Source organism: Melospiza georgiana, chromosome 3 (assembly GCF_028018845.1).
Source record: "Melospiza georgiana isolate bMelGeo1 chromosome 3, bMelGeo1.pri, whole genome shotgun sequence".
Classification (NCBI taxonomy): domain Eukaryota; kingdom Metazoa; phylum Chordata; class Aves; order Passeriformes; family Passerellidae; genus Melospiza; species Melospiza georgiana.
The window spans coordinates 26,642,994-26,712,403 of record NC_080432.1 but is presented as its reverse complement, the minus strand read 5'-3'; the positions used below and the strand labels follow the sequence as shown (position 1 = coordinate 26,712,403).

The 69,410-nt window shown below is 47.1% G+C and overlaps 2 protein-coding genes across 2 annotated transcripts; one reads left to right on the top strand and one right to left on the bottom strand.

Annotated features, from left to right (window-relative positions):
* Positions 1 to 9,248: 9,248 nt before the first annotated feature.
* On the bottom strand, positions 9,249 to 15,551 carry LGALSL (galectin like). The gene is made up of 5 exons (XM_058020884.1): positions 15,471 to 15,551; positions 15,270 to 15,341; positions 14,977 to 15,065; positions 14,333 to 14,510; positions 9,249 to 11,632 (listed from the first exon to the last, which is right to left on the bottom strand). The coding sequence occupies exons 1-5, from the start codon at positions 15,501 to 15,503 to the stop codon at positions 11,489 to 11,491; spliced, it is 516 nt and encodes a 171-aa protein (XP_057876867.1). The 5' UTR covers positions 15,504 to 15,551; the 3' UTR covers positions 9,249 to 11,488.
* A 26,206-nt stretch (positions 15,552 to 41,757) lies between these two features.
* On the top strand, positions 41,758 to 49,791 carry LOC131081731 (uncharacterized). The gene is made up of 9 exons (XM_058021000.1): positions 41,758 to 41,796; positions 41,885 to 41,971; positions 43,613 to 43,724; positions 44,341 to 44,485; positions 45,173 to 45,286; positions 45,881 to 46,025; positions 46,440 to 46,588; positions 47,072 to 47,211; positions 48,536 to 49,791. The coding sequence occupies exons 3-9, from the start codon at positions 43,619 to 43,621 to the stop codon at positions 48,655 to 48,657; spliced, it is 921 nt and encodes a 306-aa protein (XP_057876983.1). The 5' UTR covers positions 41,758 to 41,796; positions 41,885 to 41,971; positions 43,613 to 43,618; the 3' UTR covers positions 48,658 to 49,791.
* The last annotated feature ends 19,619 nt before the right edge of the window (positions 49,792 to 69,410 follow it).

Below are 69,410 nucleotides of genomic sequence, written 5' to 3'. Positions count from 1 at the left end.
GAGCTACTATTCACCCACTGAAAGGCTTGAAAGGCTTCCAGTTTTCCCATTAATGTAGTCACTCTGCTCACCTAAGCAAAAAATTTTGTAAAAGTGCATCTTTGCAGAAAATTGTGTATTAAGCACCAGTCTTTATTGCACCAAACAGCACTTTTAAATCCTCTCCCCAGGAAGCTGTTGACACATGTTGGAGTCACTCTACCACCTTCTCCCAAGAAATGCGTCTGTAATTGCATTTGTTTGGTTACACGTTGCTGTGGAGGTGTTGGCATGCTGATCCAGACCTGCAAGCCAACCAGCACAGCAGGTGGCTTCATGGCCCTATATGGCATTTCACCTGTGAAGGCAACCAGGATCTCCCTCTGAATCTCTTTGAGGTCTAATCTAAGCAGCCTAGAAGATGGCAAATGGAGCTGCTCCATGCCTGAGATGGGTGGCAGTCTCTGGCAGTGAAAGCTGTGACCTCCTGTTTGAAACCTGGCTCACATCACCCCAGATGTTGTGAAGGATGGCTCTTCCTGCCATGCCCTCTCCAGAACAAGATGTTCTCTGTGGAGCAGTATGCTCTGAAAGGCCAGGTCTGGCTGCTCCCTTCCAGCACTGCAGGTAGAAGAAGATGGCTTTAACATAAAGGAAATGATCTGGAGGCTGGCCAGAGGCAGGTGGGAACAGGCTGAGAAGGTGGAGGTCTGTTTGGTCTGGTGACACAGCTATGTAGATTCGCTGTCTAAAATCCCTTGTAGGGAGAGAAAGACATGGTAGGAGTCATTGGCTGCAGTCAGTTTGGGGTGGAGGGAGTTTTCTCAAGGCCAGGCGTAGCAAAGCTTGAAAGCACACATTTCAGCATAATTAGAGGCTTTTCTGACATGAAGATAAAACTTGATATGCAAAGTCTGTACATTTGGATTTCATGTTGCGCTACACCCCCAGATTTGGCCTTTATCTTACCTTTACATCAGGATGTTAGGCAATTCACCACCACTTGCAATTTACTTTGATTCTGGTGACTGTTAATTCTTACAGTGTGGATTGAAGACTTCTTTTAGAAAAGTTTCCAGTTTGTTATTTGGTCATTAAGTTGAAAAGGTCTGTGTGCCTTTAAAAAGGTGATAATAAACATGATGAAAGTGTAAAGAAAGCTCAGTGATACTAAGAAGTTAGGTTATGGTCTTCTCTTTATTCATTCACCTTTTAGAGGATGAAAGGGCATATAATGAGACAGAAGAGTGGTACATTGAAGGCAGACAGCCATTTTCTTTGTATGTGGTGTGTTGCCATTCCTGAACAATATCCACATGCATAAACGTAACAGGATCCTGCAAAAGGTCAGGGATTAAATAGCCTCCAACACCAATTGCAATAGCAGTGATAAAAATATCAATTTCAGGATTATTGAATGGGCTTCTGAGGTCAGCTATGCTATAGCTGTCTGTCACAGCATTCCATGTCCTGTCCTCCAAAACACGTTCCAGTTAACACACCCAAAGCCTGGGAGCTATTTGCTCTGCCCCTTTTATCAAGTGTAACAGTCACCATGCTCCTGGGATGGTCTGTGAGCATCATTTATACTGGATACAATAACAATCTGCTGGGATTCTGGCACTACCTGAGTGACTGCTGAATGCTTTAAGTGTTCTTCAGTTATTTCTTCCACAAGTGAACTCATATTCTGCTCTACTTACAGATGCTTGAGTTGGCTCTTGGTGGAAACTTTCAGACCTCTTCTGGTCCTGTACAAGTCCTGTCTAAACCAGCACAATGGCAGGACTGTTAACCTGGCTGATATAATTCCCAGAGAGTCTGGAACAGCTTCTCTAACATGAGAAATATAAATGGTTTATGAGACCTGGAAGTTGCTGACAGATGCTGCTACACTTTTGCCCTGCACAGGCAGCTCCTGCTTGCCACACAACCAGCTTTGCTTATAGTCAACTTGGCCCTCCCAGCTGTGCGCCCACATCTGTACAGTTTTCTTCCCAGGAATAAGCCTTTTGCAGTCCTGGTGAGGCTTAGAGAGCCAGGGAGCTCTGCACCATGCTTGGCTGTGCAGCATGGGCACCCCAAACACTGCCCATTGGCAGCTGAGACCCAGGACTGAGCTCTTGAAGGATGCCTAGCGATGGCCATCAGTTCTCTCCACTGGAACAGAGATAATTTCATGTATGATGGGATCAGATAAGACAGGAGACATATAGGCCCTCTGACCTCAAATCCTTTCATCCTAGACAGGAAAGGGAAAAGATTCAGCCTTTTCACAGCTTCCCTCAGAGGACACTCTCAGAGGTTAAACCCCTGTGCTTGCAGTTGTTGAATTTCTGAGCTGTGCATTCTCGCCCTTTCCTCCTACCCCAAGCAGTTAAATGTTTGTTGGTACTGTCCAGGAATTCATCTGTTGGTATTTTAATATGCATGTGTATGATCACCCAGTTGCTACAATTACGCTGTGGGAATCTTGTTTCTAAAAATACACCAATCTCTGCTGCTCTCCAACACAAGCATGAGGTAATGGATCATGTTCCCCAGTTGCCAGTCACACACAGGAAGAAGGAAATCAATAGAGCTGGCAATACAGAAAGACTACAAAAATTGTAATTAGAACTAATTTCCCTTTCACTTAAAAACATCATCTTCCAGCCTGCATTATCACAGCTTCAGCTTTACAGTGCATTAAAACAATAATGGGCTTCCCTTTGCTAGATAAAATCCTGTTATTCTGCTTGAGAGCATCTTTGGAGTAACTCAAACTGGTAAGGTTTATTATGGGAACCTTAAACCAGCTCCTACTCCAGCAGGTAGTCTGTTGCTATTAGTGTACTTCCACCAAAATTGGGAGAGATTTTGCATCACTCAGCTTGTGATTGCTGTATTTTGTCTAGAGAAAAACATGTGCACACCATCTTTTAAATTTAAGGTGCAGAAAACTCCCTGATCTTGTTATATCTCCTCTTCTGCATTATTTAAATGGCAGTTGAAAGCACTGTGAGTCAGTGGAGGCTGTGAAAAAAATTGATGGAATGCCATTCATTTTACTATTATAAAAAGCTGTGTTTTGGAAGGATTTTGCATTACAAATAGTGCCTCTGATTCCAGAGGAGTTACTCAGTGTATAGCCTTACTCAACCTTACCATTGTATATTTTGTCCAAATAATGTCTGCCTGGTGAGGAAAGGAGGGGCTTTGCGAGCCTGAACTTCAATGTTGTAGCCAAAAGTCAGAGTGATGAGACATTGTATGGAAATCAGTGTATTCCAAATTACAGCACTGACTGCTGTGTCTGGCAGCTGCATCTCTGTTTTTCCCTCTCCCTGTCCATAGAATAAGAGCAATAGTGTTAGAAAGGGCAAGGGGCATTCATTAATTAATGCTAATTTTAGATTTTGTCAGTGCTTTGAAGTTTTTCAGTGAGCTACATAAAGTGTAGCTCACTGAACAACTGTGCTACATAAAGTACACCTTGGTCAGTGTCTGCTAGAAGGCACATAAAGGTCTGAAGCCACAGGAGAGTTCTTCTGGCAGTGGGGTTTCCAGCCATGGTTCTCCTGCAGGGAGAGGAGTGGCCATCCTTGAGAAAAGGCCATGGAAATAGAGGGCAATGCATGTGGAAGCTGTGTTCTGCATTCACACAGCAATCCAAAGCTGCTCCCAGTTTTGCCCTTCAGTCTGTTTAATAACCACTGTAGCTCCTTGTATCTTTCTTCCAAAAACTGGGTGTAAAAGGAACCCCTCTATCCTTGCTACGGGCTTTTTACTTTTAAATTAAAATACTTTGTTTTCCCCTAGAGGTTGTAGTCTGGTTGTAATCTGTTACTTTCCCAAGAGTGTTTTTTTCCTACCTAGAGCCACATTCTGTCCTTAGTTCTGGTCTCTCTTAGATCTCTCTTAGACAGCCATTATCTTTCCCACTGAGCAGAAAACTTCTTAGAGAGCAGCCAGGAAAGAATCCTCTCTGCCTCTTGGAGCATGCAGTGCTGGAGCTGCTACTGGAGCTGGTCATGCATTACAGCACTGTCAGCACTGGCTTTTCGCCCATCAAAGGGGTTTTTGGAGCCAGGCAAAGGCAGAGCCACTGAGCACTGTCAGAAACCTCCAGCATCTCCATCCATGCTTGGCAAGAGGCTGCTCCACAAAAATGGAGCTTTACTTCTCTGCTTCATTGAAACAGCTCCTGCCCACGGCTCTGCTGTTAGTGTCAGCTTGCTTAGTCCTGAAATCCTGCTTTTCTCTGTTGCTTAGATCTACTGTTCAGCTTCAGTGGAGTTTTTCTGATTTACCAGGCTTTTGTTCCTGCCTTTCAGAGTCACAAGGAAGCCCTGCTCTGCCAACCAGGAGTCAGCACAGCTCTGGTTTGCTGTCATTTCTTACCCCTGAGAGAGAGAGAGAGAGCAGCCTTCTCTCTGCTGGGAAGAGAGCTGCTGAAAGACACCTCCTTCCTGGGGTCTTTCACAGAATGACCCCTCCTGGCATCACAGCCCTGGTCTAGCAAGGCACCAGTGAGGAAACTGAAGCTTCAAAACTTCAACAGGATAAGAAATGCGTAACTTCTGAAGCATGCTGGAGCCAACATGATGTTTCAGAGCCAGACTCTATTCTTTAAAAAATGGTGAAAGTCATAATTTAAAAATAAAATCAAGTGCAGTGCTAGCAAAGAGTCACATTGGGGTATTCCTGTGAGTAAGTCCCTCAACATGAATTGGCTTCACTTGAAGATCAGCAACACTCCACCAAAATAAGGCCCAGCTGTGAGGTGTCTGTGGTACTGATCTGAACAGGACAGAAGTACACATGGCTCTTGCCACATCAGGTGTCCTCCTCACCCCTTCTCTTCCCCCAAAATATGCCTGTAGTTCACTTTAGTATTACTGGTCAAACCAGAGCCTTCTAAGGGCCTCTGTAGGAGTTAGCCCGTGCAAGTGGTAAAATTTAAGTATATCCCCCTAGGCACCTCTGCAGGTGCTGTGCTTCTGCTGTCTGGTGGGGACTAGATGATGCTTTTGAACCATTCACAGCCATTTCTGGTTTGCATTGAGGTTACCAAATGCCATGCTTTATCTCAGAACGTCCAGATGTCAACATATTCCTTCTTATTGTTGTGTGCAGTAAGCAAAGGGTGAGTTTCTATCTGGCTGTGAGCAGGGATGGCCACAGATAAATACTTATGGCTTAGAGCTAGGATGAACTTCCTGTGCAGCATCTGAATCAGTCGTTTTATTGGCAGAATAACCACAAAACTGGCTGTATGCAAATCCTGTTCATCTGCTGCTTTACTACTGTTTGAATTTTGAGGTTTCCCTCAGAAAACCTCCCCTGTATTTTACAGCCACAAAAGGCTGTAGGTCATTACCCTTTACCCACTTGGGTCATGCAGAATTTTCCAATAACTTTAACTGAGAGAAGCTGAAACCTAAAAGTTTCCTCTTGCACTCAGTCAGGCCAATGTGAACATTACTTGAGGTGACGTCAAAAAGCAAAACACTGGATCTAAAAATACTGTGCCTCTGGAGCTGATCTGGTGGTTTTACTCACCCTGTATCCCTCACCCATGAATCCAGCCCCACCAGGGTGAGATGGAACACATGTGTGAGTTTCACTGCTGTTTCACCCTGTGCAGAAGTGTCAGCGACCTGTGCCTCTGGCTCTGAGTTGTGCCTGTTAACTCCTCAGGATTACACTGCCCAGTGATGTCACCAGGAGTCTTGCAAGAGTCAGCAGGCTGTTTTACCCTCTAATGAAGTTATTTGATTGTTCTGCATGGTGCATTTAAACTGTAAAGCAGTTTTGCACAAGCTGCTACCAAAGCTGCACATCTCATTCTAAAGTTCCACACTACAGTCTAACGAGGAGAAGAGTCTGAAAAACAGTCAGGAGATAAAAAAGCCAGAAGTCAAAGAAGTCAAGAGGGTATGTAATGAGCATTGATAGTTCAGATAAAAGACAGAACAAACTAGTGAAGATTTCATGTTTTATTGTTATTAAAAGTTCATTATTAAATCAGCACAACACATAAAAATAGATCTGTGGTGAATGATACATATTACTGTTATTGCCCAGTCATTTTGTGCACACTCTCACTTTTTAAAATCAGAAGGTAATGAATACAAGACATTTCACCAGCAAACTGTGAAACCAGCGCTCCTGCAGCAGAGGCTGTGCTTCCTGTTGACTCTATCCAATGTATAATGCAGTCAGAAATAGTCCTCTATTCACACTTAAAAATAAACTCAGTTTTAGAGTATGCCCCAGCTGAAAATAACTGGAGAGTGAGAGCTAGAAATAACTCTTTTCTTAGGGACCTATTTCCATGAAAGTCAAAGGGATTTTTGACATGGATTTTAAAGGCAGAAGGACATAGCTGTTTGTTGACAGACAGATTTAGAGGCCTAGCAACAGGAGCTAGGGAGGACCTGTAGCAAATAGGAGTTTATTATTTTGATCTTGCACATGCTGCTGATTCTCCTTGTTGTAGTAATTGTCTATGTTCATTGCAGCACTGATTGCTGGGAGGAGCTGGGAGGGTGTATCAAAGCCAGATAGGGCGTCTGCAGCTCATTTTTTTTCTCCCTGTTTGGGTTGGCCGTGGTTCTAAACCTGCACACCATTCATTGCAAAGTGACTTTCACCCGTGTGCTTCCTGATCCATGTGAGAAAATCAGAACAATACCATGTTACAAAACCCCTCAGCAGGTCACTTACTGTTCCTACACTGGAGTATGCTTTTCTTCCTTACTTCTGTGCTTATCACAGCAGACATTTGAGGCTGCCTTCAGCCCCTGACTCTTGTCCCTTACATTGTCAGGTCAACTCCAGGGCTGCTGGGAGGTTGCTAAGTGGCTCAGCAGAATTGTTGTTCTGCAGTTTTCTGCATGGAAAGGTCTCTGTGCAGCCTCAGTGCAGAAAATAGTGCTGGAGTTCTCTATGGGGAGCATTTCCTGTGGATAGGAGGCCAAATAAGCCCCACATCAGATATCCTACTTGCATGTCTGTGGGGAAAAATACCTTAGTGGTGTGGCTACTCCTACATTCTCCTGTTATTTATTTGGGAGCTTCTTTCACATCAGGCGAGTAGGAACATGAACCAATCCATGCTGTCCAAGCTTGTAAGCAATGCTGGGGTTTTTGCTACAAGTCCTGGTAGGGAGCTGCAGAAGGTGGCATCTAAAAATGTGGGGAAAACCCACAAGGGAAGCTTCCCAAGGGAAGCTGCCCTGCATCTCCATAGCCTGTGCCCTTGTCTGGCCCTGAAGTGCTCACTAATGTCCCCTGAACTCCTGCTCCCTTAGGACTAGAGCACATGATGCTACCACCACCAAGCTGAAGGGTGCTGTGGCCACTCTGGCCTTGTTTCCTCCTCAGCCACAGTTTCAAAGCCGAAGATAAAAATCTCAGTGCTGTTCCCTGTGTGGAAAATCTCCGGACTTCAGTCTCAGTCTCACAGCAGGAGAGTGACAAGGGTGGAAAGCTGTCACAGCAGAGTGGTGATTAAGGCTCTCCCTTTGGTTTTCAGGCTGTTTACTCAAAGCAGCCCTTGAGAAAGATGCTAGGCCTCAAGCACGTCACATTAAACAGGTTTAGCAATATTACGCAGGTTTCTGCTCAAACTAGCCAGGGAGGGGAGGGACAGTATAATATGTTAGTGCAGGTTCTCATAGACAACATATTAATATTTAGTACAAAATGTTCTTGCAAGGTGGGGCAAACATTTCTAATTGTGACACAAAAAAGAAGGTATTTTGTAACAGTTTTAACAAGTTGCCTGTGAAAAAGCGTTTGTGTGAAATATGTTTGGACAGACTACCTCACATGACACTGAAATATTTCAAGGCTCTTTCTGAGCAGGCAATAACCTAGTTTTCTTTTTTGTAAATCAAATCAGCTTTATCACAGCCAATCCCAAACATAATTAAATAATTTGGTTGTGATTTTTTTGGTTAGTTGTATTTTTTTTTCCTCTTTGGAAAAATAAAGCTATGCTGAATGTTTCCGCTTCACATGGGTTTTACCCATTCAAGACTTCTTTCATTGCAGAATTAACTTCCTCATTCAGAGGAAACCACAGAAATATTCAGCTAATAAATTTCAGCAAAAGATTTCAAAGGCTGGTTCATTCACTCCTGAAGTCCTGAAGAATTGCAGCTTCCAAGAGGCTCACAGACTACTTCTCCCAACTGAAAAGCATTTTATAAACCTGGCCTAATTTGGAAACAGTAGTTATTTCATGTCTATTAGGGCTTACATCCAAAACCAAGATGTGAATAATCCCTAAATTGTGCAGAGTGAAAAATTCAGGCATAAATTTTGCAGTGCAGTCTCCCATTTGAAACGTCTGGATTTGACCCAAAGTCCAACTAAGTAGAAACAATTAAGGCCTCAGTTTTCTATGACTTACACTGCATGTGCAAGTGTTCTGCAGTTGCATTTTAACATGATCAGCCAGTGTAAGTCAAGCACGAGTGGAACAGCCCTTGGTTACACAGATATCATCCTTTTTTCTCCTGCCATCGTCTGGTAGTGCCAAAAGCAAAAAAAAAATAAAGAAACTTCCAATCAGGTGATAGATGTGTAAGCTTTCTTTAACTGTGACTTTCTGCCCTTTCTTGAGCTCTCAGCCAAGCCATAACCCATCAGAAGAGGATTCACAGTCATTCTTGCCTCGAAGCCTGGCTCAGAAACCACAACAGGGCAGGATCAGGTGGTGCAGTTATCCAAAGGCAAAATCATAATTAGGGTCAAAAGAGCATTTTCCCCAGACAGCAAACTCCTGGAGCAGGAACAAATGGGAGTGCCCAGCACAGCAGGTGGGAACAGGAGCAAGGCAGGAGCACCAGGCCCTGGCTCTCACCAGAGATGCCCCTGACACTGCACTGAGCTCACCTTGGCATCCCTGGTGTAGGCACTGTGCTGCACCAGGCCCCCGCGGGAGAGCGAACGCGTGGGGGCTGTGAAAATCCAAGGCAGCCAAAATGCTTTTTCCAGGATACAGTAAAGGCATGGAGGGGGAATCTCTGCTGGTGGGCTGTCAGGGAGATTCCCTTTGGGTTTGTGCTACTGCAGGGTCGTGGTGCCACTCACACTTGCCACTGGCCCAGGCACCGGCCCTGCATCAGCAAACCTGGCTTTGGATGGCCAGCTGGAGAAAGCACTAGGCACAAAGGGTGCTACATTTCTCTCCAAACAGAATTCCTCTGCTGCCTGCATCAGCTTTGGAACCACGGGGAATTTCCAAGCTGGAGAAAAATCCAAAATACCTCATGTAGAAGCACCTTTCCCTTGGATTTTTATTATAATAATTTTAAAGAATATATTTTGTATCGAAACACTGTCAGCATTCTTTATACAATGGAAAATGACACAGTCATCATGTATCATGTAAAAGAGTAAAAACAGAGCAAGACAGGAACATTTCAGTTCATTCTGGAGTACAAATAGAATCTGATGTACAGCTAAAAAGCCACACACCAGATAAAAAGTTCATCTGGAAAACAACAGGTTCTTTTATTTTGGAAGTAGGAAGAAAAGTCAGGGAACGCCAAATGTTAAGGCTAAAAATTAAAATTTTAACATGTATTTTACAGGTGGTAGCCTGATTCTTAATTCATCTACAGTAGAAGCAACAACTCCCCCCCACTTTGCAAACAGATTTGCACTTGCAAGAAATAAGAATCAGGCTTCTATGCTTTGAGGACTCTGATTGACCTCAACAGGCTTTGGACTAGAGCCACAGTTGGAATTTCAGCTTGCAAGTCTAAGGCTTCTTAACTGCAGGCCAAATTAGCACAAAATGAGGCTTTGCATTGGCAGTCTACCCTTAACTTTGAATATTCCAGTTCTGGTTGCTTTAAACCACACTTTTATTGCAGGTTTAACATAGTTCTGTTTGTGAGATACTTTTTTTGTTTTTTCTTAAATACTGTGCTACAGAGAATGTTTTTATAGTCTGTTTTTTAGTCCCTATATTATGTGTTTTCAAAATTGCCTAAATGTATGTTTATATCATGATTACAACTACTCAGAAAGACCCACTAAAGTCCACTGTGAGCAGCCAAGGAAAAAAGTGTATTTAGTTCTAAAGAAGTCAAGAAAAGTGGCTGTGTTCATTTATAGTGTAGCACAATGACTGTGTTTATACAGCTATACCTACTATTTAAAAAGCTACTTGAAAAGTTATTATTCATGTGCCGTAGCTGATTTTCAAGCATTAATAACTTGGCTGTCTAGACAAGTTTTAATTGTCATATCAAAGGCCAAATATGTTCTCAAACAAGTGTAAAGAATCTCCCATCTCCCCTGGAAAGAGGCTGGTTCTCTTTCTGAATGAAGAGATTGCCAAATTTAACTTTTTCTCAGGTTATGAAAGCACAGTAAAACCCAAAAATTTGCTGTTTAAGTTTTTAAAATGGATCAACTTTAACTCAAACCTATCCTGTGCAGCAAAGTTAGTAAGCCCTGAAAAACAGATTCTAGTGAATATGCAGAGTTCCCCCCCACCAACTACCATGCCCACATTTTCCCAGGGCCTAGAGGGCTCCATTAAAATGTAACTAAATGTGCGACAGGAAACATGGTTTTTCAAGAACGATATGTAAAGTTTACCCGAAGAACCTAAGACATTTTGTACATTCAAAATGTTTACACTTTGCTGTTCTTAATCTTAAGATTGTTCATTTTTACTAATAATACATACAATGAGTATAAATAAATAAACTACAGATAAGTTTTAAAAATTGTATTAACAATACATTGTGCAAAAACTCATAACAATCTACATTCTATGCAAATACCCTGACTAAAATACACAGGCTGTGTCCACACACCCTCAGTCAGTTTTTGCACAGTCCATGGGCCAAACCAGTGGCTGAGGGCAATCAGCAAAATTCCATGACAAGCTATGGAAGTAATACTGATTTACACCAGCAGAAGGGCAGGCCCCAAGGTTTGTGCAAAAATGCCATAGAAATCAGTGGGAATTGTGCTTGACTAAGGACTAGACAGTTTGATTGTACCCCATTAAAGTGAGTGGGAGTTTTGCCATTGATTTCCATGGAACCAGGCTCAGGCCCTGGGTAAGGACGTCAGCACATGGCCCTATGTTGTGCTACACTACTCCACTTCAGTGCAGAAACAATATTTGCAAAAGAAAAACTTGGTTTTGTCGTCACTACTGTTCAGTAACCGGTTTTAGCGCTGCATTTCAGAGATTGCCTTGTCTGTGAGATTTGAAATGAGACTGCAAGTCTTTCTGAATCCATTCCAATTTGATTATCCAGCACAGGTGGGCTGTTTTGATCCAAGAAAAACAGCTCAATGTCTATAAACCAAGAGTGCTCTTCGTTAGGATAAAACACAGCCCGGTTCATCGGCACAGGAGTGAAGAACTGCATGCGGAAAAGGAAGAGGGCAGCCTTCCTACCATAGCTGTGTCCAGAGCCGGCTGTCACCGCTCCCAACGGACGATGGCACCTGAGCTGGTCTGGAATCTGCAGTCCTAACAAGCTCAGCCCAGTTTTGTAAGCTGAAGATCTCCATTTATCTTTATTGTGTCAATTGCTGACAGTGTTTCAATACGGTGGTAAAAATCAAAGAGCTGATGTCCATCCACAAATATTCTAAAACGGGGATGCTCGCAAAGTATCTCAACCTGCAAAAGACAAGATGTTGAAGCATGTTGTTCACAGTGTAACTGGGAAGTTGTTTCACAGCACACAAATGGGGGGCACTTCAAAGAGCCTTTGTGCAGCTGCACATTGTGCTATTTATGTGCCACGCAAGAGACAAAGGTGAGACCAGTTTGCCCCCTTGACACCAGTTACACTATGATGGATCTGCTCTTGCTGCACAAGGACATTAATCCAATCTCGAATCTCACCTTGTCCTAGCAGTAAGCACGCTGCAACCCAGTCCACTGGCTACTGGAAGGTTTTGTGTCTTGGAATTATGCCAGAAACAGACTCAAACTGCTAATCACAGCAGGAGGAAATTTAGCCTCCAACCCAAACCTTGCATTCCTTGTGTGACAGTTTCAGCTCTAACTGGGCAGAAAAGACTACAGAGTTGTTGGTTTTGGTGATGGTTTGTTGAGGTTTTTTTTTTTTCCTGCATAAGGAGGCAGCTCCCTCTGCAATGCTTTCCACACTACTTTTAATTTACTGGAAGGGAGTAAACAAGGAAAGGGGATATAACTTTGGTCTCCCCTCCCACACATACACAGCTGCAGCAGAACTAAAACCCTTTCACTCCTGTGGCTGCAGACAGTCCCTGTCAGACTAGACTCCATCCTGGGGCTGCACTGAAGGAAATGCAGTGCAGGATTGCTGGGAATTCAGCTAGACAGTTCTCAGGAGGCACAAACAGGATCAGGGAGGGACACAGCTCATCCCTCTTCCTGAGAGACCTGCAGAAATGCTCTGGAAAAGCAACAAATCTGGAGCTGAACAAGCTTGGACACGTTGGGGGATTCCTGATGTTTGGGGTGTCTTGAGAGGGTGCCCTGTTGTTAAGCTTTGCTTGGAACTGCCCCAGCAGGAAGCTGGGACATGAGGGCACAAAATGTACACTTTTACAGGCTCTTGGAGACCTCCAGGTCTGGACACACTAAGAAGAAAATCTTCAGGGAAGCCACATGTAAATCCTGGGTCATTTCCAGAAGCTGGAAATCCAGAGTGAAGTGCTGCTACCAAACACTTGACTCTGCTGCTATTCCAGTGTATAAAAATGGGAACAGGGCCCATGACAGACTGACTGTGCCAAAGCCCAAGTGGCTTAGAGCACGTTGCACCAGGAGAAGTGGCAGCAGGCAGTCCAGGAGAGCTGGAACCCCTGGATCTCTGGTAGTGCACCAGGCACCAAGAAGAGGCTGTGCTGCCATGGAGCTCCTGTGTCACTGCAGAAGTGCCTGCCTGAGGCCTTGTTATGTAAAAGATATGGTTAACACTGCTCACGGTCCGCTTTTCACATCACCTGCGGCCACGCCACAGTGCTAATTGGACTGGATCACAAGTAATTGGCAAGAACACTTAATAGTCTTACTTTATTCACTGAGATGGAGACCATCAAAGGTACAAAGTCAATTGGGAGCCTCAATTCTGTTTAGGCATTTGGGAAAATAGGAGGAAAAAAAAGGCAAAATAACTCTCCTTGTACAGTCTCCCATGCTAGATGTGCAATTTTGCTGTCCTGTAACATCATCTCTCATTAGTGGGACGTGCACAAAACTTGCTCTGGGTAATTTGTCTAGGCAGTGGAACCCTTTCAGATGGAGCAGGACCCAGCCTCCAAGCCTTTTCAAGTACATTTCCCACACCACCAAAGGGTGTTGCCAGTTCTGATGGGAGGGTGAGTTTGTAGAAACAAGTAGAGCGCAACCAATTTGCAGCAAAACCAGTCGTATAAACACCCTCTTAACAGCAAGCATCTGGGGAGATGGTGAGCTTTTGGGGTTGGGGAAGATTATCTTGGGGGCAAGAAGGATTAAGAGAGTTTGGCAGCTGGTCATAGCACTGGCATTTAGCAGAGGGGCCAGTGAGGTTTTGTAAGAGGGACGGGGAGGAGGAGGGGTTTCTGGGTCAGCTGCATGGAAAAGGCATGCAGCCTTTTTTCCTCAATGTAGTGAGAGGGAAGCAGCCCTCTGCAGCCACATACTTTGTTAGTCCTGATTTGCAAAGACATCTTCACATAACCATAAACACTACAGATGGGACTCTGCTTCTAGGTCAACCCAGTCCATCCACAGCACCACAGCACTTCCATGTACACTGCTGTCAAGTGACTACAGATTTAAATTTGTCAGAAGGTTTAATCCCAGGGTTCAGAAAAGAATACCTCTATTGCTTAGCTGTTTAATCTGCTAACACGAAGAGCTACGGTCAACCTCAACGTAACATCCCTGGGGACAAAGGATGAACGTGATCCTTATTAGCTGCACTAAATTGCGAACAGTATGTCCATTAAAAAAACCATCAATATATACAGCAGCCCCACTGAATATTAACATTCTCCAGTAATAACTTGTAATGCACTAATAACATAGAGGTACCTCTTAATTTATGGTTATAAAACTAAGCTCAGGAAGTTGCGCTTCATGACACAGTATTACAACCTCCAACTTGTCATAGCGCCCAGGTGAGGCGTCCACAGCCCCATCCGAACTGCCTGCAGCTGCACGTAGCAGCAGGATCTCCATGCAACTCGATGGATACAAACAAACCAGCAACTGGTGTGTCAACTCAAGCAGTGCGGGCTGCACTGTGATTTCACGAAAGGCACATCAGGTTCTGCTGCAACTCGTATCAAATGACACTTTATCAGACATGGTGTAAGCCACTGCCATCCTGGTACTCACCCTAAAAGGCTGGTCCGGTATAAATGGAAAGTAAGGAATAGACGACTGCTCTTCCCCCCATTCTCCGGCTACACAAGAGTTTCTGACAAACTGTCTCTCTGTAAACACAGCTTTCAGTTCTATGGCTACATCCGCAGGAGGATCTTCTGACTCCCCACAAGTCAGACTGATGCCAAAGCTGCAACACAAACAGAACAGCTCTCATTCAGCCAGAAAAAAAGCAAATAAGCCCCCAATGCCGTCAGTCTTATTTCTCAGCTTATTAAAGCCATATAGTGGCACAGGCTGGAAGACAGCTCAGCTCATTCAGAGCTCTCTGACAGCTCAACAGGGACAACAACATGGTTATGGAACACATATGTGTGTATGTGCATGGCGTTGGGCATATATCTGTACATATACACAGATATATATGCTTGATATGCTCCTTGACTCCCAAGTAAAAACGGAATCCCTTGAAGAAATGCCCCCTCTATGGGTCAAAGGAGAAACCAGCATGCTATATTTAAAATTATAAAAATAATCCTTTCCAGAAAGGAGGGATCCGTGCGGATGTATGTGTGTGTACGTGCGGGTGGCCGCCCCCCTTGGCCCCCTCCCCGGGCCCGGCGCCCCCGGCACGGGCAGCCCTGTCCAGGTGTTACCTCTCGGGGTTGAGGTCCACTATGCCCATAACTAAGATCTTCTTTCCCGGCCTCATTCCTCCTTTGATGTGCCCACAGAAGGGGACGATCTGGAAAGGACAGGGGGAAGGTGGCGAGGGTCAGCTCGGCATCAGCAGCGGCCGCCCTTGTGCAGCCCGAGATGAGCGGGGGCGGCGGACAGTAAAGGGGTTAACAAAATAAAATACACCACCACCCCCACCAGAAAAAAAAAAAAAAAAAACAAAAAACAAAAAACAAACAAACAAAAAAATAACCCAACAAAGGTGATTTACCAGGCGAGGGAAGTACACATCAGCTTGCACCGGAGATCCCAGGGAGTTGTTTAAATGCCCGTCCTCTATTTTCTGCAGGTAAAAGGGAGAGGGCTGAGGCAGGGCCACGCGGAGCCCCCCAGCCCGCCCCGCTCCGCAGGTGCCCTGCTTGGACCCCAGGCCCGTCCCGGTGCCCGTCCCGGTGCCCACAGCCGCACTCACCAGCGCGTCCCGCTCGGCCACGGTCCCCGCCATCTTGTGGAAGCGGTGGCGGCGGCGCTGGGGACAGGGCGGGGGAGAGGGAGGGAGGGAGGGATGGAGGGAGGGAAGGAGGGGGGTCTGTGGCAGCCAGGCGGCGGAGGGGTAGCGGCGCAGCCGGAGCGGAGCCGGTGCAGAAGTAGGAAGGCGAGGAGGAGGAGGCGGAGGAGGAAGAGGAGGAGGGGAGGTGGCCGGCTGGCACTGCCTCGCCCGGCGGGGAGCCCAGCCCTTGGCCCGAGGGGGAGCCGGGCAGGGCGGGGCGGGGGCTGCTGCCGCTTGCTGCGCTCCGCAGCCCCGCGGCGGGGCCGTGCCTCGGCGAGCGGGGCGAGCGCGGCTCCGCTGAGCTGAGGGACGGCGGCGGGCCCGGGCCCCTCACCTGGCGCCTGCAGGTGATGGGTGCCTGGGGAGGGGCCGCTGCAGCCCCGCGCCCATCATGTCAGGGATCACCTTTATGTCCGAGCTTGGACATCTCGGCGAAGGGAATGTGCCAAGCCGGGCGTCCTGGGTGACTCCCTCCCTCCCTCCAGAGGTGGGGACACTGCTCGGCCCCTCCGAAATGAACCTCCACCCGTCTCCCCTCCGTGCCCCGAGGCGAGCACCCTCAGGGCTGGGCAGGGCTCCGAGGGTGAGGGCAGTGTCCCGGCCGAGTGCGGCTCAGCTGCCCCGGGCCCGCCGTCCCTGCAGCCTCCGGCGAGGCGCGGTAATTGCATAAGCCGGCCATGCCCGTGAGCTCCCATTGACAGGCAGTGGCCGTGGTTACGCAACGCGGCGGTGGCTGCGGTGTCCCGCTCTGCGGGAGCGCGGCCATCCCCGGCCACCGGCCCTGCCCGTGCCGCGCCAGGATTGCCTCGCCTGAACCACAGCAGGAGTGACCCGACCCGCCAAACGTGCTGCCATGGCCCTTTTGATGAGTTCAGGGTCTTGGGTGTGGGGAATTGAGGAAGGCTTTCTTGTCGCTTCTTCACCGCTGGGATTTGATGGCATGAGCATCCCTTTAGGAACGTGACACAGCAACTGGATTTGGCCTGTGCTGTGCAGAACCTCACACAGCGGCCTTGGCTTTTCATGCCTCTTGCTTACACACTGGGCTGGGTTGGTGAATGTCCCTGTCCTTCCTCCTCCGAGGCACTGTGAGGATTAATTACATTGGGTAAAGTGGAGTGGGAGAAGCAAAGTCACTGCAATATTTAGGGTTTCAGTATGATGGTGTCCATTGGGAAACACCTGCAATCGGTAGGTGATGCCATTTGAGAAATCAAGAGGTACTGAGTGTAAGAACAGATTGTGCAAGTGTTTGGACGCTTGGCTATTTTTTCAGTAGTGCCCACTAATTTGGGCATGTTTTCCTCTCTGGATGCCCAGTTGAAGATGGCTCATGTTTGGAAGTCACGTACTGAAGTCATGGCTTCTTCAGGGTGTACCAGCACAGCTGGGCACAGAGGCAGGGAGCATCCCTGTGGCTCAGGTCTCGGAATGGGAAAACCACTGGACTGTTTTCTTCCTCTCAAAACACTGAATGCCTCATCACCACATGGGAAAACATCTTGCTGCAGACTGAATTTTGTAAATAGTGCAGTAACACGAACCCATCACACATCAGAAATAGCTGGCTTTACAGTGGTCAGGTGAGTGCATTCACAAGTTTAGCACAAAGTGGAACTGGAATTAGCTTGATGTGTTTCACCTCCTGTTTGCTGCTCACCTCACCATGATGATGATGCCAACTGCATTATGTTTTCTTTTTCTGTTGGCCTAAGAGAGAACAGAAATCATCCTAAGCTTTTTTTTTTTTTTTTAATTTAGTTGTATGTGCAAAGAGCTCTTTTCAGAACCCTTTGTCTTCTCTGCTGTACAGAGAGACACTTTGTTGGATAAAATTTAATTCATTGGACAAAAAATCAGGCCAGCCAGTTGTTTGTGCCAAAGCATGATGTTTTATGAAGGGAGAGGCCATCATTATGTATCTGTTTTGTAGCTGGTTTTAAATGAACTTTTTCATTTCAAAATAATTAAATAATAAGACTTGTCCATTTGGCTAGCTGCTTTGCTTTGTGCTTGTCTTTTTGGCTTGTTTTCCCCAAACTAGAACAAATGCAGCATTTGTTTTGTTGGCCATGGATTGACTGGAACAACCTGCACTATGAAATTTTGATGGGAAAGGGCGTTCATGAGTTTTTAAAGCTCTGGTGGCCTGTGCCTGTCTGTTTCTGTGCCATGTTGTCCTCTTAGCCTGTAACAGTCCAGGAGGACGCTGGAATCCTCTGTATACCATGAGCAATGTGAGGCAGCCAAAGAGGAGCTCTGCCTTGGTGTGCCCCTGTCCTGCCTGAGTGATGGTCACTCCTGTAGTTTCTGTGAGGGAAGTGTTCTCCAGCAGAAGGTTGCCTGCATTGCCCAGCAGTGCATGGAGCAGGATTCCATGTCTGAGCAGCACTGTGCCTCTCACCCAAGGCAGGGCTTCCTTGGGATCAGCTTCCCAGAAGGTTCCCCTCTGCAAAGAGCAGCAGGGTGAGTGCTGCACCTCAGCTCCTCTACTTGTTCTTCTGAAAAAGGAGAGGTCTGAGCCAAATCTGTTCCCTCACCCGTGTAGTGCTTCTTAAATCATGTGTGCAAAATAGCCCCCATTCAGTATTTTTAACAACTTTCTTGGCAGGGAAGCTCTTGAGTTATCATACTTGAGGGCCTGAGCTTGCAGACCTTGTTGGAGTAGCAGGAGCAACATGATAAATATTTGTGCACCACTGCAATGGTGCTGAAGTACAAGCTCCCAAACTTGTCTGGTTGACCAAGTGCAAAAAACCTTGTGGATAGGTGTTGTCTTCCATTTTTGTGTTTGTACAGCCTTTAGCTCAGTGGGAGCCTGGGACTCTTGAAATGCAGAGAATCATATAAAGATTAAAAAGAAGTGGCATGGTATGAACACCATTTGGGAGCAGTTAATGACATGCCCAGCCCAGCCACCAAAGCCATTGCTGAGAACTGGCAAACCCAGAACTTCATCTTAATCCCAGCACCTTGTATCTTGCAGCCACTCCCTTGGATGATTTAAAAAGGTGTATCTAATTCTTAGCTGGCCTTCACCAGCAAGGAATGCAGCACGATTGCAAATTTGGTGTGGTATAATTACCCTGCCTTTCTTGCCCCATTACCACTGACATTACTCTCCTCATGCCTGGGTTTATAGGCTGACTTGTAGAACCTCTTTGGTTTGTTTTGCTTTTTTAATGACAATGTTGAGAGGATGGGAGGTGTTTGCTGGTTTCATGGAAGCTTCCTTTGGTTTCTGGGTGGCAAGGCACCCATTCCTGCTTTTTGTAAGACTCGGGAAAAGCTGAGTAATACAATAAAGGAGAATGTCTGGGAATAAATGTGATTCAGTGGTTGGAGCTAAGTGTTTAATAGTTCAGAGGAAATGCTCCTTTTCAGGATTACACCTGAATGATAGTGCTGATAAACAATTATTTGGGTTGTATAGTGGGGTTTTTTTACCTTTGTAGCTTTGCCACTGCAAATCCTCAGTTAGAGGGGTTTTTTCAGGCATAGTTTTTGCCTGGACAAAGCGTCCAAGGCAGGACTTGCGAGAGGATGGTACTGACAATTCCAGGGGTTTGAAAGGGGCTGGAGAGCAGAGCAGATGTTGTACATGCCCTCTTGCTGCGTGGCTTCAAAGCATTCCGAGGACAGGTTCCTGTGGCACGGGGCGCTGTGTTCTGGTGGGGATGTCCCTGAGCCTGCCCTCCCACGCTCACCCGTGGGAAGGACAAGTGACACTTATCAGTACGGACAGCGTGGAGGGAGTGCTCAGCAGCCCGTGTGCTTTCACAGGCTTGTGCTGTCACATCCCCGTGCATGGAGGAGGAAACTCAGGGCCAGGAGCAGCACTCCCCTCCTGACATTTATTTCATGTGGCTTCCCTGCTTCTTGTTGCCCCCTGAATTATTACAGTCAAGGGTTTTGCCCTTAGGGTTTGAGCTCTGGCTGTGCGTGAACCTCCTGGAGAAGTTGGTTTTCTGGGCTCCCAGTAACAGGTTGTGTAAACTGGTGTTTAAGGGGGTGGTCCTGGTGGCTGAGTTGGTTGGTCACACACAGACCTGCTGCACATCTGGTGCAGAACTTGTGTGTATCTGAACTATCTGCCTTGAAGACTGTTTACTGAAGTTTGCCCCAGGATCTGAGGGCATGTACATAAATGCATGTCAGATATAGTGGAAGCCACCTCCTGCTCACTGCTTGCCTCTCCTTGCAGCAAACAGGGCACCAAACTGCCCCCACAGCTCCCCTCTGTCCCCTGGACCCCTGGAGGAAGGAGCTGGCTGGGGAAGAAGAGCAGGGAGGTCACCATGAAGACATGACATTCGTTACCTGCCTCCCTCCCACTGGCTCCTACATTGCCAGTTTCAGGTGAGTCCTGGTTCCCACATCCAAGAGGCAGGCAGGAGAGGTTCCCAACTGTGCCCGTGCCACACAGAGGGCAGAGAGGGGGGCAGAGCTTGGACAGCACCTCTGTTCTGCCACCATGCCCTTCCCCATGAGTGCAAAGGCCCATCTCTGATCTCCTTCTGGGGTCAGCAGGGCCTGAGGTGTTTCTGCTCTGTTTCTGCAGCAGGAAGAGCTGTGGGTGGACGCACTGCTGGGGTGAGCTGGGGGATGCTCCAGACACAGCTGGCTAGGGGAACAGCCCACAGCTCCCCAGCTGGGGAGAGGTGTCCCTGTGGCTGCAGCAGGAGCTGCCTGACAAGAGAGAAGAGATGGCTTGGAGCTCAGCTCACTCCATGTCCATTCCTGCTGCACAGGACACCACAAGGAGCCAAGAGAGCCTGGGTGACCCACCTGGAGCTGAGCTGCCTCCACATCACTGAGAGTCTCTGCTCTGGGCTCAGGCACTGAGGGCTGGTGCTCCAGCCAAGCAGTAGAGGCATCACTGCACACCTTCTCCTGCTCCTCTCCTTCCCAGTGGGGCCCAGCCAGTGCTGGGAGTCTGGAGGAACTGGTGGAGGCCAGCAGAGATGACAGTGGGAGACTTTCAGCTGCCTCTGGCTGTGCTGAGGTGCAGGGATGTGCAGCACTTTAACGCTGCAGGTCTGAGGCTTTGAACATTTTCTATTCTGTGACAGAGTTCTGGAAGTGGATAAAGTGTGCCACAATGAGCTTGTGTGGGCAGGAGGGAGGGAAGGGGAGTCCCTGGTGCCACTCAGGGAGATGGAGAGGTGTGGGGAGCTACCAGCAGCACTGGTATGTGGAGAAAACCTGTCAATGCAGGGCAGGGAGCCTGGGAGCACAGAGAGTCCTGGCCCTGCCGTGCTCAGTCTGCTGGGGCCAGGTGACAGCTCACCAGTGCCATTTCTGCTGAGGGGCTGCTCTCCCAAAGGAAGCAAATCCTGCCTCCTTCTGCCTTCTGGCTTTCTCAGAGTTCTGTGACTCTGTTGCTGATTTGTGTTCATCAGCTGAAGCACTGCGACTCCTGGCCCCCCCCAGCTGATGCCCACAATAAAATGGTCTTTTCTCTCTTCTCACTGTGTTGTCACAGGATTTTCTGGAGTGGGGAGCTGATGTTTGGGGATGAATCCTGAAGGAGGAATGAGTTAGGGATCATTCCCTGTCCCATCATCCTTCCTACCAGGCAGCTGGTCTGAGTTGAGGTGTTTTAGGAGACAAACCAAAGCAGAGTATCCCACCCAAGTGTGGAGGGTGAGGGATCTGTGCAAGTCTTCCGGTCCAACATCTGCCCCAGCAGGATTCCCTAAAGCAGGATGGTCATGACCATGTCCTGGTGAGTTTAGGGGATCTCCTTAGGGCAGGGCATGTGATCAGAGTGGGGGTGGGACACAGGGCATGGTGCCAGGAAAGGCTGTTATGGATTAGAGAATCTGGGTGTTGGAAACCTAATAAATTAAGTGATTAATGAGTGAAATGACATGTTAGATTCCTATGCACAGAGGAGACTGAGCCTTTATTTGCCAAGGTTTTCTGTTTGCTTTCCTAATGAGCTCATGAAATACAGTTGAATTTATGGAGTACCTTGTGCTGTGGAGATGAGGTATCCAAACATACCATGGCACTGCTCAGTCCAGAAGAGGCTTCCTGTAGCTTTTCACTGTCTGCAGGACAGGGTGGGGGCTGTTCACTATTTTGAAAACCTCTGCGGGGAATATTCTTCACCTGTAATTTTAAAAACCTGCCTTAATATTCTTGCTTTTAAAGTACTTTCTGCAAATGAAATGTGGAACATGGGAATCTCATGGTGGCCCCAGCAGTCCTAGTTATATGCAGAGCAAATTCTACACTTAGTCATGTGTGGGCAGTGCAGTCCCTGCTGGATTTCCTAGACACCACTGGTTTGTCCAAAGTGGTTTGCTGGTTTTGGTGCATTAGGAGCAGAGCCAGCATCTGACTGGCTGAGTCCTGAACATCTACAGGTACAGTGTGAGACTCACAACTTCTCTTTATCATCCAGCAGTGCCCACAGAAGACCCCATCCAGTCAGCACATCTGCCTGTGAGGAAAAGGAGAGCTGGGAACTGCACTGAGTGGCTGATCCAGCCAGGTTTCCCAGCCTGTGCACGTGGGTTCAGGTGCTGCATTCCCACCCAGCACTTGTTGCAGTCTGAACTCCTCTTGCTGTCTGGGTCATGTGAGGTACCCTCCGTGAGCAGCACTTTGCTCTTACAGGCGTCCTGCTGAGCATTGCAGCAGTTCAGAGCTAAATAATTTATGTAGGAAGAACGTTTTCTACATGACTTAGAAGATGGAAGAGAAGAGGAATATTGCAACAGCAAACTGCGGGGTGGACAAATACATTCTGCCTCTCAGTTTCTGAGCATTGCACTTTGCCACTTTTGTTTCAAAATTGCTTTCTCTCCCATAATTATCTTCAAAGGAGAAAGCTGATCTAAAATGTTTCCCTTTTTATATATATATATTTTAGGGTGGTTCATTGATTTCCATTTTTAATAATAAAAGTTAACAAACAAAAGAAAAAAGCCCCGCAGCCATATATTACCTAGCATTTAAAATAGAGAGAACGCTCATATGTGCCACAGCACACTTCATCTGTGGGCATCAAAGTGTCTCATAGAGGTCGTAATCCTCATTTCAAAGATGAGGAAACAGAGGTGCTAAGAGAGAAAGTGGCTTAGCAGGTCAGTGACAAAGCAGAACAGGAGTCCCCTGAGCCTGTACTGCAGGCAGAGGTGAGGGAGCAGAGGAGAACAAACCTGTCCTCACCTAATCAGGACAGCTGAGTCCCAAGTGCAGTGAAGGCAAAGTGACACTGCAGGGAGAGCACCAAATCATGCCACAAGCCATAGAGCCAGCAAAGCCTGGTTTCTTCCAGTTTTGTGTCTAGTCCAGTAGTTCAGGGTTGTCTGCTGTTGGCCTTTGATGTCACAATAATGGGGCTCCACTTGTCTTTCTCCCACCAAGGCTGCTGGGGGAGTCTGGCTTCTCAGCTTTGTTGTCTGTTTTCCCAAAACTTTGGGGCACTTGAGAATTTTTGAGCCTTCCTGTTGTCTGTGATCACTGAGGCAGTGGAGTCACTAGAAACTCATTCTTGTGTGTACACACAGGCATGTTTGTCTCAGCACTGCAGTTGAGGGTTGCCTTATCCTATGGAACTACTCAGTTAGCACTCTAATGCTGCAGGTCTGAGGCTTTGGACATTTTCTATTCTGTAACAGAGTTCTGGAAGTGGATAAAGGGTGGCACAGCAAGGATGTTCACAATATTGGTTCAGTAACCACTTATGGGAAAATGTTTCCCAAGGGGAGAGACAAAATTGGACTTTCAGCTCTGTAGCTTCAACTTCTTTGAGACCTGAGAGGCTCACAGCAAAGTAAGACTCATTCATGTTATTCATTTGATGAATGACTTGAGTGAGAAGGCTTCTTCATGCCTGCAGCCATGCCCCCTTGGGTCATGGTCCTCTCACATCTTGTTACCCAGAGAGAAGAGGTTCAGTGGGAATTTTGATGGGAAGATCTAACATAGCAAGTTGTAAGCTGTCTTGATTTGTAAACTCTGGAAATACTCTGGGGGGCTGTTCAGCCTCCTTGATGGTAAATTGAAGCCTGCTGATGAGAGGTTGGTTTTCTTAACTTTAAAAGACCTGTTAAAGGTAAGCCATGGGTGCCACAGGTCTGCTGGCCAAAAACTGAAGGCACTTGCTCTAAAGGACCCCTCTGGTTCTGGTTCCCCATATTCATCAGTATGTTCCTTGGACTAGTAAGGCTTTACTGGCTGCCATTCAAAAACAATTATTTGGACAGCAGACACAAATGGTGGTCAAGAAGGGATACCTGAGGATCCCTGTCCTTCACACCTTACCAGAAGAATATTCTTTTTACTGGGCTAGGTGGTCCTGGTCCTCCATCTCTTCTGTGTCATGAACCTGACATTCCTCACTGGCTGCCCAGTGGTCTGACATCAGGATGAGCCAAGACATCTTTCCTTCCCTCCAGCCAGTGTGGGTGCTTTGACAGGATGTGCTGGACTGATCTCAAACTGAAGGTGACATTTCTGTGTCTGCCTTGCCTTTGGTGAGTGTCACAGTGCCCTTGGTTGATGCACCAAATCTGGGTATGACAACATGAGAGGCAAAGCAAGGAACAATCCTCCTTTTTTCCCATGTACCAGTGGGATTCAAAATCCAGCTGGAGGAGGAAGGAGGTGCATTTTCTTAGTATTTTGTGTTGGCCACTTTAGGTGTTAATTACAATTACCCAGCAATTATGGCACCTCATACTGGAGGTGAGTAGCTGGGGTTTGGGTATTTCCCTGCTGTACCCAAGCACACAGAAGGGAGGTGTGGGAGTTTCTGTCACCACACCTAAACCCTTTGTCAGTGTTGGGCCAGAGCGCCCAGGGTGATTAATTGTTAATGATGGAGGAGCTGCATTGTTTGTCCACTGAATAAATAAAGCATATTTTCCAGCTGTTTCCTCCTCCAAGTTTCTCCCAGCTCCTTCCAACTTCCCCACATCATTCCATTTTCCTAATCTCCCCATCTTTTCTGTGACTTTCTTCTGCTGTTTCAGCTCTGGTGGGCAATTTCCAGAGTGACATACGGCTTTCCAAGGGCAACCTGAATGTCCCAAATGTCCCCATACACCCCCTTCCCAAAATCATCAGTGTCAAAAAGTGATGGTTTTGCCTTTTTGCAACGATCACATTTAATTATTAGTTAAATATCGAGGTCAGCTGCCACTCCTACCCCTAAAGAAGCTCCATGCCTTTTAAACAAGCAGAGCTGGAGGGCAAGGGCATTCAATGATCAAACCATCTGTAGAAGAATTGACCTCTCCATTTGTCCTTCAAAGCCAAAGTTGCCATATTTTCCAAGAACCCATGACCTATATAGCAAGTTGGTGTCCTCTTAGGGTGGCTGGCCCTAAGGTGCCCATGTTTGCTGCCACCTGTTTCAGAAACTGCCATGATTTTGGCATCCTTATGGAAAATAATTCTGTCATTCCATCAGGTCTTTCCAAAAGCAGGAATGCAGCATGATGGGACACACCAAAACCCGTTCTGGAAGTAGTGCACCAGTTAAATGGACAGACCCTGAGGACATTCTGAATCAATATGTAATAACAGTGGTGCTGTATGAAGCTTCCATTCCATCAGAGCAGCTCTGTGACATTGATTTGTGCCAGAGAATAACTAGGAAGCTTTTCTCTCTGTAAATCCACTTCCTAGTCTGGCAGACTTTTACAGCATGGAAGTGTCTGTGTGATATTGTTCTAGTTTCTTCCATGTGTTCTGACAGGGATATGCATCTAGTCCTCTTTGCTGAGAGTACATGTCCTTTAGAAATGTTTTTGGTTTTTTTTCTGGAAGAGCCTTACTTGGAAAAAAAGTTAATTTTAATTACAGTTTTATGATGTTCAAATATTGGACTCTTTTCTTAGCAAAGGTACATACTTTTTTTCTAGCATAAAAATGCATGTGTGCAGGGTTCTGGGAATCAGTGGAAATTGTGTTAGCTAGAACAAGAGTGTTGTTCATGTGTTGGAAAAGCCAGTGCTGCCATTGAATTTAACTCTAAATAAAAATAAGCTGGCTATTGTTTTTAACTCACAGGCCACCCAGTTGAGAAATGTTCTCACTATATCAGCAAAGACAACTGTGAGAAGTCAAGGGCTCATCTCACCATCTTCAGGTGTCCAACTTCAGCACCATCAACTTGACACTGAGGCTCTCTGTATAAAGGAATTCAGGATGGAATGAGCCACCTGGTTCCTGTGGAAACACGAGGTCTACAATTGTCTATTTCTATCCAGAGGGTTTTAAGGTATCAGCCTAGATACTGGGTATTGACCCCTGCGGTTCTCAGTAGGTCTCCAGACTCCCACTCTTACCTCCCACTCACCTGGGTGCAGCACACACCTTATATATACAGCACCAGTCCCTGCTCAGCCTGTCCTAATTAATAACAGCTTTATTATCTGATAGGGACCAACAGAATATAACCTGTGACACAGGAGGCTCCTGCCCTGAGGATGGCTCCCTGCAGACAGATGGCAAGCAGAAAATATGCCAGAAATGCTCTGCCTCAGAAGGTTCCCTTTCAGGCATTGCTGGCTGGTGTGGGCGCCAGCTACAGAGGAGTTCTTCAAGGCTAAGGCAGCATGGAAAACCTGCAAGGGAAAAACATGAAACCAAGCAAGGGAAGAAGACCCAAGCAATTAGTATTCTCCAGTGAGGGTTTTATTTCAGCCCGTCGCTCTCCCTCTGCTTAGCACTGTCGATGTGCATCTCGTGGGAGAGCAGCTCTGCCCAGGGAGACGCAGCATCCACGCAGGCAGGAGAAGGGGTGGGAGACAGCATGTACCCAGCCTGATTTCACAGACTGGGAGCAGATTTCAGCAGCTGACGTCATGACTGGTGTGAGGTTGGTGGGGACGGAGGTGGCAGAGGCAGTAATTAAACCCCTGGCATTCTGGCCGGAGGCACAGCCATGTCCTGCTTCATCTGAAGCAGGGTTGGCCTGACACAGCAGAAGCCTTTACTTAACCAGGCCAGATTTTCACTTTTGGAGCAACAGTTTCAGAAGAACTACAGAAACTACAGGCAGGATTTGTCGCTACTTATGAGCAGGGGGGTGAGAGCACTTCTCTCGCCTCCTGTCTCGCACCTCTCTGGGTGACAAGAATGTCAGGGAGTGAGAGCTGGTCCTGCAGCTGACTACTACCAGGCTTCTGTTTTTACTCCCATTTCCTCTGTGCTTTCTGTTGGGATAGCAGAGGTTTGCACTGGCATGTGAGACATTTTCCTATTGCTCTCTACAACCGCAGTCGCATTTCAGAAGCTTTTTGGCACGTTGCCCTGCTGGCAGCCCACAATCGCAGTAGCAGCTTCTCAGGCTGAAATGTTTTTATTGCAATGTATTTAGCCCATCTCTATTATTGCAAAAGCTTTTCTTTTCTCTCTCATCTGCTCTGGCCGTATCAGGAGATAAGAACCTTTTTCAGGGACTCTTTAATATTTTTCAGCATTTGGAGTGAATCTGAATAAACACTTGCTAGGTAAAGAAGCTCAGTTGGAAAGCCTTAGTGTGTTTCTTGGCTTGTTGTTCTGGCTGACACCATCTCTTGCAGACACAGTATTACAACAGCAGCAGTGCAGCAATACACTTAGGATGGCTTGGTGCATGTAAACACGATTGTTTGAAAGGGGAAGAATCATACTGACATGCCTTCAACTCCTGATGGTCATTGCCTATCCCATGAACGTGCTCTCCTTGTAGACACACTCACCCAGTGGTTTGCTGAAAAACAGAGGCTTAAAACTGATAGGCATTTTCTAACAACATTTAAAGCTGTGGGATAATTAAAGTGAAATGCTTTAATTCATCGGTTCCCTTTTCAAGTAAAACCATTCAGCCAGAGAAAGAACAATAGATGACTCTCTGTGAGTTCATCAGCTGTAAATCCAGGGTGTAAAGTAAAACAAACACATAAAATTTCTGCCCTGTTTTTTTTCCCCACGTGTTCTTTAGACGATGAATCTCTTTTGGAAAGCTTATTCATTCAAGACTTTAAAATAATGGGCTCTACGTGGGGAGCAAGGATGATATGCAGGCAGAGGACACTGAGGTTTTGGTTTGAAGCAGGGGTGGGAAATGTTGGCATCTTTGGTGAGGAATGAAGTGAGCCAGAGAGTGGCAGGCTGGGGGGCATGTGTGCTTTGGGGATCCCTCCCCGAGTTCAAAGCACTTACACAGACACTTACCTGTAATAATGTGTTTAAACACAGACCTGAAGATCTTAAATACATGCACAAGCCTAAAACTCTAAACCTGTCACCTCAACATGTGCCTGTGTGCTTTCCTGAGTCGAAGCCTGCACAGTGAGGTGGGTTTGGTGAGAGCATGGCTGGGATGCAGGCTCACAGTGACTGGGACTGGCAGGGCAGAGCTGCAGTCTTTTGTAGGAACTCAGCTTCCACTGTCAGAGTCTGTAGAAGCCACAGTCTCCAATTAACATCTTTAATCTTATTATCTCAAGCCTTTTATCTTCACATTTTCTTGTCTGTTTGTTTGTTTTCTTTAAATTTGTTTACATATACCGAACTGAAAGTTTTTCTGGAAATGCTGGTATGACTTTTAACTGCAAGAGTGATTCACAGAGAATAATTAATTCAAAGATCTTGGCATCTCTTTTCCTTGTAAAAAAAGCTGGTGGATATTCTGTGATTTTCTTGAAAGATTTTCCCTCTAAATGTGCATGTTTACACTCACACCCACACAGACTCACACACATTTGCAAATGCAGACACTTCCCTCTTCTTCTGGAGCTTTCAAGTTCTGGAGCAGCACATCTGACCTGTACAATTAACACTTTCTGCTATGTATCTCCTTTATTCATGTCTAAAAGCAAGACAGAGCTTTTGAGCTTGGTGGGGCTCATCCTATAGGTTTTTGTCCACGCCCTAAACTTCCTGAGCTTCCTGCACTGAGCAGGCACATGCAAACTGCCAGGAAGATCTGTGCCCCATGTTAACTCCTGCAGGAGTGGGAATTTCAGGCTCCATCTGGGAGGCTGCTGCTTGGCCTGGGTCAAACCAGGCACTTTTCTAAGGAATTAAACAGCACTGATCATCTCCCGGTGCCCAGGATTGTTCCTCAGTGTTGTTTAATTTATTAAATATTGCTGTTGATATAAAGGTTATAGCTTACTCTCATTTTACTATCTATTAGCAACAAAAGAAGTGAGTTCTACCTCGGACTTTGTAAGCCCTCAGGATTATTCTTAGGCAATAAATTAAGACTGGACCTTGCAAGTCTGGAAAGCAAGCTCATACAGAGCATAAGGGGTAGGATTTCCCCATTGGCACCATAAATGAAGGCACTCATGAAACCTGGAGTGGCTCCTCACTGTAAACATCAGCCATACTTGAACTATTTGCTTATTAGAGCTCACAATTTCATTTGAAATTTAGGCAGCTAAAGAGAAAAACAAGTTGCTAAACACCTTTGAAGAGTAAGATGTAATTTTTTCCCTTGTTCTGAAAAAAGGTCATTTATGCAATGACAGAATTCCTGTAGCTTACTACTTGCCAATATTATTTCAGAAGTTAAAAGCTATGATGCTGCTTTTTAATCACCATCACAGCATGGCAAAAATCCTACTTACTTTGCAGTGATGGTTATATCATTGCAATACTGACAGCTCCCTTGGGACCTGTGCAAGGTAACAAGAAGGCTGGAGGTGAGCTGGGTTCAGCCAAATAAAAAAGGAGCCAAATAAACAAGGAGCCCACAGTAGAATACAAAGTCACTCTGTAATTATACTCCATTTTTTTTTCTGCCTTGTCTATGAAGCAGAGTCACAGGAATAGGAGAGCTTTTAAAAATCAGGGAGGACCAAGATTATTATAACTAACTATAACAACTCTCGGCTCTTTGAGGGCATTTATTGAAATGCCTCTAAGCCCTTGCTCTTTACAAAGAGAGATAAATGTAATTATCACAGTTCTAAAGTGAGGAAAGATGAGGCTTAATTAACTACTTGTGGATATACAGCAAATGAGTAGTAGAGATGGGAACAGAAACCAGTTTTCCTGACTTCTCTGGCACCTGAATCCCGGTGCCTCCTCTGTCAGGTACATCCACGGTGAGATAAGCAAGGCAAGATACCACTGGGTAAAAGCTGAGACCACAGACAGTCCCAAGCCCAGCTGAAGTGTCTCTGGGTGCACCTATTGCCTGTGGTCTGGCATTTGGTGAGCACAGCCTGGCATGAGGGACCTGCATCTTGTATGTGTGAGAGAACAGTTTGATTGTCATACTGTTGTCCTCCCAAAAATCCTAAAGTTTACCTGTGGGAAAGAGTTACCTACTGAGGCATCACCCACCTGGCTGCTCTCTGCTGCTCCACCATTCCAGCTGTGCTAACCAGGGACTCCTGGCTTTATCCATGTCAGTGTTTGGGATGCAGCCACAGTGGTACACACCCTACACCATCCACTGAGGGTTCTTGGTATCCAACCTCTGTTGCTTTTGTTCCAATGGCAGGAATGTTCATGCAGGCTCAGACAGGACCTGTGGCCACTGAGCCATGCACTGGGAGACTCCTTGTTCCAGAGAACTGAGCCACCTGCCTGGAAGAAGAGGCTGTACTAGGAGGTGCAGAGATGAGATAAGCCAGGCACTGATTCCTCAAAGCCAGCATTTAGCCTTTGTTTTCCCAAAAGGCTGATGGCAGAGAAGGATAGCTTTAAAGTGTTCTGTTCTGAATAAACAGTGCCAAAGCAGAGGAAGGGATCTCTCTTTCACCCCTCTTGCTGACTTTGGGGCAGGAATATTCAAACTCTTTTTCCTCAGTGCCTGCACAGCCCGCATGCTGTGTCTTCCTTAGGCACCGCCAGCTGTCATAGCAGCTCTGGAGTCAGGGTGCTCTCGCATCTCCACAGGCTCTCTGGAGGTTCATCCACCTGTTTGTCTCAAGGTTTTCTTTTCCTACGGTTGTGATAGAAGTTGTGTCAGCAAATGAGGAGAATTCATTGCTACACAACTGAGATCACTTTCCTGTTTGGGTCAAAATGTAACCTAAAGCTTTCAGATTCCACTCGCTGTGGCTTCCTGGGCACACTGCTGCGTGTCTACAGCCATTTACCCAACTCCAGGAGGCAAATCAAGTTAAAATGCTCAGAACAAGTTTTTTCTGGTTTTTACTCATGACTTACTGTGTTGCAGCAGTGAGGCTTTTAAGACAAGAAGGTATTTTTACTCCAGGCTGAAATAACAGGCGTTAGCACAGCCAGCAGGTGTCTTGCTGCTCACAGCCTGGGCAATACCAGCTTCTGCTGAGAGTGGAAGTAGCTACAACTGTGGCAAGGGGTGACTTTAATGGCAGAGGGAAACCTGTGAATGGGAATCATAGCTTTTACTTCCAGCCACAATCAGAAGACCTATTTAGCATTTGCTCAGCTTCCTGCAGGACAATGTGATTTTTATCCCACTAAAGCTTAAGGACAAGCAAAGAAACCTTTGAAAACTTGCTGTCTTCACTAGGTTGAGTTAAAGTGACTACTGGATGCTACATTCAGATGCATGCATGTACATGTATGTATCTTCTATTGAAGGTTCTCCAGTGTGACTTTATATTCAGGGCTTTCAGGTCAGATGGCACTTAAAAACACTCAAGTGCTTGAAGAGAGAAGTGGAGACTCTGACTCAGTGTTTGGGTGGCAGCCTGATCAATCACCCAGATACTTTCTTCCAAGGAGAAATTTCAAAACAGATGTAATTGAAGGGCTTATTTGTGAAAAACAACCTGAAGACTGAAGGCAAGGAGGAGGGAGGGAGAGAGGAGCAGCAGCAGCCATCACTGAAGGTGCTGTGGGCAGAGATGCTGCTGCAGCTCTCCTGCATCCCCTTCCACTGAGCAGATGTCAACAGCTGTAAGAGGAGCCCAGGATGTGGCTTAGATTTTGCTGTCATTGCTGATTCCAGAAGCTATTCTGGAATGCCACCTGCTGGCATTTTCCCTGTTAACTACCCTAGAGATGAACTGTTGTGTGGTCACATCCCAAGCCTGGAAGCAAAGAGACAAAGTTGACCTTTTCAGTCCTTTTCAGTGAATGTCCTTCTTGTTTTCTGGGAGAGAGGCTTCCCCGAGGCCCTGTGAAAAGTCCAATTATGTAAGGGGGGGACTTATTATGTGGGACCAGGAAAGGGGATGCTGGTGCCGAAAGAAGCGATGAGAATGGACGTGGGTGGAAGAATCAAGGAAAAAAGTAAAATGAGAGAAAAAAGTCTTCATGGTTAGTGAGGGACAAATGAGGTCTTCCATCAAGCACCAGTTTAGGTGCTCCTAAAAAAGGAGCATTTAAGTCTGTGATTTTGCTTTTTCCATCAAAGTTTATATGACAGTGATTAAAAAAACCCCAACATCTTTTTTGTTTGTAGCTGAAACACTTTAAATTGGAAAGGAAGAGGAGGCACAGCTTCTGGCTCCTCTGCCTGTTGGCACCAACACCACAATCTGCAGTGCTGTTGTTCATAATCCCTGACAGTCCTGACAGCCAGACCAAAGCAAAGAACAAACGCCCGTAGTGGTCAGTCGCCCTCCTCCACACAGCAGCAGAGCTCTGCATGCAATGGGAACAAACCTCCCAGCTGCCATCTCCTCATGGAGACACCCTCCTGCTGCTCCTCCAGCTTCCTGGCTGGGACCTGCTGCAGCTTTGAGGTTCCAGTGAAAACCCCCCAACAAACTCCCAAAGCACCCAGAGGGTCCCAAGTGCTCTGAGCAGCCTCCACCCAACCCTCTACCCAGCAGCTTTATTTGAACCAGCCCTGGGCTGTCTCCTAGGTGGGCTGGTCTCTGGTTTTGCTGTCAGGATGGGCCCTTGAGGGGATGTCCTGTAGCTTCTCTGCAGCCCCCTTCAATGACTGCACCCCCAGGTGACCCCTGGGCTTGGGCCACCCCTTTGCTGTGTCTGGAAGCTGCTACCAGCACCCAGCTGTGCTCAGGGACTGTGCTGTGGGTGAAAGCACAGCCTGTGCTGGCTCTCCGTGTTCCCCTTCATGGGACAATGCTGGTCCCTGATATATATATATATGTATATATATATAGTCCTCTTCTGTTCTCAGGATGGTCTCACAAGTTTTCTTCTGGTAAGTGCTGTGAATGCAATGATTTCTCTGAAAATCACTGTGTTGAATGATGGCGAAATCCTGCTGTCTGTGACTGCCATGAATGAGCAGTTTTGAGCAATCAACCTCCAGCCTTATCCAAGACACAAAGATCCCCAGATAGTCTAGTTGGGAGACCTTGGCTTCTCACTCATCCTTCTGGAATGGTCTGAGGTTTTTTCCAAGCTTTTATTTTAAGAGATCTTCTGGGCATAAATCTGATTCTCACTGGTGGCTGGGAGGGCACAAATGCAGCTGAACAGGAGTGTTCTGCTGCTGTGCATCCAATGGTCTGAGTAATCCATCCATCCCTGCAGAGATCCTGCTGGCATCTCTGAAAAGCCTCCTGCTCATAGTCAGGTAGGGGAGGCTACTGGGACTTTGAGGGGTTTTGTTTGGTTTTACATACTTATTTCCTTATATGTTGCATGTAGAAGTTGATGTGTAAAAGATTTATCTGGCATGTGGAGCAGCCTTTGGAAGTGCAGCTTCTTCAGTATGGTGTACTTAGGGTGTGAGTACAGCATAATGGTTTTTAATATTTGGAGTTTTATGAAGTGATCATTGTGCCTCTTCCTCCAGGAGAGCTGAAATTCTCTTCTTTCAGACACTTTGACTTTCTGTAGTATGGCATGTTGCAGAAAAAGTCTTTCACTTGTGCACCACATCACCCGGAGCTCTCCTTTTGGATGAACACTGCCAAGTGACAGATGTGTTCCTGCAGAACACTCACATGCCTTGAGAGCACATCTCTGGCTCAGCAGCTTTCTCTGATTGGGAAAGTTCTCTTTTTATGGGGAGTAAAACACGAGGAGATTTATGGCCCTCACTGATATAATGTGATCCAGCCATGCCAGTCCTTTCATCATTATGGGTGATGGATCTTGTTGTTATTACTCTGATTTACCACTGTATCAGGTAGGTTTGATCTACACTTGCCACAAGGAATGAATAAGTTAGGAAGGATAACACTGGAGTTGCTGTGGTTCAAACCCAGTCAAGAAAAGCAGCCCTGCATGTAAGGTGTGGATGGTTTTATGTTGGTGGGGAAAAGCCAAAAGAAAAATTCCAAACCTTTGCTGCTTGAGTTTGCTCTTTTCAGTGTCTATCTCCTAATTTTTGAAAGTGAAATTCCTGAGTTCTGCTTCTCACATTGTTGGTGAGTTCCGTGTGGAAGTATCTGTTCTCAGAGCAAGTCTAAGCAATTGGCACCAGCCATGATTTTCCTTGATTTGCAGCAGGTGAGTTTTTCCAAGTGGGTCTTAGGTCTGCTGGTGTTTTTGCACAGGAGCTTTGCAGAGCCAAGTGGCACACAGGCAGATTATGTAGCCGATACGTAACTTCTTTTGCAGTAATAACCAGTGGCTTAAAAAAAATACACTTGGTGAGAATGATCCTGTGTTTATCTCTAGGACCTGACTCTGTCACTTCTACAAACTTTCAAACAAAATGAGCCATGATATGCCTCAACTTCTGTCTGAGCTCCTAAAGCTGATGAGAAAGGGGTGGGGACTGACTGGCCAGTCTTCTGTGTCTTGCATGGCCCACTTTAGGTGCCAGTGAGGAGGCTTGGTCTGTGAGTCTGCCAAAGCCCTGTGCTGATGGCACTTTCACGCATTTGAAAGCTGTAAGGCAGGAGAAAAGGCTGTCGTGCTATTATCCAGAGAGCTGACAGTTCAGCTGGCTTCCTGGGCATGACAGCAAGCTCACAGTGATGGCACCACTGAGGCTTTGTGGATTCTGACTGTAGGCAAGCCTCAACAGAATAACCAGATCAAAACTGCTAACACCATAAGCTTTGCTTAAAAATTAATTAGTAGGAAGGAGGAAAAGGAGGAAGGGCGGACACTGCTTTGATGACTGAATTGCAAAAAGTAGCACCATGATAACTCTGAAGGGTGTTTGGGCTAGGGCAACATAAGGTTTGGAAATAAGTGGAAAATACGTTAAGAGGCACCTCTTTAATGTGCACAGGGTCTGGACTCTTACTGGCTTTTTCTGACACTCATGGGAGTTCAGTCCTCGTCAATCTGCTGCTAATCGTTTTTGAAAGAGGGGGCTGATCATGCTTCTGACCTTTCTGGATGCTTCTGGCATTCTGAGGTTTAGATTGGATATTAGGAAACATTTCTTCACTGAAAGCATTGCCCAGCCCTGGCATAGCCTGCTCAGAGAAGTGGTGGAGTCACCATCCCTGGATGTATTTAAAAGATGTGTAGATGTAGCACTTGGAAACACGTTTAGTGCTGGCTTAACACTTGGACTCAATGATCTTAGAAGTCTTTTCCAGCCTAAACAATTCTAATATTCTACATTGCCCAAGAAAAGGATTCTAGTCCCTCCAAAGAACAAGCCAAAGGACAAGATAGGGCATCTCCTGTCCAAAACACAAGTAGCCCCAAATCACCAGCTGCATTGGGGGTGCACTGGATCCTCATCTGGATCTGCAGGAGCAGGCAGGCCTCCAGTGGTGGGTGGCAGGGCCTGGGAGCTTTTGTGTGTTGAAAAAAATCTTCTGTGATAAACTGCATTTCACCTTCTTGAGATGTAAAGACCTTGAGTTCAGCTGGCTTTCCATGGACATACCTGGTCTCCAGCTTGAAGGAATAAAAACACCAACTGCATGACTCTGGGGAGGTTGAAAAGCGAGGAACTGGATATATGGATGTGCATGTACATCTTCAGTAACATGTGCATTTACTGTAGGCAAAAATTACACCACTGTTTGCAGTTATGACTTCCTTATTCTTCCTGCTAGAGCTCCTTTTTTTTCCCTTCTGACTTCTCCAAAATTCCCACTTTGGCTGCAGTTTTCCCTTGTTGCTGCAATTTTCCATTGTTTCTTTCTTGCCTCAGGCTTGGTTTGTTTCTTCGAAGTTACAGTACAAGAGGTCTCCATGGTTTTGACTAAGTTTAGAAGGGAACTGATGTTTTGTCTTAAATTTCTGTCTGAAATAATTTTTTTCACTTTTAACACTTTCATGTTCTGAAAGGCAGCCTGGAAATTTGTCTGGAAGATGAACATGGAGTAAAGGGTGTGCTTTTTTGCCTTCAAGAAGTAGCCAAATTATTCTGCTGAGTTATAGGTCTGAAAACACTTTTGCACATCCTTGTGGGAGAGGAGACATTGGCAGAAACCAGCCTTTGGAAGTGGCATTTCCTCTAAGGGAAAGGGAATGGGAACAATTGTATGGAATACTGAGAATGAGACAGATGAGCAGATGGAGAAGCAAGGGTAAGTATCTGGGAAGGGGGTGAATGAAGCTTGTGTGGTGACATATAAACAAGAGAATCACTTAAAGGGACTGCTGCCTAAAATTTGTCACAACACACAGACATTTTCAACCTCTGCATTTCTGTACGGCCAGCCAGAAGCTGTGTAATTTGTTGCCAGAGTTGTTCCCTGCCCTGGTTCACAGGAAGTTAACAGCTTCCAAATTGTGCCAGGATCTCACGTGGGTGAGACATGCTTGATGGGGAGGTTTTGGAGCAGAATTACCAATACTGATGTGAATGGAAATGCCTGCCTGAAGACACCAGAAAAACAGCAGATGAAGGGTTAAAGGAGTGGCATGCAGAACCACACCATATGTTTCATGCAAATAACCAGAGGACAAAACCCAAACTGGAGCCTTAGAGATAAGGTGACCAGAGGATGACCCACAGCAGAAAAAGTGTGAAATGCCTAGATAAGGGTAACAAAAGCCTCCGTTTTGCCTGAAACTCTTGAAGGGTGAGACACAGGATCATCATATCCACTGCTGAAAGGTATAAAAGGTGAGTACATAAATGAAGAAGGGCCCATCCCAGAGAGGCAGTGGAGTGGTGGTGTTGTCCTGTGTGCTTCCTGCTGTACTTGGCTGATCCTGAGAGATTGATGCATACAGTCCTGTGCATGTGAGTATGTTGATGGGAGAATTGGAGTGGGTAGGACCAACTTACTGGAATCTTTTTAATAAAAAATCCTAGCTCTAAGGTCTTGCAATGAGTTTTGTTCCACAAATTTCCCGCAGTAATGATACCAAATGTTCTAGTTCTGCTAATAGTTCTTGTAGGAGGTGATAGAGATCCATATACATTTCATATAAACTCTAGTTGCCTTTAAAAAATACCTAGATAATTAGATTGCAAAGTTGCTGTGTTAAAGGAGTATTCCTACTAAAGAGATGCACTCAGCTGCTGTGAATGGAAGTCATCAGTTTAATCTTCATGCTGCCCTCTTGCAGGAAAGCTGCTGCCATCCAAATGTTTCTCATTTTCTAAATGCTCAGCTTGAGAGGTGCATTGAATGCTGCCAATTATAGGTGACACTACTGCTCTGAGGCATACGAAGTGCCACAAAAAAAGCACCATAAAGAAAATCAGGCCACCCAAGTTACCTCTCGAGCAGGCTTTCTGCATGAGAGGTTCTGGCTGACCTGGATGCTGCAGCTATAAATGAAGGCAGCTCTCTCTCTGCTCCCACAGAAGTGAGAAAAACGTGTGCTCTGACCACGGTCCAGGTGCCTTTCCTCCCTTCCTCTCTGTGTCTGTTCCTGGCCTTGCTGGTGGCCCTGTGAGCTCTGCAAAACAGCCCCCTGTACCCAGTGAGGGCTTAGAGACAGTGCAAGGGGCTGGCTTTTGCTTTCTTCATGGAATTGTGGGGAGAGAAAGCATTAAATGCTTGTGGAGCATTCCCAGGTGACAGGGATGAGGTGTCCAGGAGAATAATATGTGTATGTTCTTAAAATCAATAAGAATAGAGAAGTGACACTGAGCAAACAGGAGGCTGAATGAATGTTCTTGGTTTTGTCATTCCTTCAGTGGTGGAGGAGGACATGGGAATGTCCTGTGAGCAACAGCAATGCCATGGGATTGACTAAAATAACCTTTATTCAATTAAGAAGTTTATAAATTGAAGATTTCCAGCCATATAAATGTGTATTTGTTCAATGCTGCTCAGTTCTGCTGTTCTCCTCATCTCTTCCCAGCCATCCTGTTTGAAGGGGTGGTTGTGCAGCTGAGTTTGTGGTTCCTTGTGCCCTCCTGCTGATGTGCTCCTGGGCTGATGCTGTGGATGCTGCCTGGCAGACACTGGACACTGCTGCAGGCAGACTCTTGGGCTGCCTTTGAAGAAGGCAAACTCACCAGTCCTTAACCAGTAAGTGAGAACATCTGGGGATAATATTTTTTATTACTTCTTAGAAGTACAGTTTAGAGAAAAAAGTGCATTGTCTTTTACCCTCTTTCTCTTACAAGAGTTGGCCGGGCTTAGTTTGAGTTACATAAATGTTTGCAATAATGTCCTTAGTCTAGAGTTCAAAGAAAAGATTTGGAGATGAGTCAATGATTTTTAACATGGCAGCTTAAAGTCAAGTTGAAAATATGAGAGTAGTGAGTTCCTTACTCTTCTTGCTCCCTCAGACATAGGGATATTTCCCTGCTGCCAAAGGGTGGATCTGTTCTGCTCTCCAACAATAAAAAGCAGATGATTTTCCTTCTTAAAATACCCGAAGGGGATTGCTAACACAGATCCTCTTCTCTGTGTGCCCATCCTCATGTGCAGAGCCAAATCCCATCCCTTCTAGCAGCAAGGAAAAGCAAATCCCTGGCATTGAGGGCACCCAGATTAACCCACTGCAGGATTAGGATGCTTGAGCTGTTGTTAGAAGATTAGTATATTTGGTTGTCAACACTTGCTGAACTTGGCCTGAAAATGATTTCCAAAGAGGTCACTGACTCATGGGTGCCAGTTTGCCCAGCACATTGGGAAAGCCCTGCAGTTAGAGCAAGTGGCTGCAAGGATTAAACTGGAGTACTGAGTGTGCAGAATAACTTTAGGATTTAAACCTGTCATTGCTGGTGGTGGGGACAGAAGGCTCTGGCAGGCTGATCATCATATCTGAGCTCCTGCCTTGCTGGGGAGGTGTTTCTGGGGCTTTGCTTTCTGGAGTTTCCTGCTGATGGCAGTGTGTGCCGTTAGGTGGGTGAGCTGCCCACAGATGAACTTTTCTCAGCTCCTGCACAGTGCAAAATGAGTTTATTTTGAGGACAGGGCCTCCACAGGGGCATCTCTAGGTAGAAAGCAATTGGCTTCCACTTTCGGTTCTGGGACTCAAACTGTCTGTGCTCATAATGTTTTATTTCAGCTACTAGCAGGAGGATTCATGTTGAGGGTTTTTTTAAAATATAGGATCTTCCTCTTGTCAGCAGGGCATTAATACCAGCACAAAGTCTGCTCATGCCAGCTCATCACCTTGTAAATGCTCACATGGCTTACAGAGCATGGGGGAGTGACAGTGGAGCCCTGGTCCCAGTGCAAGCAGTCCTGCTCTGCTGTGTGCACTGGTGGCTGAGCTGCTGCTGGAGCACCTCTTGGGGCTGCAGGGAGTGTGCATGGGAGGGGTGGGCATGATAGATCTCTCCTTCTTGAAAAGCAGCTTCTTTTCATATTTATTTTCTTCTTCTATTAAAACAAATGAGGGCTGTAAAAAGTCTAAAGGCAGACCTTTTAAAGATTTTTGGTTATACAGCAAGAGCCTGAATTTTCCTCTGTTTATCAGTGGAAAACTGCCCTGATGGTAAAATAACTGTTAGTTGGAAACTGTTTTACTCTACCATGAGCCAGATGAATACAAACTTATATTTGATTCAAAGCAACTTATCTTGAAATGTACCAGCCACTGCCTGTGTCATGGACTTGGTTCCAGTGATTTCATTCAGTGGCATTATCTGGATTTCAAGACACATCCTCTTGTAAATATGGATTTTATCATGCTTCCTTTTGTGCATCTAAACATTAGCAGCCATTTCTTGTTTGAGATTGATGTAACTGCATTTGCCACTCCTGTGACAATATAATTTTATTTCCTCAACAGGCCAGCAAAGATATTCAGACCCGTGTGGAAGAAATAAGCCTGAAAGTTCTCTCAGAGAAGATACACTATAGAAAGGTAGGGCCTTTCCATAAAAACTTCCTTTGAGTTTAACTCTGGTATCTTAAAGCTATAGCTGTCCTGAGCATTCCCACTTTTGGGAATGCTGTGCAGCCTAGTGAAGCAAGAGACATTCAATTTTAATAACTTTCTAAGCACTAAGTACATTGCTCTGTATTTTACAGATGTACCTGAGGGGATTTTTGTAGAGCTGCATGATAAAATAATTTTGAATATTTTATCCAAGGCCTGTGTTTTGATTTATTCTGAAAAAAACCCAAAACCTTCTGAAACCCAGAATGTGGGCTTTAAGTTTGTGCCTGGGTTACAGAGTGTGGCCAGAGGACAAGGCCACCACTGTGGTGGCATTGCTTCCACTGGTCTCAGTGCCACAAGAGATGCATTCTGGAATAACCAGCAAGAACATGGGGCAGCAAGGTGTGTGTGGGGGGCACGTGGGTGAATTTTGGTTCTTGCACTTGTCCAGTGTTTCCTGCATGCAGAACTTTCCCTAGATTTAGGTCAGCATGGACCTGGCTGACCTGCTGCGCCTAACAGGCACATGTTTGATAAAATGGCCTGTGTTCAGTGAGGAATTTTAGGCCACTCATTTGTTGGATGAAAATGTAAAGTCTGACAACATGCCGAGGTTATTTGGACCATCTGATGATGAAGACATATATATGCCTATACACACTAGATGTGCATAGAGGGCCATAAATAAGACATGCTCCAGTGTAGAAAAAGATTTCAATCTGCTGGAGGGAAAGGCCATACAGTGTTTGTAATGATTCTACTTGTACTTCAGCCCATGCTTGCTGCAACAAGTGCTTATAACCTTGTGACTTGAAGGCAGTTTCTAGGACATGGGCAGAGTTACTGTGTACATATCTGGGGGGTTCACAAAGTGAAAAAAGGAGAGAAAAATGCCAATGGCACCATGCTGTGAGCTCAGGCCTCTGTTTTCTTCAAGGAACATGCTATGCACAAGCAGCTCTTGTTTTTAATCCATGTATAGGACACAACATGTTGTCTGGCTAATAAGAAATAATCATACTTAAACCACTGGTTTCCACATCAGAATACCTCCAAAGGGTGGACCTCAGAATGCCTCCAAAGGGTGGACCTCCCACCTACACAGACAAACAGACAGCAACAGGGCTGGCTGGCTGCCCTGCACTTCCCACAGCTGACAAACCCATGTTCACTTGGGCTTTCCACCCCATCTCAATGGCCAAGGAAGCTCCAGCTGGATTGATTCCCGGCCCCATGATGTTGTTTCCAAAGGGTGAAGATAGTTGCTAGTTAATTCATTGCCTTTATATTTCACATGGGGCGGTTGCCAGCCAGACTGTCTGCTTGGTAAGCACTGTGGCTGCACAAGGTAAATAACATTTTGATACTGAAGAATATTTTAAGGTGGCTATAAAAGTTTAAATTTGAGAGGAAGCAAGCAGAAATATAAAATGAAAGGAGTGGATGTGGTGAGATTGTGGTTCTGTAGCAGACAGGGGTGCAGGTGGAGAGTGATCAGCTTGCATGGGTTGCACTGCTTCTGTGGGGTGGGCTTGCACTGCAGGGCAGGAGCCTTTCCTATATCAAAGAATGAAAATTTACTCGTGACCCAATCTCCATCTGGGGCTGTCGGAAGATCTGAAGATACTCACAGGATCCAGACTATGGATCTGTGTTTTTTATGGTCAGACTGGATTTTAGAGTTCTTTTCCAACCTAAACTTTTCTCTGGTTCTGTGTATTATATATGTGTGTTCATCTCTGGAAATGTTTAAGGCCAGCTGGATGGGGCTTTGAGTAACCTGGTCTAGTGAGGGGTGTCCCTGCCCATGGCAGGGGGGTTGTTGGAGCCCCATGATCTCTCAGCTCCCTTCCAGTTCAAACCATTTTTATCTCCATCTTGCCCAAACCTCAAATCCAGTCTGTTTCTCCAGCACCCCCTGCCAGCATTTCCCGCTCCGGAGCACTAAGATTTTGAGGTGCAGTATTTCACATTAAGTGCTCAGTTTCCCTCCCCCTGGCAGGGATGAGGAAGGACAAAGCAGGCAGGAGCCCAGAGCATGCACTCATTAGCTACTGTCTGCCAACAAGTTGGGAAAGTGCAATGTTATACGAAATGTCTGGCTCTTATAAAAGGCTTTGGTTAAGTAATCACATTTCTCTTGCATAAGTGCTTGTTTTTGGGAGGCTTTAGCCAATTGGTGGCTGCAGCAGCACACAGACAGAAAGTATGTCTAACTTCTGTGAGTTTTTATTTTTCTTTTAATAATAACAAGTGATCATTAATCTGCTGAGAGTTGTATGAAATCTCTTTAGATAGGGTTCGGAGGCGGAGACTCCCCAGCGCTGCTTGTAGCTGAACCACAGCTGTAAAACGCTGCCATAAAGCCTGTGTGGATTCCTGTGAGTAATATTTCTGATTCTTTTAATGGGTGTTTGTGACTGGAGACTGCAGGCAGGAAATGTTGCAGACATTTATTGCAAGCAGTAAGTTAGAGGGAGGCAGGAGGTGAGAGACACTAGTGAAACTATTGACCTGTTTAATAAGGCTTTCCTCCTGGACTTCTGTAAGCAAACACGGGTTTCTCTGAAGCTGTGCAATCAAGGTTCTTCAAAATATGCTAATGAAAAAGAAACGTGATGCTGAACTATGGGAGGTCAGAGTTTTAGCCTGTCAGGGAGGTCACAGGACGAGCTAGTCCCATGTACTGGAGCAGGAAAATGTCCTGTTCTTATATTCTTTCCTTGATCGTTGACAAATGTACAGGGATGTTTTTCTTCTACGTTTTCATGGCTTTCAGAAATCTGCATGTCAGTTATTTCCTGAGTCAGAAACAATATCTATAATAGTACAACACAATAGTATAACACCATAGTACAATGGTGGATTTTTCTTTTCAAAATTTGCTAATCCAGTGTATCTTTTGAAGACGGCATGTTGTTCCGCAATTTTATTGACATCAATCTAATTGGGATTTCACATATTGCATTCTTCCACAGAAGATTTTAATTTTTTTATTTTAAAAGGGTGTTTTTCTGTTAAGATAGGACTGAAAAGGGGAAAAACTTGTGTAGATTCACAGAAAACAGAATCTCCCTTCCCACTTCCTTGTGACGTGTCTGGATGCAGCCTGTTCTGTGAACAAAGACTGGAACTATAAAACAATTCACTGAAGTGGGAACTGGAATTTATTGTTCAAGTCTGAGTAATGAGAAACAATTCAGTTGTTACTTCTGCCAACCCTGGAAAGCATTGAAGTGCCACTGTAGAGAGAAAGCAGCTCAAGTGCTGAGCTGTGAGGAGAAATAAAGCTGTTGCCTATAGCTGGGTGTGTATGTGCTTACTCTTAGAGGTGGCATTAAACTTTTCTGGCATAGAATAAATGCTGGACTAATGGAAATCTCTTGGGAAAGCTCAAGTCACTACTGACTAACTTTGAAAAACTGTAGAATGTGGATTTTATAGTCTATAAAGTTCTTGAGACATGCTAAAGCAGTTAAAGCTTATTTGCAGCCAGTAGATGAGGAGGTAATAGCACCATGAAAGGAAGTTAATTTGTCAGAGTTATAGGATTAGAGAGGTAAATGTGAGAAGTTTTGTTGAACTAAAAGGCACTTGGCTGCTAAGTGAAGACTTCAACATTTTCATATTTGCTTCATAGAGTGGGCAAAATTGATGAGCCTGTTTGCTTCAGTAAAACAGTGATGCCAGATAAGCTAATTTTGTGGGCTAATTATTTAGGCCTTTGTGAAAACCTTAGGCAAACCCAAGTTACAGCTCTTGCAATGGAGGGTGGCAGAGCAGGTGGCTCTCCCAAAGCTTCCCATTTCCATTCTGCAACCTCACAAGATCTTGTCAAAGCGAGATGCTCCTAGCCCATGCAAAGGCCTTTTTAGTTCTAATGAAAACTCCACAAATAAAAGTTGGCAGTTAAAATTTGTGAATTTACTACGTTATTTCTAAAACAGTCTCTGGGATGTGGAACAAATCCAGGCTTCCTTTAGGATAAGCCTAAGGATAAGGATATCTCTAATGTGTTTCAGAGTAAGATGGATGCTCTACACAAGTTGAAGATTTTGGTGATGTTTCTGTCTCTGGCTACTTTCATGGTCATGGTGATAATGAATGCTGGAAATGCCACTGGGACTTTCAAAGGTAATGAAAGCAAATTTTCTTCATTCAGAGGTGGGTTTCATGCTTTATATCATGCAATGATACAAGGTGGCTTAGATGGGATAGATGTGTTTGCTGCCTCATCAGCTCTCCAAATACACCTTGTTCTGTGAAAGGTGGAAGTAGCTGGTGCATCCTCCAGGTTTACAGCCAAACCAGTCCCTTGGAATCCAGATAATGTCCCTGCTGAACCTGGATCTGATGGTGGTTTAAAGGCAGTCTTTGCACACCTTGTATCCCTGGTGGAAGATGTTCAGGATGCTGCTGTGGGTTTGTAGATGACAGTGGTGCTGCACTGAACGCTACCTGGCTGAATCTGCCAGGAAATGCCATCATGCCATCCTCTGGATTACACAGACAGCTGCTTTTTCTGGCTCTGTCTAAGAGGGCAGGTGCACGGTGTTCACAGTAAGGGGCAGTGATCCCATAATGGATGTCTAAACCAACTGCAGCACCTGACTGGTTTGCACCAAGGGCATGCTCTCATCATCCTTGAACCCACTGAGGCAGGGAGGAATATTGAAGGTTAAGGAAAATCAGCAGTCTTTTCCCATCCTCTGGATGCAATAACACTTTTGCCTGCAATAACATTCCACAGGTGTGTTCAGGACAACCCCTGGAAACATCTCTGCCAAGTACAGCACTGATTTCACACCAGCTGGCTGGACTTTCCTCATCTGGAACGTCATCTACGCCTGGCAGCTCGCCTGGCTCCTCTACGCCCTGTCAGGGATCTGTCGAAGGTATTTTCCCTATTTACTCTTTATGGCATAAATGAGCAGGGACAGTGACTCTTCCCTTTTGGTGTAGCTCAGTCTCTTACCTTCCTTTCAGGGGTTTCTAGCAAGAGCAAACCCACTGCCATCTATCTTGACCTGGCATGTTGAAGCTCTGTGGCTGCAGCATCTCTTATGTCCAGCATCCAAAGCTGGGAAGCAGTTTGCAGGTGTGCATGAACTCCTCTAGAGAGCGGACAGGCATCAAAGTGTGTAAACTCCTCTATGAGGCTTCATTTCCAGTGATTCAGGGAATCTGACAGATTTACCCAGTACCTGACAGATTTACCCAGTACTTACCCACTGCTAGAGGCTGAGAATCCAAAGGGCAAAATTAATGGATTACAGAGCTAATGCTTTGAGTTTACTTTCTGTTAGAGATCGAGCAACCAGCACTGGGGTCTCCCTGGTTTGTTGAACTGGATTGGAAACTTTTCCTGGGGTAATGAGATCAAGAACTGCCTGACAGGAAAAGCCACAGGTATTTCTGCATTGTATCAGAGAAGGACACAGATGAGAAATAGTCAGATTTAAGCCAAAATGTTTAATTCCAATATAAAGTGCCTCCTAATATAAGGAAAATGAAGCCAGAAAGGTTTGTTTGGTCAATGCAGGCATTGTTTTCCTCTCTCCATACCCACTTTTCCCTGGCAGGAATGAACTTGGATATGTCTTCATAAAGCCAGACTTGCTGCCAACACCTTTTTATGTGGCATGGTGTCTGAATAACTGCCTCAATGTTGGATGGCTCTTTCTGTGGGACCGAGAGTAAGTTGTCTTTTGTTACAAATACTTTTTAACACTCTTGATAGGATCACCCCAGTACTGTCTTTTTCCTCTATGTTTTTTTAACTTTGTGTGTGAACACTTAATCATGCCTGCAAAACTCCATGCCAGGCTTTGCCAAAATGTAGCCTTCATAAAAGTTTGGGGGGCTTGCATTATGTTGTCATCTTGCCCATGAAACAGATTGGTCATTGAAGTCTAAGATCTCCTCAAAGCTGCTGTTCTACATTTTTACCTGCACACGTAAGACAGGAGCCGTGCCTCTCTTTATTAACAGAGTTAAGCTCCTTGCCTTGGATGGTTTCCATCATGATGGTCACATTAAGGGCTTATGAGAGCACCACTGTCAAGAGGTGAAGAAATCACTTGGAGTCAGGAAAACAACTTCATGATTAACAGAGTAAAAGAGCAACAGCAATACATCAAAATGAGGGCTATGTGTAGTGATTACCTTTATTAAAGGCTGATCGACTTAGAGCCAGTAAAGGCCAAACACTAAAGCTACAAATTAGGGCATTGTGACACCACTGAGAAAAATGTGATGTCTATTGTGTGTGTTCGTGTTCTTTGTCCTAGATACCTCCTTCCAGCCCTGGTGTTCCTGGCAGTCCTCTCTTTTACCACGTGTGCCTCCCTTTATGTTTCCCACCGAGCCTTGAGCATCCATTCCTCGTGGTTTGTGAAGGCTCACAGGGCTGAGCTCTGGCTCATCCGCATTCTGGTACGTGGCTTTTGAGAAGCTGTGCTGTGGGTAAATGGGAAATAAAAACAACCTTTGTTGTTGTGCAGTGCTGGAGGTATCAAGAGTGAAAGGTCCAGTGGCAGAACATAGCTAAGGAAAGATTTCTGCCCTGAACAGAAAAGTTCTTAGCAAACCTTCTGGAAAGGCATCTTCATCTCTTGGCACAAACTGTGAATGGGCTTTGTTCTTGGCACTTCCTGAGACACCAGAGTGACACATAGCTGGGCTGGATCTCTGGAGCCCCTCGGGACTCCAAGGCTTCACCTTTTCTCTGTGTTGAGGGACTTTTCCTGCAGCTGGGTCCAGGAGTCTGGCTTAACGTCACCGGGGCCTAGGGGTCACCAAAGACAAACAGAGTGTGTCACTCCTGTCCCTTGCTGTGCTGTGTGGCAGGTGCAGAATGGGCTGGCCCTGTACCTGACATGGACCAGCATCGCCACGCTGCTGAACTTCGCTGTCGTGCTGATCTACAAGTGGAACGTGCCCAATGAGAAAGCAACCACTGCTTCCCTGAGCATCCTGGCTCTAAGCCTGGTGATATGGTAAGCAACCCCACGGGTCCCCACCGAGCCTCAGAAACCCCCTCCACCTCTCACCAGTGGTGACCAGCTGTTCCAATTCACTCATCACTTGTCCCTCTCTCAACACCGAGTACAAAGGCCTCTGTTATAATTCATGGCAGATGAACTGGGAGTCTGGGCAGAGCTTTTATCCCTTGATCTCAGCAGTGCCAATAAGTATTGTGGGCCAGGAACGTGTTTTTGTGACTTGCATGAGCCCAGCCTGCCTTAGGTTTACATCTGAAGGTGTGATACAGAAACCATATGGAACGTGGCTTTATTTTTCCCTGAAGTTACCTTAAATAAATTATTTATTAACTTTTTGAATATTAGTAAATGAAAAATTTTGGACTCTTGTCACAGCTGGCCCACAAAACCCCTCATTCTCTGTCTAATTCTTTTCCTAGGGAATGGATAACAAAACACAGAGAAAATTCTTATTCTGGTCACTCTTTTTCTTCCCAGGTTTTATCTAGAAAACTACTTTCTTGACAAGTACGTCCGCTATAACCTCACAGTGTACCCAGTGGTGATAGCAGCTCTGACCGGCAGCGCGTGCAGGAGCGGCTCGTTCTCATCCGCACTGACCAACGACGTTTTTATAGGTGAATCTTCCCAACTCCTGCAAAAGAGGGCCTGTAAACACTTCACATCTCCCTCTGCATTGAGGGCAGAGACTTGCCACTTGAAAAGCATTATTTGTTCAAAGCAGAACTAGGGACACAATTGAAGGTATTTGTTTTGCTAAGAGAAGAGCAGAGCAGAAATCATTGCCCATGAGCCTCGGGGCTGAACCCAAAGCTTGTGCTGTCTCAAGTTCACTTCCCAGTGCAATATGTTTGTCCTGCAGTGCTCCATCACCCACTTGGCTGCTCCAGCAGCTCCATCTGACATGGGGCAGGAAAGGAAAAGCAGGGCTGGGATGAGGGCTGTGGACTTCCATTTGCCCTGTATTTTTGGGCATATTGGAGCAGTGCATGAGCTTCTGACCCACAGAGGGCTTCACATGCTCCTCTCCTATGCAGAGCCCAGGCTAGCCTTAACAAGTTTTCCTGGGATTATCTGGTTGCTGCCAGCCACTGTAGCAGAGTTGAGTGTAGTCATCCGTAGTAAATGGGCTTAAGCTGTCCAAATTCTGTACAATCACAGTCTGGCAGAAGCTGTACCATTATGAGCAGTTTTGTGCTGGCATGAAAGGCACTGAGCTGTGTGAACTCTGAATCCTGCTGAAATGGTTTGGGATGCCTATTCCCACCACGGGGTCAGCAGAAGGGAGCATGTTCCCACCCTTCAGCCTTCCCACTGCCACATACCAATGGCCAAAGCTAAATTCTGGACTGGAACCACCATTGGAGCTGCTCCAGAACAGTTCCCTTGGCTCTAAGTGCAGCTGGAGCCTGGCCATGTGAAAGCACCCAGCAGGACTTGGCAAAGCTTGCCTGCCACAGCCATGGGAGCACTGGAGGTTGGAGGTCTCCTGATGGTTGTGGCCACAAGGAATGTGGAGGTGTGCATGGTCTCTGGCAGGCAGCTCTGCTCCTGCAGTAGGTATTTCTTACCAGCAAAACTTCATTCTTAGTGGTTCAGCTGGTTTGGCTGGTAGGACGAGAATGTGCTTTTCCCAAACTAGTACATGTTTCTTTATATAGTTCAACTATTCTTGGAATATTTTGTTAATGTAATGTATTTTAACTCCTGTGTCCAGGAAGCCTCCCCCTTTTTAGACATTCCTTGACCTGGAAGCATTGGGCAAGTTTCACTGCATAGCAATAAAACTCTGAGAGATACAACTCTGGGGCTAATGGATCCTGTACAGGCGATTGTGGTTTTTATTCTCTTTCCCTGAATACCCTTGTTCTAGGAGCTGAAGTATGACAAGAGGCACTGTCTTTTTTTATGCCCTAACATGCCTCTATGTTTTTTCCCCAGTTGTTCTGCTGGCACTGACGTGCTTGATCTTTGCTGTTCGGCTGGGATTAGTCGCATGGAGACACTGGAAGAGACCACTGGAAGCATCAGAATCCCGAGGTCCATCAGGCACAGTGGCCTGAGACCTCTGGCACTTCGTGGCTGATACTTGAAAGGGAGAAAAAAGAATTGGGCATGTGCTGGCCCTTCCTTCCTGTATCCATTTCCTTGTGCACTTCTCTCCTATTCCCCATTCCAAATGCAGATGTCTTGCATCTGCAAATGTGTCCTGCTCCCACCTTCCCTCGGATCAGCTACTCACAACCCTGTCTTGAATTCCTTGGATTTTACCCTGGAAAAGTTCAGGAAAAGGTCCTGAGCAGCCCTGTGCACCTTTGTGAAGCCTGGGCTGTGGCTCTCTTCTCCTGCCAACAGGCACCCAGCAGGCTTGCACACACAGTTGTTCTTGTTTTTCCCTTGGTATCTCCCTTTCTTTGAAGTGCAGATCCAAGTGAACTGTCCCTGGGGTTCCAGGGGAGCAGTGGGATGTCTGTCATTCCCTTGGCCATTGGTGCTGAGCATCCTCAAGCCCTGGTGCTGTCAGCAGATCTCCTGCAGGCAGCCACTGCTCCTTTCCTGCTTCTCTTCAGCATGACAGGAACAGATACTACAATTTGATATCTGCCTTTGCAGTGCCAGCTCTGCTGTTTGATGTTCAGGGGGGCAGGGGGAGTGACTGGAGATTTCTGACACAAATGTGTTGCCTTTCCCTGAGCTGTGCTCAGCCTGGGCTGGCTGGATGTCTCTCACTGGGGAGGGTTTGTGGCCTCTCTGGAAGGAGGTTAGATGTACAGATGAGCTGGTACCTGATCTGGGGTGAAGCCTGATGCTTCAAAGGAAACCTGTTTTTAAAAAAAAAAAAAGAAAAATTGAACCGGTAGAGCAAGTTCATCCTGGATCAGTGCCTTCTCATGTGGTTTCGCCACTTATGAGTTGGGATTAGGAAGCCTAAAACTGGATTGACTGAATTTTTGGACCACTGCCTTTCCTTCCTGTGCCTGATTGAGAGTTGGTGGTGCCTCACAGGTGTCTGGAAAGTCTTTGCACCAGGAAGGTGCTGTCAGTGCATCCTGCAGTATTATTAACAAAACTAAATTCTAAAATAACACGAGCTGTTGTTTACATTTAGCAAAAACCAAAAGCATTGTAATGCAATTCTTCTCATCATTCTGGTGTGGTTTTTTTTAAATTTTCAAATAAATCAGCTAATTCTACCACTCTGCCACTAACTCTGTAAATCATCTAAAACAACTGTCCTGGCTCCCACCTCACCCATGCCCAGGGTTCCAGAGTGACTCTGGTCCCTTGCTGGGATCTCATGGATGTAGCTGCTTCCACTGATGATCAGCCTTGGAGGTGAGGAGTTGGAGGATGTAGATTGCTAGGTATTATTTAAACTCCTTTGACCAGCATGCTGCTCATTAAGTTTCTATTTTATTGGCTCTGCCTCCCAAGAGCCCAGCTAATAAATTCCCAGCAGCCTCTCCATAAGCTGCCTTCTTTAATACAGGGGTATTAAATCCACTGGCATGGGGATTAAGGGGTCCAGGCAAGGTGAGGAGCTGCTGTGAGGCTGTGCAGCAGTCAATGCATGGGAGGGTTTTGTATCCTCCCAGCAAGAGCACTGCAAACAGCCCCTGGACTGGGGCAGCTGCACTGCTTTTCCACAGGACATTGAAAAATGCCTTCAGGACTTTTCTTGGTGTCTGTACCTCGTTTCTGTACTGGCCACATGACCAGAAGCTGTATCAAAGAATGCAATTAATTATCTGGGGAGAGTTGACAGGGCTTTTGCAAAGGGAAATCCTGTTTCACAAACCTGAAGGGCACCAAAAGCACAGGCAGGGGTGAACTGTCCCATATTGCCACTGGCCTCTACAGAGGCACAAAAGTTGCCAAGAAAATCCAAGTCCTCCCACTGGAGATGAAAGCTGAGAAGCAGAGGGGGTGTTTCTCCAGGAAGGGAGTTTGCTGCAGCCATGTGTCATGGGCTGGATGTGGTGGTCAATGAAGGGATTGCTTCAGGATGGAGAGTTGTTTAGGATGGTAAAGGAGAAAGTAGACTGGGGAATTGCAAAAAGCTGTTAGGGAACTGAGAGAGGACAGAAGTCATTGCAGGGGTGTCCCAAATGATGCTGTGCTTCACCTTGCAAGTGACACCCTCTTACCTGGCCCCTGCCACTTGGGCACAGGGTTTGGGGTATTGGCAGCCATGCTCACCCAGACATTTCCACATCTGGCAGCAGCAGAGGTAAATCATGTATCAGGAATGGCAGGGAAGGAGAAAAACCTACAACACCCTCCTGCCTCTCTAAAGCTACTGTGCACCCACATCCTGAGGGCTTTGTGCAGCACTGGTCCTTGCACTCCCAGGAGATTATGATGGGTTTGGGAAGAGCAGTGGCATCAGGGAGTGAGATACCCCCTGCCCATCCATGCTTCCCAGAGCTGACGAGCAGCTCAGGAATGTGAGCCCCTTCCCCAAGGGCAGCTTGTGGTGGTGGCACAGGGTGGGGTGCTGCTCTTACCCTGCTCCCACCACTCCAAAAGGAGAGGAGAGACTCAAAGGCCCTTTGCTGATGAGGTGCTGCAGCAGCACCCATTTAATCTTTGCAGACCTCCCTGCAAGAAAGCCCCTGATGACTGCCTTGATAGTGCTGAGCTACCCCAACCCTCATTTGGCCACCCACAAATAATTTCCTGGTCTCCAAAACCCCCTCCAAGCCTGATTTTCTCATAGCTGGGGCAGACAGAGGTTCCCACAGCTGTCTCAGCACACAAAGCTCCAGCCAGCTATGGGAAAAATGGCTTTTTCTGCATCTGCAGCAGGAACAGGATCCTAAAAATAAACCACCTGCCCCTTCCTCTTTCAGTGGGCAGGGGGGAAAGCAGATAAAAAATAAGTGGGACCCTTCCTCTTCCAGACCTGGGGTAAGATAGCTTCAAGACTATTTTTAAAGGCCTTTTGTTTTTCCTGAAATGCCTTATTTTAACTTGTCTTTCCAAAACCACCAGTACATGATTTTGCCCACAAAAGATTTTTCTTTCGGCAGAGCTGCATTTCAGAAAGCTGGAAGCCTGCCAACCTTTTAGCAAAAAATAATCATTCCAGCCTTTGTTTCCATGAGGGATTATGGGATTTGGGTGAATTTTACAGGATTAAAAATTTCTTGGAAAGCTGGTGGCGTTAAGAAGGCAAGGCCTGAAAAATTAGTTTAGTTTGTGAAAAGATGGTTCTGAAAGGGTTCAAGTGCCTTGTAGCCCAGCCTGGGATGTGACCCAAGTCCCCTAGATCCATGGAGCTGGAAGATGGAGGGGGCTGGCAAAGTCAGGCATGATGAGGTTCCCAGGACATGAAGGTATACTTTGCTTTCTGATATAAAATGTGGATTTACACTTCCCATCCTCTGCAGAGATTCCCTCTGTGGCTACACAGGGAAATAGGGAGAAGCAGGGTGATCTATAAAACACGACTGGGTGTTTTATACAGTTACACAGGGGTGTAACTTCAGGGCTATGTCTGGGGATGTGTGGGGATGCTCCTTCCCCAGTCTGGGGCCAGCTCCTGCTCAGGCAGCCGCATCTGAGAATGACCCATCAGTTTGGCACAGTTTTTCCATAGGGATGTATCGGCTGGGCTGGATATTTCTGAGGTTGCTAGGTTGCTGTTTTCAGTGAAAGTTTCTGTGAAAATCTGATTCAAAAGAATGTTGTATGGGAGAAATTGTGGGGCAAGGGAAATATGCATTTGAACTGAGAAAGCCAATGTGTTAATTCAAAAGGAATTCTTTAAAAAAAATTAGTTTATAAGACACTGGGTCAGGCTCCCATTGAAGCCCACACAGCTTCCAGAGAAAACCATGCTTCATTTCTTGCCTCAGGACTCAGCTGGCTCCCCTTCAGCCATGGTGGGAGCTGAAGGGAGGCTGGGATGGGGGCAGGTTCCCTTGGACACCTCCCACCAGCAGCAGCTTGCTCCAAGCAGAACTCCCTGGGCCCCATCCTGCCCACAGAACACTGCACCCCCTCGGGATGCTCCTGGTTACAGAGCTCAGGCAGAGTCCAGGCAGCAGCCTTGCCTGCCAGGCTCCCAAAACACAGAGCACCCAGGCAGGGGAGACATTGTGTTACAGCCTAATTTGCTCTTGGCTTAACGCTACCCTCAGGACTAATTACTTTATATTAAAACATCTGTGAAATGAAGTAATAAATAAATAAAGCTGAGAGAGAAGAGACAGAAAGCAACATATTGCTTTTTATCTGCAATTCAGAGCCACCTTGCAAACCCATCTCCTGGCTGCATCCAGGGACAAGGGGCACAGTGGGATACAGGGACTGCTGCTGAGACATGGGCACAAGTGGCACCAGCCACAAGGGCCACCACCAGCAGGAAAACATGGAAAACACTTCTCATGGCATCTTGTTGGAGGAGCTCTGGCCTTGGAGGGGGAACACAAAGAAGGGCAGCTCCAAACATGGCACCCCCAGCACCCCGAGCCCAGCCCTCGCTGGCTGCACCCCCATTCCCTTATCTGTGATGCAGAGATGAACGGGACAAACCTCCCTGTAGAGGACTGTGAAGAACTCCAGATAAAAGCATGGAATACATAAGAAAATGATTAAAGACAGCAGCAGCCTTTGCTATGCACACAGTCTAAACACGCTGGGCCATCCCGGGCTCTTTGAAAACTGTTAGATGTTCTCCAGCTAAATATTTATTTTATCTGCTGGGACAGCCCCGTGTCGGCAGATCAGCTCACTCCCTCTGTCAAAGGCATCTCAGCAAAGGCTTTTGGGCTGGGGCAGGACTCATGCACGGGCTGAACTTGTGGGAAAAAACGCTGGAGCAGCCCCAGAGCCTGACCCCGCTCCCAGCAGAGCGGGGGCACTGCTCAGAACATGCATTGGCTGAGTGATAGCGCCATGGGCCTTCCCTGATGGAAAATTTTACTCCAAGCCCTTGAATAGCCACAAAAGGATGCTGTGTTTTCTCCCTCCTCTTTGGGAAGCAAGGGTCTTGAAGGCCTTTGGACAAGAAGCTGGTAAAATATTATGTTTAATCAATGAAGAACAGATTGATTGTTGCCTGCTCAGGGTGGGACCGATTAGGGAGTGCTGGAAGTGACAGTGACATTAGCTGGTAACTTGGGTGGCCTCAACATTGATCTAGTTAAAACATGAGCTTTAAAAATGGGCATTACTGAAAAGTATTTAGCTTGAGTAAGTGGTCCATGACATGTTTTCATCCAAGAGAGAAAAAAACAAATTGTGTTTGCGCTTGTGGTTGTCGCTGCTTACCCTGGTGGCAATGCATATTTTGCCACCTATTTTGCAGGAACAGAATAGAGGAATATTTTGCTGTGAAATGGTCTCAGGGCTGAGAGAGGAGCACAGGAATTGAGCAAAGGCATCTGAGTGCTGTGGCAGACCAGCCTGGGAGCCAGAGTCCGGGTTTCCTTGTCCCAGTGCTTCACTTTAACCCTGTTAAAAATGGCATTGACAAAACATCTGCATGCTGTTGTTGTTTGGGGATGTGTTCTGGGCCAAAAATGCAGCCTTGGGATAAGAAAGTTCCCTTCAGGAGTGGCAAAGTGAAATAAACAGGATCAGGAGACTTCTTCGCCTTTTTAATGCGTTTATTAAAAGTGATCAGCTCAGGATTGGGCAGCTCTGCGAGGCTGCAGTCTCCCGTCGTCTCCCCCAGGGCGACTCAGAGCCGGAGGATAAGCACAGCTCTGTCCACGAGGGGCAGAGCTGGGGAATCAGGTCCTCGTGTGAGCCTTTAAGGAGTGGTGATCCCATCCGATTTTAGTTTCCTCTGTTCCCTCCTGCCTGCTCCCGGTTTCGGGACGACTCCTATGGTCAGGGCGAGAGGGGCTCCGAAGGTGTTCAGCATCTCTGCAGGCCCAGCACTCGGCTCCTCTCATCCAGACATCACTCCAGTCTCCCAACTCTTAGGTGGCTCGTTGTTTTTGGGGTCCCTGCACGTTTGGAATAGGGGGTCCCACACAGCATGCTGGTCCTTGGAGTCACTTTGCATAGCCCCCCCCCCCCCCCACCCTCTCAGGTCTCTTCACCCTTCTGGGAAAAGTACACCTTAGCCTCGGCAAGGCTCTGCTAATACAAAAGGAGCGATTAGCCACAACGACCCGTGATTACAATAACAAAACACGCAGAACTTCGGCAGAGACAGCGATCTGGCTGCCTTTTTGTAACTTTTTCTCACAAAAAAAAATTAACAGAATTTTTGTTCATAACACAAAGTGTTTGGTAAGAAAGGTCCCATCAGACAGAAGCTCATCACAGATGCACTTTGAGAAGACCAGAAATCATGAGTAGACACCCACTGTGTGCCTGATACCAAAGCAGCAAGAGCATGGCTTGGGGCTGCACATGTCCTCCATCACTGCTGGAGCAGGGGGAAGTGTTCCATGAGGCATTTTTGTCTGATGGCTCCTTGATACCCAGGACAGACCCGACACACCAGCCATGCCAGGCACATTCCTACCCTGATGCAGCAAACCACTGTTTGGGTGCTCCTGACATCTCCTTAGGAAGACATCGCCCAAGGAGAAGGTTTGGGACTCTGTATTTATGGATCTCTCTGCATTATCACTCCATCAGGAACACATCTCTCCAACCTGGAGCTCACCTGACCAAAAGATGATAGGAAATGACAGACATACTGTCCACATAACACTAGCCAGAGGAATGCATTCTACTCAAAATAGTAGGAAGAAAAGCTGGTGGTTTAGTGGGGTGGATGGAAAACCAGGAAAAACACTGTTGTGGTTCCTCAGACAGGAACATCTTGTTCAGCCAAATGCAAAGGTGTTCCTTGAGGACACTCCTGCAGAGACAAGGAGACGGGGTGATGGCAGTGATGTTGGTGCCTGGCTGGGAAAATGTAAAGGAAGCATTTGAGAATTATCACAGCATTACCACAAAACATATGCAGGCAGGGTAGGAATGAGGGCAGGACTTCTGCAGCATCTGATCCTTTTTCTTCCAGCACTGGCACAGTGTGGAGGAGGGGAGCGTGGTGCTCCTGCCCATATTCCAGGCTGAGGGCAGGGAGGATTCCTGCTGCCCTTTGGGAAATTTGGTCACACAGCTGCTGCCAGACTGAGGTGTCCCCCGTGCTGGAGCTGCTCCAGCCTACAGTGGCAGTGGGGACACTGATGTCAGGCAGTGTCCTGCCTGATCCTGCAGCAAATCTAAACTCTGCAGAGCCAGCCATGGCTGCTTGTGGATTTCTTAGCTCTCTGCAGCAGGTTTTTGAGTGCAGTATCAGCTGCACTTTATCAGCTTGGGCAGGGAGAAGCTGAAACAAAGCGAAAAGCCATCCCAAAAATGCCCATGATCCTGGCCTTGTGCTGCTGAGTTGCCCTGGTGACCTGACCCAGATGTTGTGCCCATGTCCCTGTGTGGGATGCCAGCCCTGTCCACCACCCCATTCTCTGCTGAAAACCTGTCCCTGGGGCTTCCCCCGAGGGTGTAAACCCGGCAGAGATGTTGATGAGTTACAAATGTGCTCCTTAAGCAGTCAGGAATTGCAGCCCAGGCCCTGGGGTGTGTGCCCAAAGCACCACTCCACAAAGCCCGAGCTAAAACCCAGCCAGGTTTTAATCTGCTCTCTGGATACTGAGGACAGCCTGCACATAGGCATCCACTGGTGGGCCCAGAGAGCTTGCTGCAGTCAGCTGAGATGATTTCCACTGGCATGAGGGTGCAGTGAGATGGGTTTTTTCAATATTAATGAACCCTTATATGTTTCATTCAGTTAAATGGAGGAAGTGAGCAGCACGGGGTGTCCTGGGGCTGGCTCACCCCAGCCCTCATTCTACATGAAACTCAAGCTCATGAGAGATGAACTTTAGCCCTACCAAACAGCTCGAGTGGTAAGTTTAAAAATGCTTTGCTCCCACCCTCTCAGGGATTGTAGATGTGCTGCTGAATGGGCAAAGAGCAGCTTCAGCAGCTCAGCCAGCCCATGGGGCTATGCAGTGCCTGAGGGCAGGAAAACAGCTCACAGCAGGACTGGGACCTGGGGCTGGCATAAAGAGAGTCCACACTAGGAAGGCTCTAGGGCATCTCTAGGATGAGACCCACTGTGGGGTTTCCCATGGTGCTGCCTTTGATGTGTCACTCAGAGAAGCCCATGGGGAAAAAGGAGCTTCCATTTCTCGCCCTCTTCCACTGATGCTGTCCAGATGCAGAAGTGGTTGAGCCTCTCCAAAGATGCAAGGCTTGGCATAAAGGGTTGGGCTTCCTCCACTGGAAGCCTCCTAAAGGCTGTTTCCTCATTACTCATCTCCTCACACCCCTCTGGAAGCCTCTTGATCTTCCAACACCTCCCAAAAGGCAAAAATGCTTGGTGTGAGGCAGGACTGGAGCAGCTGCCAGCACGCTGCCTTCCACAGCACTGGGATGGAGATGGTCTGGGAAATTACTTCAACTCAGCTGCTGAAACAAGAATCTTTTTTACCACCCTTCCATCTTCCGATAGAAAAGCAGCTCTTTTCCTCAGCCATGATGGGATCTCCTGTCTTTCAACACTGATGGATCACAAATCAAAGCAGTGCTGGGTCTTCACCTTGTGGAACAGAGCTTGTTGTGAGCAGCATCTCCAGCAGACATTATCCATCTCTGCACCACATCCAGGATCTGCTCTGGGCTGAACCTGGTGGCTGGGCAAGGCTAAGTGACATCACAGCCTGAAATCCTGATTGTGGTTCCCAAGCTTTATTTGTTTCTCCTCTGCGTGTCCAGGACATTATTTTTAAGAGGCCTGGATGGTGCCACAGCTTTAAGGGAGTGCAGAACGTGGCAAACCCAGGAAATATTTGGGACCTGTTGCTCTGGAAGAAACATCTCCCTGAAACCCTGTGAAAACAATTCCCCTGTGGTCAACAGTGATCTGGCTTGAGATGTCTTTAAGGCTGGGCCTGGTTATTTTGTCACACTGAAATGATTCTAATGAAGTTTGGGAGGGTGGCAGTGCCCAAAATGTCATGTGTGAGAAGAGGCCTGGCTTCTGACTCCTGCAAAGCCAATCTCTCTGCTCAAGCTTTCCCAACCAAGGTGTGTAAAGCAATAAAGATCCTCTTGAAACCCCTTGACAGCTTGTCAGAGGGAGGCTGTGTGCACTGAAGGCACCCATGACACAGAGTATAAACCTCTCTAGGGGTTTGTCCTGCAAAACTGGATTTCGGGAAAGGCTTGTGTGGTTTCTGTCTTCACCACGGGGGGTTGAACAGGCTTCAAAGAGAGCAACAAATGCAAAAATCCATTGGCTGACTGATGGGTCGGAGGCTTCAAGATGAGACCCCCACACACACTTTGCAAAGAAAATACAGGATAATCAGGCAATAAACCCTTGAAAATCCCTCTTCCAGCCAAAGCAGCCCGTCTCTGTCCCTGGGTAGCTCTTAGAAATCCACTCCACTTGCAAGTTGTACACACACACACACACACGCCACATTCCCCATCAGAGGGTGATAAACACACTTTTAACTCCAAGTGTGTTTATCTCTTGGCTGACAAGCGCTGCTTAAGAGCTTCATTTGCTGAGTCCCACAGAGGCATCCTCCCTCCCGCTCCCAGCATGGTGCTGGAGTGTGTCTGCTGGGGAGAAAGCAGGTCCCCAGACCTGTCCTTCAGCCCACCCAGAGCTCTCTGCAGCCCCACACGCCCCGGGTGCATTTAGTTTGGCAGCACAAGCTGCCTGAGCCCATGGCAGGGCAGGGCAGGGCTGCCTGGGGTGGCACTTGGCTCTCCAAGGGGTGAAGGAGGAGGCACAAGCGCCGAGGTCTCTCGCTGTGCCCGCGGGGCTGAAGCTCCCCGGGCGCTTTTGGAAGGGTTTGCCCACAAACCGTGTGCCCACGTAGCTGGAGAGGGGGAAGTGTCCTCCTTCAGTCCTGGCCAGGGAAAGTTTGGACATCCTCTGCCAGGATGCGATTCCTCTGTGGGGCCAAAACAGTGCGAACAGGGACCTTCCAGGCAGGAGGGGAATGCTCGTGCCTTTTGCTCCATCTGCTCAGCCTCCTCTTCCTCGATGCATTTCCCAGTCATTTCAGCACAGCCTGGGGCTCTTCAAACCCCACTGCCCATCCTGCTTTGCCGCTGTGGAAAACATCCCCCGGACAGGAAAATATCCCCTCTCCTCCCACCTGAGGCTGTAGCTGGAAATGCAGCACAAGACAAACGGGTTCTGGCTGCAAAAGGGATTTTTTGGGAGGGCGTAGAGCACCATCTAGTGAAGGCTGGCGAGGGGTCCACCAGCCAGCCGGGGGACCAGCTGAGACAGCTGTGTCCTGGAATCACAGGATCACAGAATTGTTTGAGTGGGAAAAGACCCGTGAGATCATCGAGTCCAAGCATTAACCCTGCACTGCCAAGCCACCACTAACCCATGTCCCTAAGCACCACATCAATGCACTTTTTGAACACTTCCAAGGATAGTGATTCTACCAGATCCCTGAGCAGCCTGTTCCAGTGTCTGACCACCCTTTCAGTGGGGAATATTAAGTTAGTAAGACATGACTTCCCCTTCAAGAGCCCTTTCTGGCTTTAAGTGTAGGTGCTTGCACCCTTAGGTAGGCACTGAGCAGGATCTGGCTTGTCTTCTCCCAGGGTTTGCACAAAGAATATTTGTCTCACCAGCAGAAAATGTGCTGATTAGAAGGGAGTGCAACTTCTTGTGGTGCTTCTTTTTCCAGCTTTCTCCTGTTCCTTCTGGAGGGGACTGGGCAGCTGGAATTTGTATGCAGACAAAAAGCAGAAGTCTTGCTCAGAGCTGAGCAGAGCTGAGCAGAGCCCTTTGTCAAAGGGCCTGGGGAGCATTTCAGCTCCCCTGCAGCTCCATGTGTTTAGACCTCAAATTGTTTTGTCCTAGGAAACCTTAAAAGCACCCAAAACCTCATTCCTGTTGCTCTTTTTCGTTGTGTGACCTCTTTCTGTCTGTGACTTTGGCCTGAGGGGTGGAGAGCCAAGAGCCCCTCACAAAGACTGTGAGATGCTGCCCACCTGCCAACCTGCCCCTGCAGCTGCCCCAATAAAAACCTCAAGGATGAGCTAACATGGCTAACATCTCCTTTTTTGGATGTGTTTGAAGTGCCTCATTGCTTTGGGCAGTCTGGGCTGTAATTAAGTTATTAGCAAGAAAACTTTAAGCTTTACAATCACCCTTTATGACAAAATATCTCAGAGGGCTGTCAAGCAGGTGTTTTAGAGAGTGAAAATGCCTTTTGGTGCCAGAGCAGTCTCAGATGTCCGAGGACAAGTCTGTGACAGCAAATCCCTGCCAACACCCCCAGCCAGGAGCAGCCCTGTCCCATGATGAGCTGCCCCATGGGTCGCTGGCTGGCTCTTCTCCCAAGGCTGCTCCTTCCCAGCAGCACTGCCCTGATGAGGAGCTCATCCTGGTTGAAATACAAAGCTGTGTTTCATGTCAGGTACATACAGGCAATGTGTGTATTTGTGATTGTGATATGTGTGGAGGCCGACAATGGGACACTTGCAAATTCTAATAATAACTGAGCAAAGTAAAGCATGGAAGAAGGCCTTTGAAACTATCTTTTGTTTGCAATTAACCTTAGTTGATTTAGGAGTATTAGAATTAAAGCATTAAGGATGTTGCTCTTTGCTTGTAGCTAAGTCTTAAAGAGTTCTGCAATAATAAGCTTTTGAAGTATAATTTTAGAATATTGCTTGTATCCTTGAAACTATAGCTTTGGAATATATATAAAGGAAACTTGCTTATCTCACACCTTAACAAAACAGAAAAAACCAGCTTGAGAAAGGAAGATGAACATCAACTCAAGGATTTATAGTTTCAACCAAGGGAAGCTGGACATCACTGTAATGAGATTTATAGTCTTTGCAATTAAAAGGTGGACACACATCTGGAGAGCTGGACTTCACCAGATGGGATTCGTCTTTCCTCTTTCGGAAACCGGACCACCACCATCTGGGGATACTCCTTTTGGGATACATCCTGAGAAAAACTAAATCACAATAGTGTATAGAACTGTGACGTAAAAATTGGGAATAGAAACTGCTGATGAGTAAAAATTGGGAATAGAAACTGCTGAGAAAGCTGATGAGTACCCCTGTAAATACCTGTAACCCTCAACTATTGGTGTGCAGTTGGAGGGAAAACTTCCCCCACTGTACCCAGCACTGTATTGCTCATACTTTACCATATTAATTAATAAATTGATTGCTGCTTGAATATTGGCCTAGTCAAGCTTCTTATTTATAACATGGTGTCTGGGATCTTCCTGGTGGGACGTGTCTCCTGGGACAGCCCAGAGGTGAGGGCAGTTGTCTTTATGCAGCTCCTGCTTTCAGGCCTGCTCTCACCTCAGGATATTGCTTGGCCCTGAATGATTCCAGCCCCTCTACAGGATCTCCAAGGCTGGATTCAGCTCTGCCTGCACCTACAGCACAAAGTCACTTCCAGGTTCCCTCTCCCCAAATCCTGCGTGGCTGAAATAAGCCGCGTAAACACTTCCTTGCAAGCACACTGGGTGTCTGTCTGTCCTGGGCTGACTATGTGATGCTTTTATCCCCAATTATCTTGCTCTGTTATGCTGAATAATAAGTTTTGCACCTTTAAGACGTGTTCCAGAGAGTGAAGGGGCAGAGAAGAAGCGCACATTTTGTTTTCCAGACACTCCTCTCACTCCTCCACACTCCTGCTCCTGGACTGTGTTGTCTGTGGATGGACAGACAGCGGGACAGAGCTCTCCTTTGCTTTTAGTCAGTTTAGCTAGCTGAGGCAGAGAAGTTCCCTGGACTGTGGTTTTTTTCCCTTTTCTTTGGACCTCTTGAAGCCTGCTCTGGACTGAACACCCAGGGGAGCACCGGCAGCTGCACCTGTGGCCCACCGGGCCGGGCCTGGCCCGTGACATTTCCAGCACTGGAGGGACTGACCAGAGACTGAGTGAGCTCAGCTGTAACCCGAGGACGGGGCTTTCTCAGTTTGTCATCTCTTTTGGAGCAGCAAGAGGTTTTATTGTTTAATATTGTTTAGGTTTTATTGTTTAATAAACTGTTTTTTTCCACTTTTCTCCAAGGAGGTATTTTCTCCCGGACCGGTTTGGGGGAGGGGCCAATTGAATCTGCTTTCCTACCGGAGCACCTTTGGGGATTCTCCCCCAAATTTGCTCTAAACCAGGACACTGCCCCTGCCAGGGCCCTCGGCAGGGCTGGGGACGCTCCTGCGGGCTCAGGGCAGGTCGGGGATGCTCCTCAGGCCGCCCCATGCACAGCAGGATCCCAAGGGAAAGGAGGGCTGAGCCCTGGAGGCCTGGAGCCGCCTTCCCAAGGCCGTGCTGCGGCCATTTGCTGGCTGTGCAAAACCCTCTAGAGGGAGCCCCGAGCCCAGACATCCCCCGGCGAGGTCCCACCAGGTCACAGAGATGCCCTGAGCGTGTTCAGATGGAGGTTTTTGGGGGGTTTTGTGGTTCCTTGGGCTTTTTCCTTAAGGCTCCTCACTGCTTTAATGGCGTCGTCGTTTGCAGCTGTGAGCTCGCTTGGCCTCTCCGAATATTTCTGCGCGTTCCCATCTCCCCAAGTGCTCCCCACCCACCTCCAGCATCTGCTCCTCCTAAACCTCCCTGAAGAGGGTTGAAATCTCCTCTCATGATGCCTCTGAGGGCACTGCACTAACAGAGGTGGGCGCTGCACTGTCCTGGCCCCAAGGCCAGCTCTGGTGGGAGCATTTTGGGGCAGCAGCCATCTCTGTTGGCATTTACAGCTCTTCACAGAGCAGTGCCCTGGGCCATGGCTGGCCGCTGGGGAGCTCCTGTGCAAGGAGCACAACTTTGTTTCCTCACAGGAAGGGCCCTGTGGGTCTCAGTGGTGGCTCCATTCCCATCCCAGGGCGAGCAGGAATGAGCTTCCCACAGCGAGTTGCTGGGACATGGCAAGGACAGGCCTTTTGTGCCTGCCTGGCAGGCTGAGCCTGGTGTATGGAAAGGGACACCAGGAACACTGTGCTGCCAACCAGAGCCTGCCCTGGACCTGCTCACTCTGTCCCACAATGGGTCATCATGGACCCCTTCAGCCTCTGTGCAGGACAGGCAGGTCCCACCCAGGTGTTCAGCCAAGAGCAGCTCTGAGTGGTTTCTAACAGAAGTCTCTAAGCCTTCCCCTACTTGGCATGGGTGATACAGAGCTCACAAAGGCTTCTTTAGCTGTCCCTGCTGATTCTTGCATGGGTTTCCCCTTTTAGCAGGTGGGTACAAACAGGAGGTCCTGCAGGAGATACTAGATCTGGTGGTATCTCAAGGGTTTGTGTGTGCACATGTATAATAAAGGCACGGGCATGGGCAGCTCCTTCCATTAGTCTCCAAGTGTGTCCTGTGGTCTGATTGCACATGGAGCAGCAAAAGTCACTTGATCTCCAAAGCTAGCTGTGTCCATCCTGCTGCAGATCTTCCCAAGGGAGTATCCCACCTCTTCTGCCATCCCTCTGCCCTCCTTCTGCAACTCTGCTCCTCTGGGCCATCCATGCCCAGCAGATGGCCTGGCACTCCTCAGCCAGATGTCTGAGCAGCCACGAGGTGAGTTGGGAACAGCAATGGAAGCTGCCTGGTGCCCCTGGAGCAGCTGTGTTCCCTTGTGTTCCAGCAAGGCTTTCAATGGCTCTCTTCCCCATCCTCATGACTCCCTCCTCCTCCTCCTCAGCTGCTTGCAGCATCAAAGCCCTGAAGTCCCCACTCCTCCATTCTCAGGAGATCTGGCTTAGCAGTTACTGAAGGATTTATGCTGTGATAGGACAGTCACTGCTGCCTGTAGGAATAAGTCTCACAGATATTAACCATTTTGGGATCAAGACCCTGCTGGTTTGCCTTCTACAGCCTGGCAGGATCTTCTCCCTTTTCTGCCCATTCCTTTATTCATTTACAAGTCCTGTGAAGTCCCAGGCGACATCTGATTTCCATCCAGTTGGACAGCAAACTTACATTTTTCTCACGGTCTCTGTGCTCTTGTTCTTTGGGTCTCTGCCAGGCACTTCACATCTTTAACTTGCCTTTTTTTTTTCTTTTTTTTTTTTTTTTTTTCTTTCAGATCACATTGCTCAGGTCCTCCCTCCCTCTTTCCTCCCAGCCTTTAAAGGAAACAAAATAAAAATGGTCAACAAGAAGAGCCAGACTCCTTCCAGGACTCCTCAGGGATGGACCTGCTCCTCTCCCTCCATGCCAAGTGCCCCAGGGATGCTTTCCTGCAGTGCCAGCAGCATCAGCTGCTCAACTTTCTACTCCAAAAGTGATAAATGTAACAGCCAGTGCTGATAAAAAGAGCTGCTCTCCCCCCAGTTTTGCTCAGGTCTCTGCTGTCACTCAGGCACAAATTGCTGCCCCCAGTCACTTGCCAATGCCAGATGCCCTGCATGTTACTTCTGTTTCCCAAATTTCTGGGTAACTGCCCTCATTTTGGGGGGGCTGAGTGGATGTTCCTCTCCCCAGAGGTGGTGATGTTCTGCTGCTCACCCACTTCCAGCCATCACGGGAATGCAGAGGGAATGCAACAAGTACCCTCAAGCTTACTTCCTTTCCCACCGCCCCGTGGCCTTTTAGCTTTCTGCTCTGTTGGTGGCAGGGTGGGAAAGAGACAGGAGCACATCCTGGTTTCCCCCTCCCCAAACTTCTTTCTTCCCAGAACTTTTCCCCTTTGGCACCCATCTGGCCAGTTATGGATACAGGGACGATACAGAGATGCTGACCCAGGCACCAAACTCCAGCACGGTAGAAACTCCTGCTGATAGCAAAGCCTTAGAGCTGGCTGAGGACAGCAGGCACCAAGGCAGTTTTCCTAAAATATCCCAAAACCAACCAACCACAAGAGCCCTCGCCAATCCCATTAGTTGCTGGTGCTCAAAGGCACCACAGCTACATTGGGACTGGGGATTTGCTGGTGACCCACACTGAAATGGAGGCCCATGGTGGCTTTTCTTCTGCTTGGAGACAACCTTGAGGCAGAGTGAATCTGAAGTCATGGTGGAAATATCTTTCTGGATCAGATGTTTTCTGGGCCGCTGGGGCTGTGCACCCCCCTCTTGCATACAGGCAAGTCTGTGGAAATCTGCTCTTATGTCAAGACTTATTTTGATCACAGTGAACTTTGCTCCCTCTTGATTTCCTCTGCAGGAAGCAAAGTCCCTTGGGTCAAAAGGTCTCCCTGTTTTACGCAGAGGAAGTCTTGTGGCAGCATAGATATACAGCCTTGCCATGCAGACTCAACTGGTTTTTTCTAGGAAAAATGATTGATACTTAAATTACATCAGGAGCCTTGCGTTAGCAGCTGAGCCTGCCCTGAAGTTGTTAAGGGCAGGATGAATCTCACCAGTCAGAGATGACTGAAGGCAAAGGCTGCTCATCCCTTTAGGCTAGGCATTTTCTGCTCATGGAGATGCCTGTTTGAAGCCAGGTAACTGCAGAATGTCTGTCATGTTACAAAACAGCAAAAGATGCACTTGATTTTTCTTTCAGGCTGGACTAATTGGTTTTTGCATCCCAGAGGGTGACAGGAATCTGTTGGGACAGCAATAAGTGCATTCTGAGGAAATTGGAAAGCATCATTTTCTAATTTTCCTAGTTGACTAAACTTTGATATGTATTGGCTGTATGACCTTACCTCTCCTCCTTACCCCACACTGTCCCCCCCATGCCTGAGACAGGTTTGTGGGGTGCCACCACGGCACCCTTGTCCCAGCCTCTGTCTTGGTCAGTCTTTCTACCACATTAGATAGGCTGCTCTTAACATTTTCCTTGATTTTAGGCAGAATTGCAAAGACATCAGGTTTCACTCTCTTCCTAGGTCTCATCCCCCAGAACCTCCTGTGGCAGACAAGACTGCCGTGCAAGCCTTTTGTGCTTGAATGTGATGGTCCAAGAAGAGTTTAAGACTCTTCAGCCTGACAAATTTATTTTACCTTCCCTCATGAATCAGTTCTTTTTGCTGTGGTGCCTGAAGCTGCTGTGGGCTGAGCTTGGTGCAGAGAGCTGGGCATGAAAGCACTTGCCCTGAAACCAGGGGACCTCGATGCCTCCCTGGGTGGCTGCCTCCTGCACAGCACCTTGGGCCACACCAGTGGTGCTGTTTTGTGTCATCTCATTCTAACACACCACCCAGAGACTCTTCTGGCTGTGTCCTGTGGAGACTGGAGGCAGAGGCAGGCTGGGTTATGCCACAGGAGTGCTGCTTCCCACACGGGCAGGTCAGTGGTGCAGCCTGGAGGTACCAGAGCACCCCAGCTTAGCAAAGTCTCTGCTCAGTTACTGGGATGCTTCAGGGAGACAATCCTGCCCCTTCACTTCTTTTGCCTGTTATCCTCCTTTTGTGAGCATCTATGGGATCTAAACAGGGCTGGGACCCACACAGAGAGCTCCCCATCATTTTTAGCTGTCTGGATGAAAGTCATGAGTGCTCCATGACTCACCTTGCTCCCTTGCATGAGGAGGGAACTTGCCTTTATTGCTTCCCTCTGTGATATCTTCATGTAAAATGAGTCCTTCTGGAATGCACCAAATCCCTGTTTCAGGGGATATGCTGTGTGGGGCATACTGCAAGCTTCCTTTTTTCTGGTTTTTCTTTCCTCCCTGTTGCATCTGCACCACATCTCTGCTCCATAGGGGCACCTGGAGGCCACACTGTGGTACCAGTGTGGCTGGAGTTTGCTCTGCATCTGAAAGAGAAATCAGTTGAAGGAGTAACAATGAAGAAGATGAAGAAAAAGGGGGAGGAGAAGAACAGCAACAACAATGAGAAGGAGAAGAACACAAGAGAAGGACCTGGAATGAAACAGTGAAGGAACACAGCATGCTTGGGTGAAGTTGTGTTTTAGCCCCCTCAATTTATCCTCCATCATTTCTATTATTGATCTTGGAAAGAAAACAGAGGAGAAGTGTGAATCTGAATTTGAGATGCTTTACAGGAGTGACCTGCTTAGTGTGCCCAAAAGCCTGGTTTTCATCAGCTCTCTCATGTGGATTCTCTGATGTCTGATATGGGATGGGGTAACCCACAGCCAGAGCCATCAGCAGGGTTATTTTTTAATTTTATAACCACTCTTTGTGAAAAAGCTATGGAGTCTTAATATCAATCTTGGAGGGTTCTACCCTCTGAAATGTCTTGCTGAAATTAGGCAAGAGGTGTCCCTACTCAAGGGGGACTGCAGGACTGTGCCAGCCAGTACACACTGAAAAAACAAATCTTAAAAGTGTCACAGTCTCTCCTAGGAAAAGTAGAATAAAAGAGTCAAAAACTTTAGGGGTTTTGGGCAGAAGTGGATTCAGCAGCATGCTAATGCCTGATATTTATTACAACTTTAAATCAGTGCTTTAAAAATAGGTCCTGTGATGATGAAACATGCTGTCAGGAAATGTCACTCACCTTGTGACATGTCAGATAGAGATTTATATGGTAACACCTAATGATTTTACGGAGTTCTGCCTAAAACAGGACTTGGTGCTAAAATTCAAACTGTACCAGGTCACAGCGAGTGTCGGGCTACCGCTGGCAGAGCCCTGCCAACAGAGGAAATTCTGTGGTGAGCACTTGGCGACAGCACCGAGACACTGCAGCAGTAAAACCTCAAAGCACATCCCCAAAATGCAGTGTGGGACTGTGCATGAAAGACTCCAGGGCTGTCCTGAGCAGGATGAGCCTGTGGCACCCTGAGGGTCTGGCATGGGGACACGTATGGCTCCCATTCCTCCAGTGATGTTGCAAAGAAAGGATTAAGAAAAGACTTATTTTGGTTGCAGACAAACCACTAGCAACTGAAAATAAACAGGCAAGACATCAGCTCCAACTGAGCTTTGAATAAAATGCAGGATTTGAAAACAATAGTTGTTTGTTTCAAGCACAACTTCAAGGAAAGCAGAAAAACCTTTGATCTCCTGAGCCCCTCTGCTGTGCAGCTTTCAGTTTTAGATGTGTGTCTTGTTGGGTGCAGATCTTAATATAGTTATTATCTTACAAGTTGGATGAAAAAAAGAAAAAGCTTGCTGGTCATGGCTTTGGTGCAAGACACCTGGGTGCCAGAGAGCTTGAGAGGTGATGGAGGCAGTGGTCCAGCAGCACCCAGGAAGTTTTCCTTTGAGGCATATTGTTTCACCCCTTCCTACCCCTTCTGCAGTTCCCAATGCCTTGGGAAGCTGGACCCTCCAATTAATGGGAGCCCTGACACCCCCAAGGACTTATTTTCAGAGGAGGGACTAGAGGGATGGAATTTTTTTCCCAAAAATCTTCTGGTTCAAAGCGATGCCACTGGGCAATGGAGTCATTTTGAGCTCAGATTTTTCTCCCTCCTTCTAAATCTCTGATTTCAAAGCCTTTGTTTTTCCCTTTAAACAGACATAGATTGCTTTAAAGACAGAGCAGTGTTTCCCTGCTTGGCTAATTAAAGCCCCAGAATTTGTCTTTGTGCAGAGGGGCTGTCTGGTCCTCAGTGAGCCCAGAGATAACTGCTGTAGCACTTTGATCATGCCTGGACAGGACTGCACCTGCTCCTGCTGCCCTGGAGCCATTCCAGGCACCCAGGGAGGGAGAGAACCTCTGGCACATAAAAGGGATCCCACCTTGGTTAAAGGGTGTGGTGGGTGCAATTCCTGCATGGTTGGTTGGTGGTGACCAGCCCTGGGTGAACAAAGGGGAGCTGGTGGAAGGTTCTGCCTCGGTGGATGGAGGAACAGGTGATCCCAGCTGGAATGCCACCAGTCCAAGGCTGCACCGTCCCTATTCCCCTGAACTTGCTACCACGCCATTCTGTGCATGATCCCTGCAATTTCTCCTCTCAAACATGCCTCCTGTCTCTCTACATGTGATTTTTTGGGGGTGACACCCTTGAGGAAGGGTTCAGGGTGTAGCAGTGCCATCTGTACCTGTGTGCTGAGAGCACTCAGGATTTTACCCAGCAGGGTAGGAGACTGGAGCAGATCTGTCTCACTGAAGGGATAATTCCTTTGGCCACAAAGAATGTGAGATCTGCTTGCCCAAGGGGACATCTGTGGGACCTCAGGCACAGCTCATAACCATATGTAGAGGAGGAGGAGACGTGGATGTAATGGGAACAAGGACCAGGGAGGGTGGCAGTGACAGGTTTTTGGGACCTGGGTGGTTGATACTGCAGGTGGAGTGAACACAGTCCTGTGTTTGGGTTGATGGTGAGTGAACACAGTCCTGTGTCTGGGCTGATGTCATAAACACCATCCTTCAGACAGCCATCAGCAGGGTTAGACCATGGCAACAGGGTTTTTTGGACAGGAGGCTTTATGGGGAAAAGAGGAGCATGTAGAGGAAGGAGGAGAGTAAGAAGAATTGTTGCATGAAAAGAAATGAATGGGGATAAATGAAATATGGCCTGAAGAAGTCACCAGAAACATTGTCTGAGGGAGCTCTGAGGGTGGAAGGACGAGGCAGAGAACCCATCACTGCTAAAGACAGCAGAGGCTGAGCAAGACTTTGGCTTAGCCCTCTAGAAAATCACATTGCACCAGGACTTGCCCTGACTGGCTGTGCTGGGGCTCCTGGTGTGCAGAGACCTGCCTGGGTCAATAGAACAAGCAAGGTCCATGGACACCTCTCCTTCCTGCTGCCCCTTGTGCCTGCAGCACTGCCCCAGTTTCCTGGCCCCAGTGGTCAATTCATGAGCCCCCGGTGGGTAATTCATTCATCAACCTTCAAAGCTCCTCCCCTGCCTGAGCCCACATCAGTGGCAGCAAGCAGAGCTCAGCTCCACATCACCTCCTCCAGCTTTTCCTGCTCCAACCCAATCTGGTTTGCACTGATGCAAGAAAAAAGTTGCACAAAGTTGCTCAGA

What these genes read in the sequence shown, in the direction of transcription:
- LGALSL (XM_058020884.1), bottom strand. Translation starts at nt 15,503, where the DNA reads ATGGCGGGGACCGTGGCCGAGCGGGACGCGCTG. An exon ending in ATGTGTACTTCCCTCGCCTG is followed by an intron (nt 15,066 to 15,269) that starts GTAAATCACCTT and finishes TGTCCTTTCCAG; the next exon opens with ATCGTCCCCTTCTGTGGGCA. An exon ending in GTGGACCTCAACCCCGAGAG is followed by an intron (nt 14,511 to 14,976) that starts GTAACACCTGGA and finishes TTTGTGTTGCAG; the next exon opens with CTTTGGCATCAGTCTGACTT.
- LOC131081731 (XM_058021000.1), top strand. Translation starts at nt 43,619, where the DNA reads ATGGATGCTCTACACAAGTTGAAGATTTTGGTGATGTTTCTGTCTCTG. An exon ending in TCTGGCTCATCCGCATTCTG is followed by an intron (nt 46,026 to 46,439) that starts GTACGTGGCTTT and finishes GCTGTGTGGCAG; the next exon opens with GTGCAGAATGGGCTGGCCCT. An exon ending in GACCAACGACGTTTTTATAG is followed by an intron (nt 47,212 to 48,535) that starts GTGAATCTTCCC and finishes TTTTTTCCCCAG; the next exon opens with TTGTTCTGCTGGCACTGACG.